The 72089-nt window shown below is 35.6% G+C and overlaps 5 protein-coding genes and 1 long non-coding RNA gene across 11 annotated transcripts; all 6 read right to left on the minus strand.

Annotated features, from left to right (window-relative positions):
- Positions 1-69: 69 nt before the first annotated feature.
- Positions 70-2745, minus strand: LOC117928200 (putative disease resistance RPP13-like protein 1). Its single transcript, XM_034848122.1, has 2 exons — positions 1142-2745; positions 70-962 (listed from the first exon to the last, which is right to left on the minus strand). The coding sequence occupies exons 1-2, from the start codon at positions 2571-2573 to the stop codon at positions 70-72; spliced, it is 2325 nt and encodes a 774-aa protein (XP_034704013.1). The 5' UTR covers positions 2574-2745.
- Positions 2746-7512: 4767 nt separating this feature from the next.
- On the minus strand, positions 7513-8874 carry LOC117928202 (disease resistance protein RGA2-like). Its single transcript, XM_034848123.1, has one exon. The coding sequence runs from the start codon at positions 8872-8874 to the stop codon at positions 7513-7515; it is 1362 nt and encodes a 453-aa protein (XP_034704014.1).
- A 2485-nt stretch (positions 8875-11359) lies between these two features.
- On the minus strand, positions 11360-24721 carry LOC117928183 (putative disease resistance RPP13-like protein 1). The gene is made up of 12 exons (XM_034848096.1): positions 20262-24721; positions 19454-19539; positions 19289-19362; positions 18494-18823; positions 16800-18283; positions 16628-16696; positions 15770-15870; positions 15143-15582; positions 14754-14888; positions 14518-14592; positions 12065-12167; positions 11360-11947 (listed from the first exon to the last, which is right to left on the minus strand). Exon 1 carries the CDS (start codon positions 24683-24685, stop codon positions 20348-20350), a length of 4338 nt encoding a protein of 1445 aa, XP_034703987.1. The 5' UTR covers positions 24686-24721; the 3' UTR covers positions 11360-11947; positions 12065-12167; positions 14518-14592; positions 14754-14888; positions 15143-15582; positions 15770-15870; positions 16628-16696; positions 16800-18283; positions 18494-18823; positions 19289-19362; positions 19454-19539; positions 20262-20347.
- A 4846-nt stretch (positions 24722-29567) lies between these two features.
- Positions 29568-36384, minus strand: LOC117928184 (putative disease resistance RPP13-like protein 1). Of its 6 annotated transcripts, none has more exons than XM_034848103.1 (4): positions 34790-36384; positions 34482-34616; positions 31677-31763; positions 29568-30389 (listed from the first exon to the last, which is right to left on the minus strand). In XM_034848103.1, coding segments are annotated over exons 1-2 (1431 nt in total). In that variant the 5' UTR covers positions 36219-36384; the 3' UTR covers positions 29568-30389; positions 31677-31763; positions 34482-34614. The 6 variants fall into 6 exon arrangements, with proteins under 6 accessions (XP_034703994.1, XP_034703990.1, XP_034703989.1 ...); XM_034848099.1 differs by lacking the exon at positions 34790-36384 and adding an exon at positions 32093-34270 and having other exon boundaries at positions 34482-34782; XM_034848098.1 differs by lacking the exon at positions 34790-36384 and adding an exon at positions 32093-33461 and having other exon boundaries at positions 33543-34782.
- A 1793-nt stretch (positions 36385-38177) lies between these two features.
- Positions 38178-38878, minus strand: LOC117928185. The gene is made up of 4 exons (XR_004653568.1): positions 38791-38878; positions 38553-38615; positions 38373-38452; positions 38178-38253 (listed from the first exon to the last, which is right to left on the minus strand). It is a non-coding gene; the product is annotated as an uncharacterized LOC117928185 (long non-coding RNA).
- A 30-nt stretch (positions 38879-38908) lies between these two features.
- Positions 38909-42390, minus strand: LOC117928203 (putative disease resistance protein At3g14460). The gene is made up of 2 exons (XM_034848124.1): positions 38971-42390; positions 38909-38917 (listed from the first exon to the last, which is right to left on the minus strand). Exons 1-2 carry the CDS (start codon positions 42388-42390, stop codon positions 38909-38911), a joined length of 3429 nt encoding a protein of 1142 aa, XP_034704015.1.
- Positions 42391-72089: the final 29699 nt, after the last annotated feature.

The following is a 72089-nucleotide window of genomic DNA, read 5'->3' on the forward strand; positions in this document are numbered from 1 at the left end:
TCAACACAAGACGTCTTAGTATTGGTGGCAAACCTGTCTCTGGAAACGACACCAATCTGGGGCAATGATCTATTTCAACTCTCCAAGAGATGTCAGACTTTGGAATCTATTCGGCAACTTCTCCAGGTTAGCACAGTATCCAATTTTCAGGCAGTTAAGATTGAAAGGCAGCTCTGGCTCCTCCCATAGAGATGTCAGCTCACTACAGTCTTTTATCACCAAACTTTCCAAGGCTGCTGAGGATTGCATAAATCCAATTCTCAGGCAAGTCAATCTCGAGATTTTTCTGATCTTTAGCATGGTGATGGCGGCAGCATCAAATCCACCTCTCAACACAGCCTCACTACATTCCTCTACATTTAGGCCACAAACAGATACAAGCCTTGGAAGTGGAACCTTCAATGCTGGACAATTAGAAATTCTGAGTTCCAATAGGGAAGGCAGCAAGCTTGGTAATTTTCCAATCAATTTTGGACAGTTCCGTATTGTAAGCTCGAGAAGGCAAGGAAATAATCCTTCAACATCCTCCACTACATTTGGAAAGGACCAATCCTCCCATTCTTCCATATCCTCAAAACTGAGAGATTTCAAGGATTGAAAAGGCATAGCAGAATGTGAAACCTCCCCACAAAACTCAATGCCTATGGTTTTAACTTTCCTCATGCCTCCAATCCACAAATCTTTGAGTGAGGATAGTCTGCCAAGTGATGGCAGTGATGTGATGTTTCTGCAAGTTTTGAGATTTAGCTGCACCAATGTTGAGAAGGAGGCATCTCCTATCCAACTCGGGAATTTTGCTCCACCATAGAATTCAACTGTGAGCTTTTTCAGATTTTTATGAGGTTGCAGGAACTCTAGCACATCCATTTCATCCCGCTCATTTGGTAAACCATCAAAATCACTTCTCCATGCCATCATCAGCTCTTCAATATTGGTTTTGTTCTTTAAGTTGGCATCAATTGCTGCTCGAATATTTCCCACATTATGCAAACTTGAAATGCAAATCTCTCCTCGTAGATGGCATAAGTTCTTCAATTCTTCTATGCCGATCTGCTACCCTTGCCCACAATAAACTTAGATAATGTTTGTAAATTTGTTAAATTGCCCATTCGTGGAGGCATCTCCTGTAGTCGTATTGTACCAGTGATATCAAGATGTCGAAGGTTGATCAGGTTTCCCATGCCTTCAGGCAACATAGCAAGACTCTTGCAATTGCGTAGTAGCAGTACTTGCAAATTGTAGAGATTGCTCACCAAGTTTGGTAATTGTTTAATTGAAGTATCAGACAAATTGAGATATCGTAGATGTTTCAAGTTACCAAATGAACTTGGAAGTTCACTTATGCGATAACCAGTTAAAGATAGCACCCGTAAACATCTCCTTTCCATTAACAGATCATGTAAAACCTTAGCTGACATGCAGCTCTTGAGATTATCAGTGATTGGCAATGCTAACAATGTTCGTAAATTCCTAATCTTGTCAAAAGTTTCAAATCTCTTAAACACTTCATGGTACTTACGACTAAATGACAAGTGACGAACTTTTTCCGAAATAGGATGTTGCAGATCATTTTCCAACTTATCATCCAAATGAAAACATATTTCTCCTCCAACAGATTGAGCCAGATCATTAATTAAGTCATGCATCACAAATTGGGATGAATTGTCACTTGATAGTTGAAAAAATGATCTTGATAATAACTCAGAAAAATATTCAGAGCCTATGTCCTCCATCTGCCTCTTTCCTTTAACATGTTGCAAAAGACCTTCTGCCATCCATAACAAGATTAATTCACCTTTCTGAAATTCATAACTCTTTGGAAACATTGAGCAATAAGCAAAACACCGCTTCAAATGGGAAGGAAGATGATGGTAGCTTAATTTGAGAGCTGGAAGAATGCCGCTTTTTTCTTCTGGTAAATCCCATATCTTGTTTTCTAAGATATCTATCCATGTATCTTGGTTCAGCTTCATGCGCAACATGCCTCCTAAGGACTTTGCAGCCAAAGGCAAGCCTTTACACTTCTTCACTATTTCCTCCCCAATTACTTTCAGCTGTGGATAGGAATCCAAGTTTGTCATCCCTAGTGCTTGCTGAGAAAACACAGATAGACAATCATTACGTGACAACTCCTTTAGGGGATGAATAGAATAAGCTCTAGTGACTGAAACAACACTTATGTTCCGAGTGGTTATGATCAGCTTACTACCTCTAGCACCAGCTCTTAAAGATGAGCATAAACTATCCCATTCAACACATCTTTCATTCCAAAGGTCATCTAAGACAAACAGAAATTTCTTCCCAGACACCTTTTCCTTGAGAGCAACTTGAAGCAAATTTAAATCATTGACACCATGATAAGTACTAGAAGCAATCGACTCGAGAATAGTTTTGGTTATCTTCATAACATCAAAATCATCAGTAACACAAACCCAAGCTTTCATATCAAACCAATCCTTCACTTTCTCATCATTGTATGCAAGTTGGGCAAGAGTGGTCTTGCCGATGCCTCCCATGCCAACGATAGAAATTACACAGGCTTCATTTTCACTTGGTTCATCCTTGAGGAGCATGTCAAGTATGGCCTCTTTATCTGTTTCTCTACCATAAACACATGATTCAACTACCAAAGAAGTGGTGGGCAGTCTTTTTCTCTTTCTGTTGGATCTTCCTTCACCATTCTCTCTCAAACAGAAATCATTTTTTTGGGAAGAAATATCTTGTAATCTGGCAGTGATCTCCTCTATCTTGGAATCCATAGTGGAATTATGCCTAACAGCAGTTGGACTAAAACTAGTAGATAAAGAAGAGATGAGGCTGCGTACCGTGCTAGTGCAAGGTTGAGGTTCCGCCAATGACAGCTTTCGCTGCAGAGCTTCAATCCCAAACTCGTCAGGATGTCCTCCACATCATAGGCCAAGTCTCTGAGTTCGGCTAGCCAGATTTTCACCAATGGGTTTGTCGCCTGCTTCTCCTCTGCATCATGGAGAACTGCATAGATCTTCCTTAATATTTTCTCCCACATCTTGAGCCTAGCATGGACTTGCTCTTGACATGCAAACTTCCATAGCTCAGGCGAGGCCAACATGTCCACCAGCTTCTGAATGAAAGCAGATATAAACGCCTCTCCAATAAAAGCCATGTTTCTTTGAAGGAAACAAAGGAATAATGGAAAACAAAACAGAGAGAAACAACACAGAACCAGAATTACAGAGTTAGAAGGGATTGATTTTATGCTGTGACTTTGTGAAAGCTCAAGCAAATTCTTAAAATGATAATGCCTTCAATCAAATTCTGGATTTTGGCTGGATGAGATTCTCCAATCAAGCTTTGAGAGAGTTCTTAAATCTCACCTAGTTAACATTATTTTAATTAAAAAAAAAGGACAGCAAATCAAGATTCTCTATTCTATAACCAAATGTTAATAATTAAAAAGAAAAGACAGCAAATCAAGATTCTCTTATCTATAACCCAGATAAGGTTGAAAGCAAGGAAGTGGGCTTGTTGATGTCAATCCATGGATATGATATTAATATTGAAATCTTATGTACAGCCTGCAGTTGTTTTTATCCCATACTAAATTGAATTAGAATCTTGCCGGCTATAATTTAGAAGGGAAAGATGGCAAAATTAATAGGTTGGCTTATTTCTTATATGGAAGAGAGGAGATTGAAAATAACTATTGAATTTCACAACTGATACTCCAATCTAATATTTAAGACAGTGAAGATTGATGATACAAGTACATGTCTTTAAATTTTATAAGCTTAATTTTTCATTACAAAGGATACTTCCAAGTCACTCAAGCTTGGAAATGCTAAGCCAGAAGAGACATCTACTACAATGGAATTTGAATATGATGGTGAAGAATATGACAAATAAGTTTAAAGTCCCTAATGAAGGACAATCCTATGAAATCAGACTGGGCAATATTTCATACATATCAATAGACCGGGCAGGATTCCCTTTTCATGTATTCCAAACTCCAAGCAACTCCTGTAGGCTTGTTGCAGTTTTTGTATGGCACACCCTCATGCCCGTCAATTTTCATCTGCTAAGGTTTGAGCACTTCTCAGCCCCACTTTGACAGTTCGAAGGCACCAAAACAAAAATAATTAGTTAAATAAAAATAGAAAATAACACCACAAAATCTGAAAAAGACGATCCCCTTCCTTACCTCTCTCAGCATTTGCACTGAAAGTACGATGAGTCCAATTGACCTTGCAGAAGCCTCTCAGTGATGTTTGGAACTATAGAAATCTGACTTCAGGAGCCCATGATACTGCAAAGGATGACTGAATTCCAACCATGCATGTCTCTGTAAATTGAAAAATCAAATGGAAACATATCAACTTATAGAGCAGGGAAACCTATCAGGTCTACTGAAAAAGAAGAAAATATAAACCATAATCTGCTATTGATGTCAATACATACAGTCCCGTGAATAGACCATCCTATTCACATTTTTTTTTTCCTTCCTTTGTGTCTGAGAAATCTCCATTAATATACAAAAGCAAAAAATGGTATTGGGCCACTGAAAATATGGCTGTGTATTTAGAATAGACCAGAATATCTGGCTTAAGAAAAAAAGAAAGAGAGATGAGTGATTTCTGCCTGAATTTTTGTTCAGAAGGGAAAATGAAATCCAGTTTCAATTCATAAAATTCAATCATAGCTGAGAGTAGAGGTAAAGGCAATCTTGAGGTGATCTTCTACTTTAGGACAATTCCTGATTACCTTATTTGGCAAAAAGGTAACTTGAGATCAATAGCATTGCAAGAGAAGTGGCTCCGGAGCAAGAAATTAAATCAGCAGACAATCATGACTACGGACATCTATCAAAGTTTATAGGAGCAAGAAGCAGGAACTCTTCATCTGAAAAGGCAACCACAACTGGATACTCAACACCAACCAACTCAGACTGTAAAGCTTGTCAAAAAATCAGGACCCAGAATGATGCTAGGCGGTGCCAAATCCATGAGAGGAGACCTGCACGATCACATACTGACCTTTGTGACAATTCAGTATATGAAAAAAAAATAGTAGATAAATAATCCTTATGTTAGAGGAAGCACCTATATGTAGAAGAATACTCAAATTGCATCAAAATGGGAAAATCAAGCTTACAAGATCTCTTAATGGGATTATGGTAGTCTCTGCTTCATAAATTTCAATATAAACTCAACTCATATATGAATGGCTATTTATCTGTGTCGGGATGACATTGTCTGTACATATTTATATCTTATGTGAAAGCCTTTATCCACAACCCTCAGAGCTTGAGCTAAAACCCCAAAAATAACTCCAATAATAATAAATCTGCTTATTATATATTGACCTCAAACATGCATACAACTCTGTTGTCACTTTATCATAATAGTATATGTAAAACCACGAGCCTCGATAATACCATTGGTGATCGAAGCATATCAACTTAAATAGAGAAACCTATCTGTATTACTTGACAAGAAAGGAAAAATAAGACATCATATACTGTTGCTTTAAGAACATACCAGCATATGAATAGGCTGCACTTAGGATAGGGAAATTTTGGATTCATTGTGCAAAAAAAATGAAAAAATGAGCTGTCAGGGTTACAAAGCAGATAGAGAAAAAAAATTTAAGCATATCAATTTATGAATCATTTAAGTAAATTTTTTACTTTATCCCCATTGGTTTTTCCCTTCCTGCATGTTGAGAAGAAATTTTTTTAAGCAGCATATCAGAAGTCAAAGCCAATGGCGTAAGCAACACAAGATAGTTTGTGACTTTGATTTTGTACTATTATTTAAACATAAAATTGTAGTTGGATTCAATAGAACATTAGAAGCCTATGATGCTCACGTTAGTTAAACCAAGGTCGAGAGCAACAACAGAAACACAAACATGGTGGAAAACCCCAATCAATAATTGTCGTCAACGCCAAGTAACCGTCAAGGGAATAGATCATCTGTTATTTTTTCTTCACCTGGTGAACTAACTGCTACATCCTCATCAAGTAGAACCCATCTGAATTTACAGCCAACACTGGTTAAATTAGCTGAAAACAAATTTAGTGAAAACTTCACTAAATCATTATTAATAGAAACGAGCTCTTTCAAGATAGTTTATACATAGTTTTAGTTTATGGTTACATGAGAGTAGGTAAGATAAGTGAGGTTCAGATGGAAATTTGGGAGCAATCAATTTGGTAGGATCTCACATCATTCTGCTCCAAAAGATTTTAATGTCATGACAGTGAATATTTACAAAAAGTAAATGGTGAGGTTGAGAAAAAGACAAACATATGTATAATCTAGAGAGTGAAACAAAGGACCAAAAACAACATATTAATATGAAAAATGATAGTGAGTTGTGAATATGCTTACCTGATTGAATAATGTGAGTATATGGCTGAACAGGATTCTGCTTCCCATTCTTTTCCATGACCCCGGAAATGCATTTCAATCTCAACTGATTATACTTCAATGGATCAGTTCATGATCTATTCTTACGTTGGGGAAGTCAGAAATGTTGGGCCAATGTTCTCCTTTTTCGTTTAAGCACCTTTCTTTTAGTATAGGACCCTCGCTGATGTTAAGGCTTGCAAGTGTTGGAGGCAAACTTAAGGACCAGAGCTTAGGACAATGTGTGATATACAGCTGTTTCATAGAGTTGAGGTTTTGGAGAGCCAGGAAGGCTAGGGATTCCAGTCCATGGATCTCAAGGTCAGTAAGAGATGTAGGACGAAGACACTCATAATCTGAGAGGGAAACCATTTCTGGAGGAACACATCAAATGCTTAATGATGAAAGAGAGGTAAGTCTGTGGAAGCCCCATTTAGAAAGGGGCACCTTCAGATTCTCGCAATTATCGATCTTAAGGTATTTTAGGTTTGGAGCCAAACCCCCTTCTGGAAAGAACACCAGGCCTGGACAAAAAGCTATACTAGATATTCAAAAGACTTAAAGTTCTGCATTCGATTGGGCAGGAACTTGAGACTCTCACAAAATCCAATGAGAAGGGTTTTGAGGTTTGGCATCGGCAAGTCTCTCTCTGGAAATGACTCTAATCCTGGACAATCACCTATGCTGAGAAATGTGAAGTTATGGAGGCATTCTGGTAGGATTTTCAGATATGGATCACAATCAATTGACAAATATTCAAGCATGGTATTATGCACCATCCTTTCTGAAATTGACTCTAATTCCATGCCATCTGAAATCTCAAGTTGCTTGAGAGTGGAAAGTAATTTCCCACTTGGAAAGGACTTTAGAGATGAACATTGCTCTATCTTCAAGACTTCAAGAAGACAAGTGTTGTTGGTACTAATGGAATTGCAGTGCATGATTCCCTCAGGCAGAGAGTCGACACTTTCACAATTTTTTATATGTAACTCAATGAGATATGAGTAAGTGTTATCATCACAAGGTAGAGACTTCAGACCCTCACAATTTTCTATCACAAGACTTCTTAGCATGGGGGGCAAACCCATCTGTGGAAACGACTCCAGTTTGGGGCATTCCTCTATTCTCAATTTTTCAAGACATGTGAGATTTTGCAATCCATTTGGCAGCTTCTCCAAGTTAGCACAGCCTTTATTTCCAAATATTCAAGACTACAAGACAGACACTGCTCCTCCAAAGACACAAGTGCAGGACACCCTTGAATCTTCAAATGTTGAAGATGACCGAGGCTATCTGCTCCCAATCCATTTTCCCACAAAGATGTCAACTCATCACAGTCACATATCACCAGGTTTTCAAGGGCTGCTAAATATGGCCTAAATCCATGTTTTAGACAAGTCAGACCATAAATCAATCGTAAATAGTAAATAATGTAAATGACAACTCCCATAAATCCATGTTTTAGTCGAACATCAAATGACAACTCTGCCAGGGTGTAACTTGAACAAGTTCCAGTGATTGTAGAAACAACTCCCATGTTACGAGTTGTGACAATAATTTTACTACCTGATGCCCCAGCTCCTAAAGGAGAGCACAAGCTGTCCCATTTGTCACTCCTTTCACTCCAAACATCGTCTAAAATAAGTAGATACCTTTTTCCAGATAATTTTTCCTTGAGAGAGACTTGAACTAAATTTAAATCATTGGCATCATGAATAGTATGAGGAGCAACTGACTGTAGAATTATTTTAGCTATCCTCAAAACATCGAAGTCATCTGAGACACAAACCCAAACTCTCAAATCAAAGTGATCCTTCACTTTGTCATCATTGTATGCAATCTGGGCAAAAGTAGTTTTGCCCAAACCTCCCATGCCAACAACTGAAATTATGCAGACTTCATTGTCAGTGGATTCATCTTTGAGCAACATGTCAAGTATGGCCACTTTATCTGTTTCCCTACCATAAACATGAGATTCAACTACCAAAGGTAGCCTATCTCTTATTTGGTGGGAACTCCCTCCAGCATTCTCTCTAAGAACCAGGTCACTTTTCTGTGTTGAAATATCCTGTAATCTGGCTGTGATTGTCTCTATCTTGGACCCCATCCTGAAATTAAACTTAACAGCACTTGCACTGAAACTAGTACAACAAGAAGGGATGAAGCTCCATACCTTACTAGTGCTAGGTTGAGGTATAGCCATCAAGTTGCGCCACAAAGCTTTGGTGGCAAACTCGTCCAAAATGTCCTCCACATCATAAGCCAAGTCCTTGAGCTCGTCTAGCCACATCTTCACCAACCGATTTGTCATCTGTTTCTCCTCTGCATCCTTCAGCACCGCATAGATTTTTAACAACATTCTCTCCCACTTCTTGATTTCAGCATGGACTTGCTCTTGGCGTGCAAACTTCAATAGCTCTGAAGAGGCCAACTTGTCAAATAGTGTCCCAATGAAAGCAGATAGAAAAGCCTCCCCAACAAAAGCCATAGTTCCTTTTTAGGACACAAAGAAATTATGGTGAATCAAACAGAGAGAAACAACACAAAAACAAGAACAACAGAAGGAGAAAGGAATGTTGGTTTGTGCTAAGACTTTATGAAAGCTCAAGCAAATGCTTCAAATGGTAAGGGTGTAGATATTGCCATAATCATATTTTTCTTCTTTCATTAGACTTACTAATAATCCTTTAACCAAATTTAGTAGTTTAAAATTTCACCTAGTTAACATCGTTCTAATTTCTAACCAAAAAACTGGTGATACTTAGCCTCAAATCTGGATATCAATATCAATCCATTGCCAGTGTACAAATTACTATATTGCATTATTCTTGAGAGCCTGCAATTGTTTTTAGCCCCAAACAACATTGAGGGAGAATCTTGCCAGCTATAATTTACAAGAGAGAAATTACAAAATCAATTTGGTGGGTCTGTTTGTTATTGGAAGAGAAGAAGATAGAAAATATCGTCTGAATTTTAAAACCAGAACTCCAAGTGTTGGTCTTAGATTTTATAAGCTGAACTTCCCATTACAAGAATACTTCCAAATCACCCAAGTTTTGAAAAGGTCAAGCTAGAAGAGACATATGCGACAGTTAAATTTTGAATGTGATGGCCAAGAACAGGACACAAAAGTTTTAAAATCCATAATCAAGACTAATCCTATCAAACAAGAGTCAGCAGCATTCCAATGGTGTTCAGTGTTCATGACGAAAAACTGTTGGAATATCTCTAGGACCCAGGATTCCCCTTTCATGTATTCCAACTTCCAAGAAAAGGCAACAAGAGGGAAAAGGAAAAAAACCATCATACAAAGGAAAAGGAATACATATACCACCATGCCAATTGGCTGCACTTAAGGTTGGGAAATCTGGACTTCATCTGCACGTTTCTTCTGTCCTCACTGATTAAGACGCACAAGTAAAATCTAGTGTTAATGAGCCACTGAAAACTAAACTTGTCTCTTTGGAATGGGCAGGCAGATCAGTCCTAAGAATAAAAAATAAAGATAGAGGGACAAGTGATTTGATCTCTGCTTCAAGTTTTCTGGGTAGGGAAACGAAATTCAGCATCAATTCATTGAATTCGATATGGTCATTCTTGGACTGGTGTTCTCCATTAGGACAAATTCCTGATTTCAAGCATGGACAAAAAGGGCCAACTGAAATCAATAGCATTGCTAGAGAGGTGGTTCCCATGAAAATAGGATTCAAAATTTTCTATATCTTTAATAAAAATTTGATTTAATCTTCTTTAAAATTTGGTTGATCCATGAGTAGTTGAAACCATTTTTTTAATGTTGTCATAGTCGAGAATACATTTTATGGGAACAACAATTTAATCCATTTTTTTGCATTAGCTAGATATTGTTTGGATTCAAGTCTACAATTTTCTAGTGGGTTTTCCTTCCTCTAATCTTGTTGGTTGGGGCAAAAATAATTTTGGTGGATTATTGATTCAAAATTAAAGAACAAATTTGAAAATATTTCTTATATTTCTTATATTGATGAACTAAACCATTTTTATCATATCATGAGATATGGTGAATATGAGACAAACCCAACTCAATTTTTCAATCAAAATTTGCCATAAACAAACTTACTTTAATATAAGAGCATATAATTTAAGTTAGATCATGTATTCGAAGCTTTATGATACAGATTTCATTACTAAACTTTTAGTTTTTTTTCTTTTCCTTAATTAGAAACCAAGCCAAGCATGGTATCATATAACCACTTTCTATAAAATTTAGATTAAGACTGTTTACCACTTTTGTCTTTGAAACGTGAACTTAAGTTTAATAATATAAGTTTGAAAAAATTACACAATATGTTAAACTTTAAATCGCTAAAAATCAAATAACAAGATGTGATATGTGGAGACTAATACAAGAATTCCATTAATAGTGCAGTAAAAGAAAAAATACAATTATTTTCGTGGTTTGATCAATTTGATCAATATTCACAAGGGGAAGGAGACTTGGATGATGTGCCATCGTTAGAAGATTACACCCTCAAAGCTTTTATATGAACTGAGCTTTTATGCACAAACCTCATAATACAACAACAACATAAATCTCTCTAATAAGAAAACAATTAAACTTGTTGCCCGTAGCATTCTTTTTCCCTCTTGGCTATTCTCACTCCTTTGGTATAAAAAATAATTTCCCTCACGCATGGTTCCCCTAAACAGCTGGAGAAATGCTGTAACTCTTGGTAAATATGCATATTGGTAACTACCCGTTCAGTTTTATCAAATGTGAGTCATACAACATAATAAACAGTCCACACTTCAAAAATTTGAGAATAAATATCAAATTAAAAAGTATCGAAAAATTTTGAGAGACCTAATACCAGAAAACTATTATCAATAAATTTCGAGAGAACTAATACCAACTAAAATTCCCATCAAATTTCCATCCTTGGATGGATGCTGCATGTGACCAGGTTCTATACAATCACCAACACCTAAAACAATCACACAAAAGCCTCTAATCTACCAAATGCAATTAGAGGCATTCATAGAGGAATAATTCTTATTGTGAATCACGATCAATTGTTTCATTACATAAACCCTTTTAAGTTTCTGTCAATCAGGAATAAATAAATAAATAAAAATGAGAAAACTAATTTAAGAAATGGAGGAACACATGATCAGTTACAAGTGCATTATAATAGAACCATCAATGTGAATGCAGTGCAGTGGTAGATAGTGAAGGCATCTACAAGCACAGTGGAGTGTACAATAGGTCTTGGACAAAATGAGAGAGAAGCATATCGCCAAGTAGGCCTTCCCATGGTGTTGTCTGAGGTACTGTGAAAACCTCTCAAGCTACTTTACAAGACTTGCAAGTTGCAACTCCCTTCTAGGTATTCAAATGACTATGCGGCCGAGGAGGCTCTTCTTCCCAAGTATCATGCGATGGAGCTGAGGACGCAACAATAATAGATGCGCCAGAATCAACCTGCAGATGCTGGTTTTGTGCCATTGAGTGGGAGAGAAGAAATAATTTGGAGTAGTTCGAAGCCAAATGTAAAAGTGTTCAACAAGGTTATAACATTGACCTGCAGGTCCACATGCAGAAGAGTCAAAGGCAATCAAGAAAATGTTAGTTTAAGATAGTGAATATATATATATATATAGAGAGAGAGAGAGAGAGAAGCAATATAGTTTTTCCCTACCTTAGCACTAGAAATCCAAAAATGCAGTAAGACCAACTGAGAATCTAGGATGGGCAGGATCATTTTGTAGCCCCTCCACAGGATGTGTCGAAAGATGAATACACTGAAAATTTGGAAAAAAAAAAATTCTTGTAAACCCGCATAAGTATAATGACTCTTAGTAAATTTTAAAAAGTGTTCATAAGTATCCAATGAATAAAGCATGACAAAAAAAGGGTTTGAAGCACATGGAGGATATGCAGTGTATTTCAAGAGGAAAAAGATAAAAAGTAACAACTATCAAAGGAAGAGAATGCATTGGACAATAGATATCATCAAGGAAACTCATGACAAACCCCTTGTTCTTACATGCAAAAGAAGCTCCTTTCCCTTGAGAATTTCTTCTATTTCCTTTTTCTCCATCCATTCTAGACTAATAGGTTAAAAGAATTGCCATCCATATAGTACCTTGACTCTAACCAACAACTCTTCTGTGACAATCTGATAACAACTTCTTTACAGTCTGAGGTGTATCTCCCACAACACCCAAGAAGGGCCATTAAGTCTGCAACCACCAAAAAATGCACCACTGCCTGATCTAATGTTTTTTCTGCCTAATTGCTCATATAAAAGAAATGTGGAAGGACATCAGTGATAAAACTCTACTTAAATGGGCTTTCCACACGGGAAGTGATGCCGTCCTTTATACTCTACTGTGCTACACATTAAAAGAAAAGTACCCTCAAGCACTAGTCTACACCTCATGGTAGATTTCAAAGCCTGTTGTCACAAACTTAGTCGTTTTCTAAGCTCGTACGGCACTTAGACAAGTCAAGACACTTGATCTTGTTAAGTTAGCCTTACTCCCAATGCTTAGCTTGCTAGGCTAAGATGCTTACGACTTGGAATCTTTAGAAGGCGTAGTAGGCGACTCTTAAAGAATGGAAGCTTTATTGCTCAAATAAAGCTTTACAAGTGCTTTGAAAACTCACTTGCTTGGTTGGTTAGGTTCTTGGGTGGTGCCTTGGCCAAATGAAGCCCTCACCTATTTATAGGTACCAATGGAACTCTCTGGAACCTTGGAGGGTTCCTTACAAATGAAGAAGATTTTAGAACATCCTACACAATTCTATGTACAAGCCAAGGTACAAGAACATACAGGAGATCCCTAGAATTCTCTAGAAAGCCTTGGACTCCTCTCATGCCTTCCACCATAGTATAGAGATGTGTGGACATCTCTAGGCATCTCTAGAACCTTCCACACTCTTCTCACCAATGGCTTAGTGTAGATGGCTCCAGGAGTTTCCAGAAGCTTCCTGGCCTCTATATAATCCTCATGGGGAGTGTAATTTGAAGCATCTTGTGACACTGTGCAGAACATCTAGACAAAATCTATGCTTGATCTCATCATCCCAGTCATATGTGTGTGTTGTGTGTTTTATCAAATTTCTGACAACCGTTTCCGATGCCTTTCTACACACTCACCAAATAACCTTCACCTCATCTTGCTCTCAAACTTCCTCCTTACCATCTTCCTCCACAATTTGGCCCCCACTGCAAATCTCTGAAGCCATTTGCCTAATAAGGCATTGTCAAATTAGAATCGCCGAGAAAATCATCCCTGATTCTAATTCTTAACTTATTCCCTATTCTTTGCCATGAGAAATCCCTCCATAAACACTCTGCAATTATTCCCAATCATTCCAAGGTCGAAAGAAAAAGTTAAGGTCAAAGTGATATAACAGGGGGCCTTGAGGCAAACATTTATTATTACATTCATTGATCATTTTTATCTGACCAAAGGGGAACTCTGCAGCATAGCAGAAATGCCATGCACAAGATGAAGTTCAAACACCAAAATGGCTACTAAACAGAAAATCAAAACTAAAAACTTTAAATACTGTAATACAATTACATTTATAACTTTAAATATTCCCATGCAATTCTTACTATTGCTTCATGTTTATTAAGTGTGTTATACGTTTTGTTTGTAAAACTTCCAAGCGCATCTTTCTTTCTCCTTTAGAGCAATTTTTGTGGAAGATCTAAGCTTAAAAACAGTGAGACTTTATTTGGATCATGGAAAGTTTGAGAGAAAGTATGAAGGAAAAGAATAGAGAAAATGAAAGGAAAGTAAAAATGAAGAAAAATGCAAAACAGACATTAAACTTAATAAAATTTCCATCCATATTTCTTCAAATGTATCACTTTTTTCTTCCTCTATATAAAGAATGAAGAGTTAAAAAAATATATAAAATTTAAGTAAATTTAATTATAATTTTGTTTTATTCCTTCACAGTGAACCAATGCAAGAGAATTTAGATTGGCTCTACCATTTTCTTTTCCTTTCCTTAGTACTTTCCATGATCCAAAAGGAACCTAAAGGTTTTGAGTTGTTAAAAAGAATAATTGCTATCCAAAGCATACTCATGATTGTGTGACTAAAATATATATCACTAGAGTAAGGTGCACACCTGCCTTTATTTTGGGGCAAACGAGTTCATAAGCCATGCTTGAACTCCACAGAAGTGATGTGAAGGGTCAAAATGCTGCAAAAGGTAATAGAATGTCAACTAAGTCTCTTTCACCCTAGAAAATTATACATACAAATGAGCATTATAATTGTATTTGAAAAGTAGAACCAAAAATAATCTGCATGCAACAAAGGAAAAGAGGGCAGTGAGGAACAGAAAAAGGAATTCCAATACACCTGCATTTGTTTTGTAGAAATGAGTTCATAAGCAATGGTTGAACAGCACAGAGGTGCTGTCAGTCAAAAAGCCGCAAAAGGTAATAAAATGTCAACCGAGTCTCTTTCATCTTGGAAAGCAGAACCGATGATGATCTGCATGAAACAGATGAAAAGAGCACTGTAAGGAACAGACTAAAGAGAATGCCGATATATAACTGCATTCCAAATCTATGTCTAGTCAAATTATCAATGAAAATCAAGCTATCAATTAAAATGCAATTTAGTGAGCCATACAAACACAATGAAATAAACGATGAAGCATGTCAACTTCCAGAACAGAAAACTGTAATATTTACTCAAAAAAGGAAAAGAAAAAAACCAGGCTCTACAGTTGACATATAACTTACCACAGTTTGAATAGACTGAGCTTCAGTTGAAATTTTTTTTAGTTCATCTACCTTGGTTCTTTTCCCCCTACATCTAGATATTTGTGAGATCAGAAAAAAAAAAGAACTCAAACTTGACCTCCAAGAATAACAGCATCCTTGTGGACGTAAAGAGTGAAATGGCTTGTGAGATTAAAGCTCCCAGTCAGCCATTTCCCAGGAGGCACAATGAGCTCTGCTCCTCCATCTGAAGCACACTCACTGAGATGATCAATTGCAGACTTCAAGGCCTTGGTTTTCATCTTTTTTCCATCACCATTTCCTCCAAAGTTTGTCAGCACTGCACTGTGTTTCCAGCAGTTTATAGCCAGATATTCCACACTGCTTGCCCTTCCGTATTCTGCTACTCTCACACTCATTAGCAATCCCAGCACCAAGATGCCTGAAACTACCTCCAAAACCTATGCAAAAAATCACACCAAATCTTTATCAGCAAAACCCAGAAACCAGAATGCAAAAAAAAAAAAAAAAAAAAAAAAAAAAAAAAAAAAAAAACCATTTCATAAAACCATAAAAAAGATCTGAAGGAAACAGAGAAGAATATATATGAGAATGAAGAACGTGAGATTTTCAGGAATTGAGGCAGACCTAAAAGGGGAAGGAAGAAAGGTATCTGCCTCTTTTTTTGTGCAGGGAAAATAGAATTTATCTCCAACTCATATGGTCAATGAAGTAGCTGAACAGGGGATCTGCACAGTGTTAAATCAAAAACAGAAATTATAGAAACTGGGAAGCAAGGCATTAAAAATTACAGAAACAGAAATTTGTCATCTGGAAAGGAAATGAATATGGAAATCAATCACCAATGCTAAGACCCAATGGAAGCTTCACTGAGGTAGAGGCATTGCAAGAGAAATTCAATGGTATTAAAAGTGGAAATTTATGTTTCAGCTCAATGAATAAATTGCTTCATGTTTAATAAGTGTGATATATGTTCTGTTCTAAAAATTTCCAAGCACATCCATCTTTCCCCTTCAGAGCAATTTTTGTGATAGTTCTAAAATTAAAAACAATGAGACTCTATTGGGATCATGGAATGTTTGAGAGAAAGTACAAGGGAAAAGAATAGAGGGAAAATTGAAGGAAACTAAAAATGATGAAAAAAACTTGATATTAAACTTAATAAAATTTCCAATCATCTTAAAACGTATTGCTCTTTTCATCCTCTATATAAAGAATGAAGAATTTAAAAAATATATAAAATTTTGAATAAATTTGATTATATTTGATTTTGCTTTATACTTTCCACGGTAACTGCATATCAAATCCACCTCTACTCAAATCATCAATGAAACTCTAGCGATCATTTAAAATGCAATTTATTGGGCCATACAAACACAATGAAATAAAACATGAAGCATATCAACCTCCAGAGCAGAGAACTGTTAGATTTAATTGAAAAGACAAAGAAAAAACCATCATCTACAGTTCACATCATTAACCTACCACCCTTTGAATGGGCTGAGCTTTGGTTGGAAAATTTTTAAATTCATTTCCTTTGTTGTTCTTTTCCTCCTACATGCAGAGAGAGAGGAAATTTCCATCAATATATAACAACTGAAATTGTTTTTGAACCAATGATATTAGAGGTTGTGTATTTGTGAGTAGCCAGGCAGACCTGCATGAAAAAATGGAAGGAAGAAATGTATCTTCTTCTCTTTTTGTGCACAGAAAACAGAATTTAGTTCCAACTCATATAGCCAATGAAGTAGCTGAACAGGGGATCTGTGCAGTTTTGAATCAATCTTCTTCTTTCTCCTTTGGACACCTTGTTAACAATAGGAAATTTCCTTTGAAAAAATGACCTGAGCTTGGGACATTTGAGATGAACAACACTGCAAGAGAAGTGAGGTTCTGGTAACCAGGGAAGCTAGGGATTATAAATTGTAGAAACAGAAATTCGTCATCTGAAAAGGCAATGAATATGGAAATGGACCACCAACACCACGACCCAATGGAAGCCTCACTGAGCTAGAAGGCATTGCAAGAGAATTTCAATGGTATCAAAGGAAAAAATTTATGTTACACCTTTTCAAGTATCAAGGTAGAAACTTGTATCAAGTCCATAAGAGTTGTCTTTTGTGAATGAGATGGTATCTGCTTCCATTTTTGTGATATTAAAATAAAATTCAAAAGAAATGTGTTCATACATGAAAAGCTATCCCTAAACTGGGATGTGCACTATTTTGGGTATAAAAAAAAAATTAAAAAAAAAAATGTGTTCATAGAAGAAAAACTATCCCTAAGTTGGGATGTGCACTATTTTGGGTTAATCCTCTCAACTTCGACCATCAAAGGGCAAAGCCCTGAATTTCTAGATTCAGAAGTGTGGCTACTAACAGCCCTTCCTTCAGCAAAAGGCACCTAAGCTTAAGGATTCAATGATTGTCATTTTCTCAAAATAGCATATGCATTCAATGAATAACTAAGAAACATATTTAAGGCTTTGTGTGTTACCATGTACTTGAAAAGGGTAAATTCTATAAAGAAACTATATGAAAAAAAAGTGTCTGACCAGAGTGAGATATGAAACTGCATTTCTTGGCTGAAGAAAGTGTCCAAAGTACTGCAAAAAATGATAGATCTGCCAAGGCTCTTTACTCTTGAAAAATTATGTGCATGAGTGGAAAGGAAGATAAGAGCAACATGAATATATATATATATATGCATATATGAAAAGAAATATCTAGCCACAACTTTTGTATACCAGAGTGAGATATGAAACTCCATTTCTTGGCCAAAGAAAGGGTCCAAAGCACTGCAAAAAATGATAGATCTGCCAAGGCTCTTTACTCTTGAAAAATTATGTGCATGTGTGGAAAGGAATATATATATACATATATGAAAAGAAATATCTAGCCACAACTGTAATAAAAAACTACTTCATGGCCACCAAACCATTAGTGAAAAATCCCATCATAAATTAAGAAGGGATTGCAGTGCTGGTAGAAGAATACTTGAAACAAAAATTAAGCATATCCAAAAAAAATAAAAATTAAAAACCAATCATCTGGCTATTGGGATCAAGATTTGAGAACATACCAAAAAGGACAAAATTATGATTAAGAAACCTCAGATTTCATCTGCATTGCTTTTGACCCCCTACATGTAACCAATAAATTTCTATAATTATCTAACAGTAAATGGTATTGGGAGTTATGCATTGTGTATGGACAGGCAAATCTAATAATTGATATAAGGAGAGGACTGCAGTCTTTGATTTCTTTCTTTTTGTTTGCTTTTTCTTCTCTTTTTCTGAGTGGGAAAAATAGAATTCAAATAAAACTGCATTGATAATATGAATGGTCATACCTGATTAAAAGTAAGGATGGGATAGGCTTGAATGAATTTTCCTTCTAAGTTTGAGCATAGAGAAATGACCTTCAATCTCAAGTTATCACAGTTAATATCCATGCAGGGGAGATGGATGGACAATGTTGGGCCAGCATCCACTTTCTCCTTTATGCACCTTTGTTTAGAATAAGATAGCCTGTGATGAGCCTTCTAAATACTGCTGGCAGCCCTAATAACTGGAGGTTAATGGACCAACCAATATATGGACACCTTTCTTGAGATACCGTAATTCATATACAAAGTCAACCAGAAGGTTTTGTTGCTAACTCCTATCTTCTTAAGATCAAACTGAAACCAAAACAAAACTGTTATAGCCTTAATGTAAAATACCTTAAAGTTAGCATACATAAACCAACAATGAACTTCTATTAATTTTGATATACTGTGCTAGTTTCAAAGATCTAAAGAAGTAACATACAATTCCTGAGAAAAGCAAAATATTTGAGGCTTTGTAATTGTGTAATTAAAAAGAGTGAATGCATTGTCTTGCATTAAAACAATTTGTAAGTATATATGTGAAGTCAAGTCAATCATGCTAAGCTACAAGAATAGTTGTGTCTGTGTCAAAACAGAGGATAAAAACAGCCTGACTAACAAAATTTAAGAGAAGATGCCAAGACATAACTGCAGTCAAAATCCACCTCTTGGTGAAACAACTTAAAAAGCAACTGAATTGATGAAGCTGATCAACTTGCACAAAAAGATAAAAGGAAAAAAAGAAAAATTCATCTATTGGAGAAATCAAGTACGTACCAGCATGAGAATAGGCTGCAGCTATGATTAGGAAAATTTTCATTTGATCTTCATCATTTACCCCCTTCTTACATCTTCAGAGAAATTTTCTATTAGTATCTGAAAGTGAAAATGGTATTGGGCCACTGAAATTGAAAGTCAGGTATCGTGAATGGGCAGATGTACCTATTTGTTGGCTTTCATTGCTTCGCTAGTGACTGCAATCACCTATTCATCGAGGGAATGGAACATTTCTGTCAAGCAGGACCCATCTGAATGTACAAGGGAAATTGGAGGTCAAATTAGCAGAAAAGAAAAATGAGAACTTGTGAGAACTTTGGAAACACTATTAATGAAAATGTAATATTTCAAGATAGTTTTTACAGAGAGTTTCACTTTATGATTACAATGGAAGAGGTTGAATGAGTGATATTTAGATGCAAATACAGGGAGAGCAACAATGAAGGGATCTGTTGAAATACTTCTTCCAACCATTAAATGGAATGACTAGTGAACATTAGAATTTAGGAATATTTACACCCTGTATCGATTTGGAAAGCAATGCATGACACTTCATTCTTTAATTCAGCACTAATTTGAATCCTCTACGGCCATGGCTAGCTTAAGCTTCATCATGTATAGGTTTCCTTCATTCATCTTTTCCATAGCATGTCTAATATTTGAATAGAAAATTGCATCTAGGTATCCATATCTAAGTCCATTAAATATAAACGCTTGCAGAGAAAAAAACTAAATTTACTATGTTTCAAGTAAATCCAAAACAATAGTCCTAGAAAATCAAAACAAAAAAATTTGAAGGAGAAAGAAAAGAAAAAGAAAATAATGTGAAGGGGAATTTGGTAAGTCAATGTGAAGATGGAATTGGAAGCTGAATGGCGGTTTTTATGGTTCCGAGGATCTTATACACAATTAAACCTATCCCTGAACAGAAGTAAAGTAAAGAAAGGATAGGAAAATGGTAGTGATTTTGTACCTGTAAGGACTGGGGGTTGAATGCATTTCTGCTTCTGTTTCTTTTCCACAACCCACAAACTGCATTTCACTTTCAACTTTTATACTTCAATAGAAATCTTCGTCCTTTATTTCAATGCATGGAATGTGAGCGACGTTGGGCCAATATTCTCCTTTCTCCTTTGAGTACCTTTCTTCTAGTATAGGACAACACAAGATTTCAAGTTTTTCAAGTGTTGCTGGCATCGACCCTAAGGATCGGAGGTTAGGGCAATATGACACATCTAGGGATTGAAGAGAGATGAGATTTTGGAGAGACAGGTAGGCTAGGGACTCCATTTTAGCGATTCTGAGGGAGGTGAGAGATATGGGAAGAAGACACTCTTCATCCGGAAAGGAAACCATATCTGGAAACACATCCTTAATAGTCAATGACGAAAGAGAGGTGAGGGTGTGGAACGCCAATATGGGCTTTTTCAGATTCTCACAGTGAGAAATGTGAAGTAATATCAGATTGGGGGGCATACCATCTTCTGGAAAGGATTCCACTCCCGGACAAAACGATATGGTAAGATCTCTAAGAGATTTGAGGTCTCTCATTTGATGTGGCAGGGATTTCAGATTCTGACATGCAGAGATGTAAAGTTCTGTGAGAGTGGGGGTGGACAAGCCTCTTGCTGGAAAGCACTCCAGACCATCACAGTCAATTATTCGGAGACTCTTGAGGCTGTGAAGGCATTCTGGTAGGATTTTCAGATTTGGATAACCCCCAAGGACTAAATTGTCAAGAGCTGAATTGTTGGGGCACATGTTCTCTGACATGGACTCCAAGTCGGGGCACGCGCGAATCTCAAGTTTCTTAAGGGTGGAGGGTAACTCCCTTGTTGAAAAGGACTTCAGAGATGAACAAAAGCTAATCTCCAAGGATTCAAGGGCACATGAGCTGTAGTTATGAGGCAGCGATTTCAGACCCTTGCAATTACTCACCTCAAGTCGTCTTAGCAATGGTGGCAAACCCGTATCGGGAAATGACTCCAGTCTGGGGCATCCCGTTATTTTCAGCTTTTCAAGACAACAAGTGGAATCGTGGTGCGTCATTCCCTCTGGTAAAGCCTCTAGATTTTTACAATCTTTAATCCATAAACTCTTGAGTGTGGTTGGTAGCTCACAATTTGGAAAGCATCTGAGAGATGGACAGCTAGTAATGTCCAAGAATTCAAGGGCACATGAGTTGTAGTTATGAGGCAACCATTTTAGATTCTCACAACCAATCACCTTAAGGCTTCTTAGCATTGGTGGCAGCCCCGTCTCTGGAAATGACTCTAGTTTAGGGCATCTCCTTATTTCCAACTGTTCAAGACACGTGAGAGTTTGCAATCCATTAGGCAGCTTCTCCAGATTAGCATCGTCTTGTATTCTCAACATTTTAAGATTGCAAGACAGCCTTTGCTCCTCCAACAAAACAAGCCAATCACTCCATCTCATTACTGCATGAAGACCTCCGACAACCCCACTTATCACCTCACTTATCCGCACCCTCTCATCACGTGCTTCTAAACTTACTTCACCAAGAGATGCAAATCTTGAAGAAGCAAATCCCAAATTTGGACAACAAGAGATGTCAAGTTTCACTTGGGAAGGTAGGCAATTAGGCAATTGTTGTAACTTCCTACAATCTCTTATTGTAAGAAATCGAAGACATGGAAATAATTCACCTTCGTTAACTGCATCAGGACAAAACCAGTATTCCCATTCTGCCATTACCTCAAAATTTAGAGACTCCAAGGATGGAAAAGGCTTCACAATCCCTCCATAAAACTCCTCATTTATGGTTCTAACTTCACTCATACCTTCAATACGCAAGACTTTGAGTGAGGATAATTGGCCAAGCGCGGGTAATGATGTGCATCTCTTGCAGCCCTTGAGAATTAAGTGTGTCATTATTGGGAATGATGGGTCCTTCATCCAACTTGGGAATTCTGATCCACCATAAGATGCAATTGTGAGCTTTTTCAGATTTCTATGAGGTCGTAGCTGCTCCAAAACATTCCTCTCATGCATTTCATTTCGTGAAGCACCAAAGTCATCACTCCATTTCATTCTTAACTCCTCAATTCCATGCTTACTCTCTAAATTGGCATCCCTTCCATCTCGAATATTCATCACATTGTGCAACCCCAAAATTGAAAGTTCTCCTCGAAGATCAAATAAATTCTTCAATTCTCTTAATCCCAAGTTGTTACCTTCGCCCACAATAAACTTAGATAACGTTTGCAACTTTGTTAGATTTCCAATTTGAGAAGGCATTTCTTGTAATTCCCATGTGTCAAAGATATGAAGGTGTCGAAGGTTGATTAGGTTTCCAATTCCCACAGGCAACATCGTAAGGTTTCTGCAATAAGATAATATCAGTGCTTGTAAGTTGTAGAGAAGGCATACTGAATCAGGTAACCTTCTTATGGAAGACCCGGACAAATTGAGATACCGCAAATATTTAAGATTGCCAATTGAATCTGGTAACTCATTTATTTGGTAGTCACTTAAAGATAATACCCGTAAATATTTCACTTCCTTTAAAAGGTCATCTAACACCTTACTTGATATGAAGTTATACCCATGAGTTACCTCCATGGGTAGTGCAACCAATGTTCTCAAACACTTCACCTTGTGAAAGGGTTCAAATTTTCTCTGTGTCTCATACTCTTGACGATTGAATGATGAATGACGAGTCTTCTCATAAATGGTGGATTGTTTGTTATTCTCCCATGCACTATCCAAATGAAAGTATATTTCTCCTGCAACTGACTGAGCTAGATCATTGATGAGATCATGCATCACATATCGTGATGAATATTGACTAGAATGTTGAAAAAATGACCTGGAGAACAAATCATCGAAGTATTTAGAACCTAAGTCTTCTGGCCTAGCTGCCTCGTTCGTTTTCTGCAAAAAGCCTTCTGCCATCCACAAGAGGACTAAGTAATCCTTGTCGAATTCATAGTCCTTTGGAAACATGGAGCAATATGCAAAACACCGCTTCAAATGAGAAGGGAGATGATGGTAGCTTAACTTGAGAGCGGGAAGAATGTTGCTTTTTTTTCCCGGTAAATCCCATATCCTGCTTGTTAATATATTTGCCCATGCAACGGGACTTAGTTGGTTGCGCAACATGCCGCCAAGTGCCTTCGCAGCCAAAGGCAAGCCTTTGCACCTTCTCACTATTTCCTCACCAACTTCTTTCAAGTGTGGATGGGCATCAAAGTTTCTTGTCCTCAATGCTTGCTGAGTGAATAAAGACAAACAATCGTTGTCTGATAACTCCCGTAGGGAATAAGCTGGACAAGTTCTGGTAACTGCTGCGACACCTTCATTACGGGTTGTCACGATGAGTTTACTACCGGGTGCCCCAGCTCTCATTGGCATGCACAAAGTATCCCATTCATGACTATTCTCATTCCAAACATCGTCTAGCACAAGAAGAAACTTCTTCCCAGAAAATTTCTCCTTCAATTTGACCTGAAGCAAATTGAGATCATTGACATCACGAGTGTCCGGATCAACGGATTGTAGAATGGTCTTGGTTATTCTCAAAACATCAAAGTCATCAGAAACACAGACCCATGCTCTCAAATCAAAACGGCCCTTCACTTCATCATCATTGAAGGCAAGCTGAGCCAGAGTAGTTTTGCCGATACCTCCCATACCGACAATTGGAATTACGGAGACTTCATCATCACTACTTGGATCGTGCTTGAGTAACATGTCAACTATGGCCGCTTTATCTGTTTCCCTACCATAAACATCGGATTCAACCACCAGAGAAGTGGTGGGCAGAATCTGTGCTCGCTTTCTCTTTCTATCAGACCACCACCCTCCAGCAATCTCTCGTAAATCCAGGTCATTCTTTTGGGCAGAAATATCTTGTAATCTTGCAGTGATCTCCTCAATCTTGGAACGCATACTAGAATTAGACGTAGAAGCACTCGGAATGAGAGAAGAGAGCATGCCTCGCACCTTACTAGTGCCTTGTTGGGGTTGAGCCATGATCAAGCTGCTTCGCAAAGCTTCGGTGGCGAAGTCGTCCAAGATGTCCTCCACATCGTAACCCAAGTCTCTAAGCTCGTCCAGCCATATTTTGACCAGAGGGTTTGTCATCTGCTTCTCTTCTGCGTCATTGAGCACTACATAGATCTTTATCAATATATTCTTCCACCTTTTCAGCTTAGAATCAACTTGCTCTTTACGTGCATACTTCCACAGCTCCGGGGAGGTGACCATGTCAACCAGCTTCTGGATGAAACCAGACAAAACAGCTTCTCCGACAAAACCAGCCATGTTTGTGTTTGTAGGTAACAAGGGATGAAGGGGACTCTCTGCAACTGAAGAACAGATACCGTTGAACTTGAGGAAGAAAAATATTTGTGAATTGTTACTGCTTAGGTTCATTGGATTCCATGGATGTGAATGGTGGTAGTGGTGAGGGTCCACAAGGGTGTATCGTGGAATGTACAGCACATTCAAATCCATTCAAATCCTTTCTCCATTCATACCCGCATTCCACAATTGTTACTCTGTATATAATTAATTTAATTTAGTTTCTCCTACAATTTCTCCATTTTTCTCTTTTTTTTTTTATCTTAATATTATAAGATTCAGTTTTACACTACTTTAAGAAAGCATTTCTAAAATTAAAAATATTTTTGAAGAAAAATTAATTATTTAGTAAATTTAAAAATATTTTTTAAAAATTTTAAAAAAAATCACTTATAATGTATCTTAAATAAACACTTAATATATGATTTTTCTAAAAATATTTTTACATAAAATACTTTCACTAAATTCAAATTATGTTTGGGTTCAAAAAATAACCATATGGTTTAAATGCTATATTAATACTAATGTAGTTTAAGATTTTAAAATTCTTTTTGTTTAATGGATAGCTTTTTTTCTTCAAGGATAATACATCAATGATAAATTTCCATGCACCTTCCTACCTGTCCAATGGAAGATCCAAAGTAGACTAAGAATAAATTACCTTAGTGGGTAATGACTACGACATAGGTTTTGTCACCATGGTGACTTTTGTGCTTGATAATGACTACGACCTATCAAATATTTTATATTGACTTTGAGAACAAATGACAATCATGGTTTGGGAAAAAAGAGATAAGTTTAGTCCACTTTTGCTTTAACCTATCTCTGAACTTGTAGACTTTTTTTTTTAATGCAATAATAAAAGTGAAAATTGGGTTTTAATTCATTAATTTTAAAAAAATATAGAAAAAAAAACCTTAACTTCTATACATCAGTTTTACGTTCACTCAATTTAAAATATTTTAAAATATATGCACCTTTTCATAATTCAAATAATTATTTTCTAAAATAGTCATGATATTATATAAAATTATTCAAAATTAATTTATAATTTTAATTTGATAAAAGTGTTTTAAAAATAAATATATTATAATTTTTTTTAAAATAAATAGATCTTCAAGTGACAAATAAAATCTTTCGAATCTCTTATTTAATAATGATTTTATTTCATGTATTATGTAAGTCCCCCATCTTCTCATTTTATTTAATAAAATTGAATAAAAAATTTGTTAGTTGACATAAAAAAATAAAATAAGAAAAATTAAAAATACAATTAAAAATTACATATATAAAAATTAAATACGATTAAAAAAATTAAAATTTTAAAAATAAAATATTTACTTCTATTGTATTTTTAACTATTTCTTGATATTTATATTTTCTACCATAATGCTTTAATTAAATGAAAGTTAATATTTTATTTTTATATTTTTAACTTTAATTTTTTTTTATAGTTTTTATTGTATTTTTAATTCTTAAAATTTATTATTTTATTAATCTCTTATAAGTTCTCATGTTAAAATAATTGTTAATTGATAATAATAACATATAAAATGGTCATTTTAGGAAATAATTATTTGAGTTATAAAAAAATGTATATATTTTAAAATATTTTTAAATAGGTAAAGATAAATATGATTTATAAAATATTTGATTCTTTTTTTTATATATTTTTTAAATTAGTAAATAAAAACCCACTTTTCCCATAATATAAAATATTTTAAGGTTTTTAATTATTTACATATAATTTCCACTTCTTATAATTAATTTTAATTTTTATAATATATAAAATTGTATATCTATGATGTTACATCATCTATATCACAGATAAACTTTGGAGTTCAATAATCAGCCTCGCTGTGAATATTTGGAAATATTTTCATCAAAGAAGAAAAAGAAAAAGGAAACAAGTTGGATTCCATGGCGAGCTCCACACGGTTTCTATACATAACATGTTAATATCAAGCATTAAGTGCTCATTGAGTGCACCACTGAAAAGTCATAGGAAGAAAAGGGGAAGGGGACACAAATGTCAACAACTTTTGTATACAATTTTGAAGGGATTTTAATAAATATATAAAATTATAATAATTATATATTTTTATTTATACAAATAATATTTGAAGAAGTGCTACATTCTAGGCAATTTCCTATAACATAAAGTAAATGATGTACACCCATTTATTTTTAGGGTTCCTTCTTTGTAAGATATGTGCACAAAAATCAACTCCACCTAATTATGCTAATCATGTTATTTATATACGTATTTTTCTTCCTAAGTGTTTAGAAAATTATTTTATGCTCTAATAATTTGAAGTTTTATAGAATTATGCAATAATTCTAGTTCTTTAATATAAATAAATAATAACCCATTAGTACTATTTGTTAGATTTTCTTAAACGGATCTATAAATCTGGCTCATAATCTTTTAGCAATTTTGGATTTCCGTTGATTTAGTTTTTTACTATTGATTGTTATTAATAGCCATGAATTATGACATTGACTTTGTGACGGGTAGAGTGAATATAAATAGAATTTTTATAGTTGGATCCTAAGTCTCCAATTTCTATTCACACATATATACACAATCGTTTTGAAATTGATTAAGGATTTAAAAACACCTCAACCCATCTTATTGATTAAGGGTTTATCTGCCATGTCAATATCAAGTATTAATTGTTGATTGAGGTGAAAGATGAATTAATATACACCACCGATAGGAAGATAAAAGGAATATGACACAAATGTTCAACAACTTTTTTATACAATTTTGAAGGGATTTTAATAAATATATAAAATAATAATAATTATGTATATATATTTATATAAATAATATTTGAAGCATAGCTACATTCTAGGCAATTTCCTTTAACATAAAGTAAATGTTGTAACCCACACCCCACCCCCCTTCCCAATATTTTCATGGTTCATTTGAAATTTTATAGAGTTATGCAATAGCTCTAGTACTTTAATATAAATCAATAACAATCCATTTGTAGTACTATCATCTTAACTACAAATTTTTTTATGATGTGACATATTTGAAATACATCTTTTAGTAAAGGAAGATTTTTACCTTATTTTTGAAATAGTAATATTGAAGAATAAGAATCATAATAGAAACACAAATAAAGATGAATTAAAATACTATGTAAAAAATAATTAAATTTTTTAATAAAATTAGTTTTATGAGAATAAAGTTTTGATTTTGATTTTGGACAAATAATTGAAATGCAATAATTCAACATTTCAAACATACTCATAATATAATGTGTGTGAAAAAAAGGTCAATCAAATATTTTGTATTGGCCTAGTGATCAAATGACAATTGTGGATGGTTTGGGGAAAAGGAGATAAGATTTAACTTTGTTTTGTCTACATATGAATTTGTAGACTTTTTTGTGGTGCTATGGTATGAAATAAAAATAGCAAAAGTTGAGGGACCATAGACTTGTATATTTAAAAACATGAGAGAACTCTAACCCAATGTATATAAAGAATTTTCAGTTTTTTTTATGACCATTACTAATTTTAGTTTATAATATAGAAAATTTAGTATCTAATAGAAGACAACATGTAATAATTTATACATAGAAAACCTAAATAACTTGTTATTTAGGAAAAAAAAAATCACACCACTCATTTGATTGATTATTTTGTAATTTACTAGCATAAAAATAAGGGTCAAAGAAATTCCAATCCAAAACTTTGGTACTTCTCCTTTAGGGTGCACAAATTTTTTAGCTTCATGATTTTTATCTCCTAGGTTATACTTTCATTCACGGTTATGCAAACAAGGGATCCCTAATCAACACAACTCATGTAACAAGTCATTAATTCATGTTCATTGCTAGATAATGAAAAAAAAGAAAAGAAAGATATGTCATCCATGATTATTTACTTGTAAGGTTTGAAATCATATTATTCCTTGGAAATGATGAATCAAGGATAGTCCTTGGGATTTTTTTATGATTGAAGAAGTATCTTGGTTATAGGGATTTGGTATGCTTCAGGTTTAGTATTGAATTTGAAAGTAATTAACCTAAAATTGTGTTGACTTAAGATTTGGTTTTGGTTTAAGAAATAATGATCTCAAGATTTTATTCACTCAACATTTTGTAGTTAACCCTAAGATTGTATTAGCTTATGACTGATTTAATATTCCTTGAATCACATAAATAGGTTTACCTTGATTTCTTGAACAATTAATCGATTGTTAGATAAAATGGCTACTTTTGAGTTTGAGCATAACAAATGGTATAGGAGTATGTAGTCAATTTGAAAACCTCTTTCACAATAAGACAAAACTTCATAATCAAAGTGGGACAATTGAGATCATGACAAACAACAATGTAAATGTTAGTCGTAACCATTCCCATGGCTTTATTTGACCATTACCAATATGATCATTTGATCACCCCACTTTCATAATAAGACAATACAATCAAATCACAATGGCTAAGAGTCTTTCATTTCTTTTCCAAACAAGCTGAAGAACAAGTCAAGGAAAGAGAAAATGAATTAGATGAGCCTCAAGAAATGATGGCTCAAGAAGTTGGCTAGGGATTTTTTGGCTTGAGATTTGGGGGGTGAGCCTTATTATTATGTAGATTTGTAACTATAGCACATTTTGGAAATAATGGCTCAAGGAGTAAACCTAAGATTGTGTTGACTTGGAATTGCCCTAGGAATTTCATATGCTCAAAGTTTGGTATTAGCTTTGTGATTGTGTCAAATTTGCAACATTGTCACTCCTAAAGATATAATGACCCAAGCTAGAACTATTGACCCCGAGAAGTAAGCACAATTATTTTTCTACTATTCAAGAAATAATGGCTCTAGGATTAATTCGATTGTGTTTAACCCATGGATTTTGTTACACCTAAGCTGACTCAAGATTTATCGTTATCACAACACTCTTTGGAAAATTATGGTTCAAAGAGCAAGTCAAATATCAATCTTAAAAAGTAACCTCAAGATTGTATTGCCTTAGGATTTGGTGCAGAAAGAAAATTTACTTGAGATAAGAAATTGAAAAAAAAAAGAGAAAAAGAATCAATATATAACTGAAAAGTAACATATTCATGCTTGACACTTCAATGTTGGCATTAATTACTTCATCATTCTTCTCTTCTTACCTGAAAGAAGAAATTAAAAGAAAAAATGAAGCACTAACTTATCATGCTTACTCAAAATGGTCTTGAAGAAAGCAGATAATCATGTAGTATTGAGGTCATGCCTCGAAAGTTTTTCAGTCAACCCTTTGGACCAGAGCTTAGGACACCTATAGATGGATATAGTTTCAAGAGAACGCAGGTTTTTGAAAGCCACAGGTGCGACGGAATCCAGTTTACGAATAAAAAAATTGCTCAGTTGTGGGAAAAAGATAGTCATCATCTGATAGAGAAGCCAGAGCTGGACAAACACCAGAAATGTACAAATGATGAAAGAGAAGTGAGCCTGTGGAGGCCCTACTCAGATAATGGCAGCTTCAGATTCACATGATCTCCCATATAAAGTGATGTAAGGTTGGAGGCTAAACTGCAGTCTTCTGCTTCTTCTGGTTAGCCCAGTCTTCCAATTTCAAATATTTAAGATTGCCAAGCAGCCCTGCTGCTCCAAAGTCCAAAGGGTACAAGTCCATGCCACTACCAGATCTCCAGACTTTCAAGACCACTGAGGCATTCTAATCCAAACCTGCTCTCCTACAAAAGATGCAATCTCCCAACATCCTCTTACCATCAGTTTTGCAGGCAGCCCTTTCCTTTGTCAAAACCTACATCATGGCAAAAACATACCCAATTTAAATTATGAATGAGCAGACATACCCAGTTTAAAATAAGGAAGAGTGGTCTCTGCTTTTGTTATTTTGAGTAGGGAAAGTAGAGTTCAAAGAAAATTGCTAATATTTATGATATATGAAAACCCGTGCCTGATTGAAAGCAAGGAGAGAATAGGGCTGGGACAGTAAATGGGTATATCTAATATCTATATCAATAATGGGGATGTGGGCAATGTAGTTCTCTTATAAGCACATTTCTTCTAGAATAGGACAGCCTGTGCTAGCCTTCTAAGTATTGCAGGCAGCCCAAGGACCAGAGATTAGGTGATCAATAAATATGTAGGCACCTTTCTTAAGATACTATAGTATACATCCAGAGTCAGCCAGAAGGTTTGTTTAATGCCCTCTCCAATCTTCTTAAGACTGGATTGAACTCAAAACAAAAGTAGTATAACCTTGCACAAATAAACCTGCAGGACAATTCGTGGATCTGTGGATGGAACTGTATATGTGTAAAATTAAGGTTAATCACACTGCAAAAACAACAGAATGCCAACGTTACTTCATCTAGAAAAATGACTCTGTTTGTGTGAAACAGAGGATTAACAGCAGCATGAAAAGCAAAGAGAGAATGCCAAGCCATAACTACAGACGATGTCCACCTCTAAATGAAACATCAATGAAAAATCTTGTGAGAAATTAAAAATCAATTGCACCAGTCATAGAAATTCACCATCTTTTTTTCATCCTACATGTTGAGAAGAAATTTCATTTATTTTCTGAAGGCCAAACCAATATGGGGCCATTGAAATGGGAAGCCACATATTCTGAACAGGGAGACATACCTATTAGTTTGCTTTCATCTCTACACTAGGAAACCAGAACTCTAAGGGAGACATACCTGTTTACCTCTGCAACATCCTTGTCAAGCCAGAACCCCATGAATTTAGAATGAAAATTGGCAGTCACATTAGCAGGAAAAGAATTAGCAAGAACTACACTAACATTATCAATCAAAATGAGCTTGTTCAAGATAGTTTATACATAGCTTCAGTTCATAATGGCACTCTGTGGTTGAATGAGTGATGTTTGGATAGAAATTTGAAGTGAGCAACAATGAACAATTTCTTGAAATACCATCAAAGACTTAGTGACATGACAATGTAAATATTTATAAATGATCATTGCAAAGCATTTTTCAAATCACTATACAAGTCTACCAACAATTATAAAAATAAAAAGGACACAGTTGAAGAGACAATAAGTGAGAGAAGAACCCACCCCAGTGAGTAACTTCTGTCAAAGATCTTCTGTCATCTTCACCCTGTGCTTCCTGCCACATCTCTACCAAGCATTATCCCTCTGAATCTACAAGGCAAGAACAGAAATTGGTTACAACTTCACCAGCATTATGAAGAGAAATAATTACATAAAATTTCAGAATGATTGGATCTCTTGAAACAGTTTCAAGGACAAAATAAAATGACAAAGTAAATATTTACAGAGTAAGAACCATTTCGAAAAGTAATACTAAACTTAAATGCTATCATAGGTTTCATCATCTGAATTATAGGTTTACTTACTTTCATCTTCTCTGCAGAACTTTTATTTGTGTAAAAAATTCGGACTAAATCCAAGACATTTGGTTTAAATATTGGAAAGTAAACAAAGGCTAGAAAAGCAGAAGTAGGTTGTACCTGATTGACTAAAGTAAGCATAAAGATGAATGGATCTATCCTTCTTGACAAGAGAAAAATGTATTTCAATCTGAGTCTGCTATCTTTCAATGGATGTATGAGCCATCTATTTGAATGCAGGGGATGTGGGAGAAGTTGGGCCAGTATCCTCCCTTCTCCTTTAAGCAGCTTTCTTTTATAATAGGACAACCAGTGATTTCAAGTCTTCCAAGTGTTGCAGGCAACTCCAAGGAACTGAGCTTGCAGCAACAATCAATACCTAGTTCAGTAAGAGACACCAGATTTTGGAGAGCCAGGGAGGTTAAAGATTCCAGTTCACTGATGAAAAGATAGGTCAGAGATGGAGGAAGCAGACACTCTTCATCCGAAAAAGAAGCCATATTGGGAAACACTCCACAAATGGACAATTCAGAAAGAGAGGTGAGGGTAAGGAGTCCCCATTCAGATATGGGTGTTTTCAGATTCTGACACAATCCAACGTAAAGTGATGTTAGATTGGGGGGCAAACCCCCTTCTGGAAAGGATTCCACTCCTGGACAACCCCGTATGCTGAGAGTCTGAACAGATGTGAGGTTTTTCATTTGCTGTGGAAGGGACCTGAGATTCACACATCTCCAAATACGAAGGTGCATGAGGTTGGGGGTGGACAACCCTCTTTTTGGAAAACACTCCAGACCTCCACAATCTTCTATGTGGAGCTCCTTGAGGCTTGTAAGGCATTCTGGTAGGATTTTAAGATTTGGATAGCCCCTTATGTCTAAATATTCAAGAGCTGTGCCATTGGGTGACATTTTCTCTGATATTGACTCCAAGTTTGCGCATCCCCAAATACAAAGGAGCTCAAGGGTGGAGGGTAACTCTCCTGTTGGAAAGAACTTGAGAGAGGAACAATTCTTTATCCACAATTTTTCAAGGCAACAAGTGTTTTTGCTTACAGTGGAAGAGGACTTGTGGTGCATCATTCCCTCTGGTAGAGACTCCAAATTTTCACAATCTTCAACCCTCATATGCTTGAGCGTGGTGGGCAGCTCACCATTTGGAAAGCATATGAGAGATGGGCAGTTCTGCAGCACCAGAGATCTGAGCAAGGGTGACAAAGCGGCCTCTGGAAATGAAACCAGTTTGGGGCACCTCTCTAATTTCAACTCTTGGAGAGATATGAGACTTTGCAATCCGTGTGGCAGCTCCTCCAGGTTAGCACAGTCTTGTATTTTCAAAATTTTAAGTTTGCAAGGTAGCATTTGCTCCTCCAACGTTACAAGCCAGTGACACCGTCCAATAGCTAATGTTTCAAGACAACTACCAACCCCACTTCTGAACACCACCCCTTCACATTCTTCTAAACTTAATTCACCAAGAGATGCAAATCCTGAAAAGGGAACTTTCAAATTTGGACACCCAAAGATATCAAGTTTAACCAGAGAAGGTAGGCAATCAGGCAACTGTATACCTAGCTTTGAGCATCTCCTTATTGTAAGTTCTCGAAGGAATGGAAATGGTCCCACTTGTTCATCTGCATCTGGAAAAAACCAATCTTTCCATGTTGGCATATTTTCAAACTTCAGAAACTCCAAGGAAGGAAAAGACTTGACAATCCCTCCATAAAACTCCTCATCTATGGTTCTAACTTCACTCATCCCTTCGATATGCAAGTTTTTGAGTAAGGATAATTGGCCGAGAGCCGGTAACGATGTGCATATCTTGCAATTCTTGAGAACCAAGTGTGTCATTAAAGGGAATGAGGGATTCTTTATCCAACTTGGAAAGTTTAGTCCACCATAGAATGCAATGGTGAGCTTTTCCAGATTTCTATGAGGTTGTAGCCACTCTAAAACAAGCGTCTCATTCATTTTATTTCTTGATTCACCAAAATCACTGCTCCATTTCAGTGTTAACTCTTTGATGTTCTGCTTCTTCTGTAAATTAACACTCCTTGCATCTTGAATATCTACCACATTATGCAACCCTGAAATAGAAAGCTTTCCTTGGAGACCCAGCAAATTCTTTAATTCTTTGACACCCGACCTGCTACCTTTGCCCACAATAAAGTCGGATAATGTTTGCAAATTGGTTAAGTGTCCCATTTGAGGGGGCATCTCCTGTAGTTGAACTGCACCAGAAATATCAACATGTCGAAGGTTGATGAGGCCTCCAATTCCCATAGGCAACTCAACAAGTCTATAGCAATTGCGTAATATTAGTGTTTGCAAATTATAAAGATGACCCACTGAATCGGGTAACCTATTCATCAAAGAATCAGATAAATTCAAATAGCGCAGATGTTTCAAACCGCCTATGGAATTTGGTAACATCTCACTTATGAAATAACCGCTTAATGACAATACCCGCAAACATTTCATTTCTTTTAAAAGGTCATCTAGCACCTTACTTGAAATGAAATATGTAGAAAATGTAGTCAGTGGCAAAGCAACCAACGTCCGCAAACACCTAGCCTTACAAAACGCTTCGAATTTTCTCATCATCTCGTAACGTTGACGATTGAATGACAAATGACGAGCCTTCTCTGAAACAGCCATGGATTGCTTATTATTCTCTAACTCATCATTCAAATTAAACATATGTCTCCGGAAATAGATTGAGCTAGATCGTTAATAAGATCATGCATCAAAAATTGGGATGAATTTTGAGTTGACTGTTGAAAAAATGACCTTGAGAATAAATCATCAAAGTACTCACAACCTAACTTCTCAGGCTGGTTCTCTCCCTTTGTTTGTTGCAGAAAACCTTCTGCCATCCATAATAGGATTAATTCATCTTTGTCGAATTCGTAGTCTTTTGGAAATATCGAGCAATAAGCAAAACACCGCTTCAAATGAGAAGGAAGATGATGGTAACTTAACTTGAGAGCGGGAAGAATACGACTTTTCTCCTCCGGAAAATCCCATATCTTGCTTGTTAATATATCTTCCCATGCTCTGCGATTTAGTTGATTGCGCAACATGCCACCAAGGGCCTTTGCTGCCAAAGGCAAGCCTTTGCACCTTCTGACTATCTCCTCTCCAACTTCTTTCAGGTGTGGATAAGCATCAAAGTCTCTTGCCCCCAATGCTTGTCGGGTGAATAAAGATAGACAATCATCATATGATAACTCCTGAAGGGGATAAGCTGAACAAGTTCCGGTAACAGATACAACCCCTTTATTACGGGTTGTGACAATAAGCTTACTACCTGACGCTCCGGCTCTCATCGGCATGCACAAAATATCCCATTCATCAAAATTCTCATTCCAAACGTCGTCCAAGATGAGAAGAAATTTCTTCCGGTAAAGTTTCTCCCTGAGCTCAATCTGAAGCAAATTAAGATTGTTGGCATAACGTGTATGTGGAGAAAGTGATTGCAGAATAGTTTTGGTCACCCTCAAAACATCAAAATCATCGGAAACACAGACCCAAGCTCGCAAATCAAAATGATCCTTCACTTTATCGTCATTAAACGCAAGTTGAGCAAGAGTAGTTTTGCCTATACCTCCCATGCCGACGATAGGGATCACGCAGACTTCATCATCACTTGGATCATCCTTGAGCAGCATGGCAAGTATGGCAGCCTTTTCTGTTTCCCTGCCGTAAATACGAGATTCAAGCACCAAAGAAGTGGATGGCAGTTTCCGTAGTCTCTTTCTACCAGACCAACCAGCAGAAACATCTCTTAAATCCAGGTGCTTTTTTTGGGCTGAAATATCTTGCAATCTGGCAGTGATCTCCTCTATCTTGGAACCCATACTTAAATTGGACCAAGCAGCACTCAAAGTGAGACTAGTAGACAGAGAAGAGAAAATGCTCCGAACAGTACCAGTGGGCGGTTGGGGTTGAGCCACGATCAAGTTGCGTCGCAAAGCTTGGGTGGCGAATTCGTCCAAGATGTCCTCAACATCATAAGCCAAGTCTCTGAGGTCGTCTAGCCACATCTTCACCAGGGGGTTTGTCATCTGCTTCTCCTCCGCGTCATGGAGCACTGCGTAGATCTTCATCAATATTTTCTTCCACTCGTTCAGTTCAGAATCCACTTGCTCTTCACGTGCGTACTTCCACAGCTCCGGCGAGGCGACCATGTCGACCAACTTCTGAATGAACCCAGACAAAACGGCTTCTCCAACAAAACCGGCCATGTTTTTTTTCTTTTCTTGTAGGTAACAAGGGATTGATAAGGGAACTCTCTGCAACAGATCTTTAAGAATATTAGATATTCTTCAGAAGAAAAGTTTGTAGCTAAAAAAGTATTAGGGAAAGTCTCTGCAACTCTAGAGAAGAAAAAGTATTTGGGAACACGGCATTGAATTCCATGGAAGTGAGGGTCCATATTTTCACTTCATGCCAAAACTTCTTACATGTCATGGTCTCCTCACGAGCCATGGTCCTCTTTTGTACTATGGCCCCCTCATGCACTAGACTATTCAAACACTTCGTAATTTCCACCATTCAAGATCCAATAATTAATTAGGAAAGACCACATTATTATAGATAATGAAATATATGCTTTATATATCACATTCTTATTAGATAATGATGACACCACCTTTAACCAAAATATCTTCTACAATTTTCTTACATGTTCCATTCTTCTTGACTTTAGTAAGATCACACAAAGAAGTACATGAAGTTTAATGTGATTCGACTAGTTCGTATGTATAAAATATTTGTTACGTTGATATGATATTGTAATATTAGATTTCTTTATACAATAAGGAATGTTATCGGAAATATCTTTACAAATTTTCTAGATATTAAAGCAACAAATTTACCTGATGAAGATGAGTTTATAAAAACTATATATGATAGATAGAAATACGAAAAAGAGCGAGAGACACCGAGTAGAATAATAACTCACAATTCAAGGTATACGTATAAGGAGTAGGGAAATATGATATTTTTTGTTCTTTATAATATTTTTTATTTTATGATATAGTGAAATTATTTTCTCTCATCCATAGATATAAAAATAGTTAGTTAAATCAAGTTAAACCCCATATACATTTTTGTGAAAAAATTATCTTTATATTCTTATATTAATATGTTGGCAATAAATCTTTGTCTATGTTAGAGCTTTTTTTTTTATACAACATGTTATATCAAAGTTTTTTCCGACACATACAACAAGTGGTATTGGAACTAGGTAATGGGTTTAAGTTATAGAAGTAGAATGTTAAAGAAAGAATTGTTAGGTATGTGATATCATGACTCATTGAGAAAATGATAGCTAAAATAAATGATCCAGGATAGGTATGTAAGGCAAACCCAAAGTCCACAAGACAGGTGTTTTATGGGTAAGGATGAAAATATAAAAAATATAAATTTTATAAATATACATTTATTATTAAATTACATTATAGATTATTTTACAATATTATTATGATAATATGTCTAATTTTAAAATATATTTAATATTAAAATTATGATCCATTTTAATTTAAAAGTATTCAATGATATCAAATAAATAATAATATATGTATAATTTTTTTAATATTTATATTTATTATATTTAATAAATATATAGATTATATAAAAAATACAAAATTATGTTTTTATATTTTTGGTAATAAATTAAATCAAATATAAAAATAAAATAATTATAATTTATTTATTTAATAATATAAAAATTGAAAAATCAATGAAATATCAGTAAAATATCCAAAAATATCGATGAAATATCAGTTAAAACACAAAAAAAAATAGAAAAATTGATAAAATATCTAAAAATATTGATTGATGGATATATCTTTTTGAATTTTGTATCACGGATATTGGATATATTATGGATATATCGGCATATATTTGGGTATTTTAATCCTTGGTTATGGGATCTTCAATCTCCATTGTGATTGTTAAGTCACGTTATAAGCCTCAGTATAAGTAAAAGAGTCTTAGGATAGATGTGTTGTGGGATAGTCAAGTCCCATCACGAGCCTTCAAATCGTTAAGCTTTGGAATAAGTGTTAATTAAGGGGTGGTTATGGCATAATAGAACAAGTCATAAACACTACAGTGCACCAACCTTTACTTGAAGTTGGAAAATAAATAAATCAATAGAAGTATATGATATGTAACTGAGAATAGCATACATATTCCTGCTTGTGTACAATAGCAGAAACCAGAAGAATAAGTCCTAATAAGCACTGAACACGTTCATCATTCTTTTCTTCATACCTGAGATAAGAAATTCAGAAAAGGAACTATCAACTTACAAAATGGAGGAACCCATATCGGAGATTCTCAGAAGGAAAAACAAAATAGATAATCATCTAACATTGAGGTAAAAAACATACCATCACCATGTGAATTTGCTGCTTAATGTTCGGAAATTTTGGATTTCATATGTTTCTTTGCTTCTTTGTTTCTTTCCTTCCTGTATGTAGACAGAAATTTCCATTCTTTATTTAGAAATGAACTCAGAATTTTGCCATTGAAAATGGGAGATGCATACTGGGAATAGGCAGTAGGCATACCTTGTTGAAGGAGGGAAAAACACAGCGCAAACGACAAATGACTCATCAATCGGCTTCCTTGATCTGAAACAAATAAGAACAAAACAGCTTAAGCAGGGCAAGAGATTTTGCACCCAGTTTTAGCCATAAGCCAATGATGCGGTCAAAAGCCACCTCCTATCCAAGCCTTCAATAAACACATGGAAAATCATATTAACAAGATAATCTGAAACTGGGATTGAGTTGCAAATAGGCATACCTGACTGAGTTTTTTTTGTCTCTTTTGTGTACAGGACAGAGAATTCATCTTGGGATGCTGTTAGCATTCCCTTATTTCAAGTCTTGATAGCGTTGCACGCAGCCCAATGGACCGGAGCTTAGGGCACCTGTAGATGGATATCCTTTCAAGAGAAAAGAGGTTTTTGAGAGCCAGACAGGCCAGGGAATCCAGCTTACTGATAAAAAGTTTGCTCAGAGTTGTAGGAAGAAGACAGTCATCATCTGAAAGAGATGCCAGACTTGGACATACACCGGAAATGTACAGTGATGAAAGAGAAGTGAGCCTGTGGAGGCCCCATTCAGATAATGGCACCTTCAGATTCACACAATCTTTGATTGAGAGCGAGGTAAGGTTGGGAGCCAAACCGCATTCTGGAAATGACTCCAAGCCCTGACAATTCCTGATATTCAGTCCTTGAAGAGATGAAAGGTTCTGCATTTGATGAGGCAGGGACTTCAGGTTCTCACAGTTGTTAATATAAAGGTCTCTGAGATTGGGAGTGGGCAAGCCCCTTTCTGGAAAGGACACAAGACCTTGACAACCATATATATAGAGATACTTGAGGCTGTGGAGGAATCCTGGAAGGATTTTCATGTTTGGATAATTGGAAATGGACAACTGTTCAAGTGCAGTATTGCTGTGCAACATCTGCTCTGAAATTGGTTGAAATTGCCCGCAGTCCCATATCTCAAGCCGCTTAAGGGTGGAGGGTAGCTCGCCTGTTGGAAGGGATGGAAGGGATGAACATTTTCTGATCTCCAAGACTTCAAGACAACAAGAGTTGGTGCTAACCATAGAATTGTGGTGCATCATTCCCTCTGGCAGAGTCTGTAGATTTGCACAATCCTTGATCTTCAGTTGCTTAAGTGAGGCAGGCAGCTCACCTTCTGGAAAGCTAATGAGGCATGGGCAGTGTTCAATCTCCAAATATTCAAGGAAACCTGAGTTGTAATTGTGAGGTAGTAACTTCAGAGTCTTGCATTTCTGCAGCACGAGACTTCTCAGCATCGGTGGCAAGCCCATCTCTGGAAATGACTCCAGTTTGGGGCAACTCTGTAATGACAACTCTTCAAGACATGTGAGACTTTGCAGACCATTAGGCAGCCTCTGCAGGTTAGCACAGTTTTCTATTTTCAAATGTTTGAGATTGCATGGCAGCCTTTGCTCCTCCAAGGATACAAGTCCATGGCACTGCCAGATATCTATACTTTCAAGACCCCGGAGGCATTCTAATCCAAATCTGTTCTCCCACAAAGACGTCATCTCCCCACATCCTCTTATCACCAGTTTTTGAAGGGCTGCTAACAACTGGGTATATCCTTCCCTTAGACAAGTTAATCTGGAAATTCTCTGAATGTTTAGTGTAGTGAGGGAGCTCAGATCAACCCCGTTTCTCAACACAACCTCATTACATTCTACAACGTTTAAGCTACAAACATATGCAAGTCTTGGAAGTGCAGCCTTCAACTTTGGACATTCAAAAATTTCGAGCTCTGTCAGGGAAGGTAGGCAATTGGGCAAGCTTCCAGTCAGTTTGGGACATTCCCTTATTCTAAGCTCTCGAAGGCAAGAAAATAATCCTTCACATTCCTCAACCATATCAGAAAAACACCAGTCTTCCCATTCTGGCATATCCTCAAACCTTAGAGACTCCAAGCATGGAAAAGGCTGGAAAAGAGAGACCTCCCCAAAAAATTCATCACCTATGGTTTTAACTTTACACATTCCTTGAATGCGCAAGGCTTTGAGTAGAGATAGTCGTCCAAGACACAGTAGCGATGTGCATTTTCCACAATTTTTAAGGGTCAGGGACTCCATTTTTGCGAATGAAGGATTCCCTATCCAGCTTGGGAATTTTGGTCCTCCATAGAACTCAACTGTGAGCTTTTTCAGATTTCTTTGAGGTTGCAGCAACTCGAGCACAAGCATTTCATTCAATTCATTTCGTGAATCATCAAAATCACCACTCCATCCCATTGTTAGTTCTTCAATGTGGCACTTATTCTTTAAACAAGCATCCACTGCATCTCGTGTATTTCTCGCATTATGCAATCCTTGAATGGAAAGTTCTCCTTGAAGATCCAACAAGTGCTTCAATTCTTGTATGCTCGACCCATTACCTTTCCCCACAATAAACTTAGACAATGTTTGCAAATTTGTCAGGCTGCCCATTCGTGGGGGCATCTCTTGTAATTGACTTGTCCCAGCAATATCAAGATGTCGAAGGTTGATTAAATTTCCCATCCCCACAGGCATCTCAGTGAGACTCCAACAATCTCGTAATATTAAGGTTTGTAAATTATACAGATGACCTACTGAATTAGGTAACCTTTTAATTGAAGAGCGACATAGATTGAGATATCGTAGATGACTCAAATCATCAATTGAACTCGGCAGCTCACTCATCTTATAGCCACTTAAAGATAGTACCCGTAAGCATTTCATTTCCATTAAGAGGTCATGTGTCACCTTCGTAGTTATGAATGACAAACTTTTCATAAATGATACACTGATGGGTAAAGCTAGAAAAGTTCGAAGATACTTCCCTTTATCGACAACTTCAAATTTTTTGAAGATCTCATTAGCCTGACGAATGAATGACAAATGGCGAGCCCTTTGAAAAATATTTTCATTATTCTCCAACTTATCCTCCAAATTGAAACATACATTTCCGGCAATAGATTGAGCCAAATCATGGATGAGATCATGCATCATGAATCGCGGCATTATGTCACTTGATTGTTGAAAGAATGACCTTGATAACAACTCTGAGAAGTATTTGGAACCTAAGTCCTCCATTCGCTTCTTCCCTTTTGTTTGCTGCAGAAATCCTTCTCCCATCCATAAAAGGATTAATTCATCCTTTTTGAATTCATATCCCTTGGGAAAAATAGCGCAGTAAGCAAAGCACTGCTTCAGATGAGATGGGAGGTGATGATAGCTCAATTTGAGAGCTGGAAGAACACCACTTTTCTCTTCTGGTAGATCCCATATCTTACTCTTCAATATATCGTCCCATGCCTCATGGTTTAGTTCATTTCGCAAGATGCCTCCCAGGGCCTTTGCGACCAAAGGCAAGCCCCTGCATCTGTTCACCATTTCCTCTCCAATTATTTTCACGTGCGGATGAGCTTCAAAGTTCCTTGCTCCCAATGCATGCTGCGCAAACACAGCTCGACAATCATCATTTGACAGCTCCTGCAGGGGGTAAGGCGAAACCGTTCTGGTAAGTGACGCGACACCCATGTTGCGAGTAGTGATGATAACCTTACTGCCGGGTCCCCCTGCTCGTAAAGGGGTGCACAACCTATCCCATTTGTCATAGTTCTCGTTCCAGACATCATCTAGAACAAGCAGAAACTTCTTTCCAGACAATTTCTCTTTCAGCTTGACTTGAAGCAAGTTTAGATCATTGATCTCACGGGCATAAGAAGCAATTGACTGTAGAAGCGTTTTTGTTATCCTCAAAACATCAAAATCATCAGAAACACAAACCCAAGCCCTCAGATCAAAATGATTCTTCACTCTGTCGTCGTGGTAGGCAAGCTGGGCAAGGGTAGTTTTGCCGACACCTCCCATGCCGACTATAGGAATCACGCAGACTTCATTATCATGAACCAATTCATCCCTCAGCAACACTTCAAGTATCGCCTCTTTATCAGTTTCCCTGCCATAAACACGAGACTCAACCACCAGACAAGTTGTTTCAGGGACTCTTTTTCTCTTCCTGTTGGACCTCCCTTCAACATTCTCTCTCAAATCCAGGTCACCCTTTTGGGTAGAAATCTCATGTAATCTTGCAGTGATCTCCTCTATCTTAGACCCCATATTGAGATTATACACCAAAGCATTTGGATTGAAACGAGAAGACAAGGAGGAGATGAGGCTGCGTACCGTACTAGTACTTGGCTGAGGATCGTCTGTGATCAGCTTGCGCCGTAAAGCTTCGGTGGCGAAGTCGTCCAAGATGTCCTCAACATCATAGGCCAAGTCTCTGAGCTCGGCTAACCATATCTGCACGAACCGATTAGTCATCTGCTTCTCCTCAGCATCATGAAGCACTGCATGGATTTTCAGCAGTATTCCCTCCCACTTCTTGAGCTCGGCGTGGACTTGTTCTTCGCGGGCGAACTTCCGGAGGTCGGGGCAGGCCAACATGTCGACAAGCTTCTGAATGGAAGCAGATAGAAAAGCCTCTCCAACAAAAGCCATGGTTAGTTACTTTGCAGAAATCAGTCCCAAATCGTACAACAGAACCAGAAGAAATGGTTTATGTTGTGCTAACTAATGGTCGTAGAAATTTTGAATATGGTTCCCAGGGATTCTGGAGCGTTCAACTGTGAGGGGCCCCTGAGTTGGAAATTTTCATGGGCTTCTCATTGAAGTAAAACCTCACAAAATGACAACTGTGTTGACTGCTTTGATTACCAGTTTCCATCAGCCTCCTTCAGACGAGACCTCTTCCTCCCTCATGTGTTAGGTATGAACTTTTTCCGCTGGTGCATAAGATTCTTCGATTATTATCAAATGGTAATTAAGAAAAATTCTTAATTTTTTTAATCTAAAATCCAACTTTCAAATAAAAAACTTTGAAATATTAAAAGGGAAAAAAAAAGCTTCTAATCTTTTAAAAAAAAAAAATGACTTTCAAACACCATGAAGATTAATTTGAATCTTCTAACATAAGTATAACAAACACAAATATAATCTATGGGACAAATATGGGTGAACCATTGAGCTTACAAGCGTGATGACATAATGACAAGATTAAACTTACATTTTATTCATAAAATTGGTGTCTATAAGATTTGTTGCGGTCAACTTTCTAGGACAAGGAGTCAAGTCAATGGAAGAAAAGGTCAAGGAGCCAAGTCAATGGAAGAAAATTGTGTTAGAGGATTTCTAATTAAGTGAATGGTTGGGGTCGTTGAATGTATGAAAGAGAATTTGACGTGAGGGTCACGGGGTGAAGAAAACATTGTTCTTCCATTTTTAGAAGAAGTGGCCACATTTGAATTGGGTTTCCGTGTACTAACTTGTACTATTTTTATACTGGTTGAAAAGACATCATCAATAAAGTAATATAAAATATACATTTTTTGGTTTTATTATTTATATTTTAATCTTATTTATTTGTATCTTTGTACCTAAATTTTATTTGTTTGTACTATTGTTCAACAATTTAGAGTTCTTCATTCATATTGAATGATGTAAATCTTTTATTTGATAGGTACCACTACGATACTTTAGAGTTTTCCTTTGATTTAATGGGTTTGAATATAAGAAAATCAACATCAATCCAATGATAGTTATCGAAGAAAAATTAAACAGTAAAGATGGGCTTTTCACCATATAAACAAATTGACTCCTAAACTATCGGTTGATAGTTTGAAAAATAGAGTTGAGTAAGTAGAAGTACACTTTTATATGATATTTTGTGAATTTTTTAGGTTCTAATTTTAGTGAAAATTAAAAGAATGCTAGTAAATTTAAGAAAAAAAAACCTTTTTATATTTTGATAGTTGAGACTCATCAATAAACTTATGATTTGTGGTTTTTTTATATTGAAGCTACCCTAGTTTTTGTCATGAATAATAATTTGAAATTTTGATAAGTTTGTGGTAAAATTCAATTCAAATATTCCTTTAATGTATGTGTTTAGTTAGAATAGGAATTTGTTTTTATTAAGATTTTTAGTTTAAACTTTTATTTTGGACATTATTTAAATGTTAGATAAAATTAATTATTGTTTGACATTTTAAAGAATTTTTGAAGTTGTTTGGATGATAGCATAGTGGTTGGTATGTTAGTTAATTTTATTTTTTATTTTTAAAAAGTGGAGTTTTGAGGATTATATAAGATGTTTTACTATTCTGAACAGAAATTTGGTCATTGTTAACCTTAAATTACAAAGTGATTGTTTGAGTCATTTGCATTTTGAGTTTTTAGGCTTTAGGTGTGAAATAACCGTGACACTTTTGGAATGGGTATTGGGGCATGACATCAACCCCACAAACCATGCACGTGCTAACTTTTCTTCCCTTATTTTCAACTTAACATTTTTCAGTTTTGGTTTAACTTTTGTAAGTTATCTTTTTCCTCTATGAACAGCCTTTATAACCTTAGAAACTTTTTGCTAAAAAATCATGGAACAAAACAATAATTATTTAACACAATTGTAGTTCTCTGTTTTTATAATATTAAAGAACTTTCCAATATCACAAAATCCTATACCACAAAAACACAAATCCCAAATCCCTTAATTGTAACACTATAACTCAACTCCTTCCTTCTTGCTCCCCTCTAACTTGATATTAAAAAAAAAAAAAGATTTTAAATCAAAAAGGTGAGGTACAACTCAGCATAAAAGGGTTCAATTAAATAGAAGAGTTTGAAAAACTATAAATTACATGGTTATACTCAAACATGAACAATTATATTAACACCCATCAACAAATACAACATCATATACCTTAATTTCTTTATAAGTTTCATTTCGAAACCTATAACAGTAACGACCACAAAGTATTTTGCAACTCTCATCTAAGGACATGTGTCCATACCCTTCATTTATCCACCAAAGCCTTAAACCTAAAATTAATATCGGTCTACATATTATGATATTACAATAGTCTTGATAGCCTGCAATTGTTTTTAGCCCAAACTAAGTTGAATGAGAATCTTGCAGACTATAATTTACAAGGGGAGAAATTAAAAAATCAATTTGGTGGGTCTATTCGTAGTACAAGTGTTGAGACAACCAAGATTTATGATACAAGTGTTGGTCTTAAAAGATTTTATAAGCTTGACTTCTCATTACGAGGAATACTTTCAAACCACCCAAGTTTGAAAAGGCCAAACTAGAAGAGACATCTGCTATGGTTGAATTTTGAATGTGATGCCTAAGGACAATAATCAAGAATAATGATCCTATCAAACCAGAGCCGGCAGTATGGCCAGAAGCTGTTGGAATAGCTCTAGGAGAGAAGCTGTTAGATTTTAGGTAAAGTAAGTCTCAAGGGAAAAGATTGTGTTAATCACATAAATTTGTGACAAAGACCTGTGATTTTATGTTGATGGGATTTTTGTACATGGTTCCTATGCATATTTGATGCTTTGAGTCTTATAAGTAAATATTTGAGAAATGATATCAAGTGCTAAATTAATTTGAGGGTCTGTTTGGTAGGGGACATGAAAATTCTTTTATGATTTTTTCAGAATATAAGAAATGAAAATGGTGAAAGCAAGCTGATAACATGCATTCCAATGTACAGCTGCTGAATATAGGTCCATTTTAGAAAATGTATGGAATTTAGGATGACATGTATTTCACTCCTTGGTAAAAATCAAGGGGTGGTTATGGCATTTGGACCTAATCAAATTGCTGTGTCAAAGCAGAAGAGAAGGCAGCTGGCCCCTCTACAACAACAGCTTGGGGAGTGTAATAGAACAAGTCATAAACACTATAGTGACTAAGGATAGCATACATATTCATGCTTGTGTACAATAGCAGAAACCAGAAAAACCTAAAATGAAGATAGATATATGTAAATTTCAAAACCTAAAATATGACCAACATAAGTAACAAATTAATTGCTTATATTTAAATTAAACCTAAAGTATTGCAAGTTTTAGCATGATGGTAAGGGGTTCCATTCTTACCAACTAATGGCCCTCATGCTTGATATCCAGAAGTTTAGAGATATTAGGGATGATAAAAAAATAAAAAAATAAAAAAATAAAAAGAAGAAGAAGAAGAAGAAGTTGGGTCAGATGGTCTCGTAGAGATCCAACCAAAATTGAATGAGATGAAGAATGATAATTGAGACCGAGGTCAAGAGAATTGAATAAACCTAAACCGGTATTTGTAGTAGAAAGAAAAAAGGATAAAATTATGAGTATAAAATTAAATTAATTTATATTTTAATAATAATTAATTTAATTAATTGAATGATAAAATTCAAGATAATGGTCAAAATATTATTTTAATGAATATAAGATGATAAATATAATTTATATTTTTATAAATATTATAATTATGAGTAATATATCAATAATAATTATAATTATTTTTATGTATTGAATTTAATACATAAAATTAATTAATTTTACAATACATATATTAATAATAATTTTATTATTGAAATATATTATTAGTTTAAATATTATTAAAAATATGAAAACATGTAGCATAAAAATATTTTTTTCTTTAAAATTATTTTTTTGAAATCATCTCTTTAGAATTAAATTTTGCATATAATTTCTTTTTTAAAATAAAAAGAAATCTTTTCTTGAAGAAATGATTTTTGCTTTGATTTTTTTAAAGAACATTTAGAAATGGTCTCTTCAAAAGATGATTTTTTCCTAAATATATGAATTTTTAGAAATCGTCTTTATAAGAGTCGATTTTTGCTTCGAATCAAATTATATGATAAACTCTTTTTCCTAATCAGCAAAAACTATTAAAGATTCAGAAATATTTTCTTCACTACAATAGTTTACAAATTATTTTTTAAAATTGCGTACACTTATCAAACATATGCTTACAAGATGAAAAGTGAATGTGAGTTGTGAATATGCTTACAAGATGTCACATAATGTGAGGACATGATTGAAGGGGTTAGTGCTTCCACTTCTTTTCAGTGACTCCTTCAATCTCAACTTGTTATCACTCGAATAATCCTTTATCCATCCACCCTCAAGTAGATTTCTATAGTTGAGAATGGAAATCCTCCATTCAACTTTGAAAATTATTATTCCATCATAAAATAGTAAAAATACAACTGTAAGATTCAGATGAAGATCAAGATAGCCCATTCCATTCCTTTGATTTTCAGGATCTCTATCATCTCATAAACTCCATTCCATCGTCCTTTAAATCAGCAGCTTTTCCATATCCAAATATTTTCCTGAGGATTCAGCAACAAATGTTTCAATTTTATAATTCAAGAGCATTAATAAGATTGAGATGTCAAGGTTGACTAGGCTTCCAATCTATTTCGAGAGCAAGCAATAACTCACATGAAAGTTGCTCTTCCACTCAGAATAAATGTTTTTCAAATGTTCTTGAAATTCTTATTCTTGTTGCACCATTTCTTCCTAATTATTTGAATTTTTCATTGAAAAAAAAAAGGTGGACTCTAACACATTTCTTATGTAGCATAGGTGCTATATTGGATTTGAGTTGAATTTTTAATAAATATATAATTAAATGGTCGCTTCTATTATAATGAAAATTTTGTAATATTAGTACTAGTAAATTATAACAGACCCATCGATGTAAATGCAGTAGTAGCTTTGTGGAAGCATCTGCAAGCAGAGTGGCTTGGACAAAATGAAAGAGAAGCACATAGCCAAGTATTTTTTGAACTATTTGATAAGACCCACAACTCCTCTTTAAGGTATTCCAATGACTAGGGAGCCGATGAGGCTCTTCTATCCGGTATGAGGCTTTGGAACTGAGGAGACCAACACTAATAGATGCACCAAAGGCAACCTGTAGATTATGGTTTTGTGGCATTGAGTGGGAGAGAAGAAATAATAGGGAGCAGTTAGAAGCCAATAGATGTAATCGTGTTCAACAAGCTTATAGCACTGACCAGGTCCACATGCTAAAGCTTCAAAAGCAATATATATATACCTATAGTTTTGTCTTACCTTAGCACTGGAACTCCAAAATTGCAACAAGATCTATTGAGCTTCTAGAAGGAGCAAGACCATGTTGTAGCCCCCCTCCTGGAGAATGTGTCCAAACATGAATGCCCTGAAATTTTGGAAAAAATCTTATTGTAAGCCAATGATGAACTATAAATGGACTCATCTTACTAAATGAAAACAAGTGTTTATAAGGATCCAATCAATAAAGGCAATATGTTCTTAATTGCTCTATATAGAAGAGTTTAAAGCAGATAGATGATTCACAGTGTATATGTGGATCCCAAAAGGAAATAGAAAATGAAAAAGATAAAAAGATAACTATCAAAGGAAGAGAATGCATTGGACAGTTGTACATCATCAAGAAAACTCATGACAGAACCCCCTTTGTTCTTTTATGTTAAAGGAACCTCTTTCCCTTAAGAATTTCTTCTATTTTTTTCTCCATCCATTCTAGACTAAAAACTTAAAATCACTGCCATCCACATAGTGCTCTAAGCAACAACTCTTCTGTGACAACCTGATAACAACTCCTTATAAAGTTTGAGGCATCATCCACAACACCCAAGATTGCCATTAACCTGCAGCCACCAAAAAATGCATCACCAACTAATCTACTGTTTTTTCCACCTATTTAATCATCTAATAGAAGCAATTTGGGAGGGGTCTTTCCTCTGTTCACCTTATTATCAGTAACAATAACTCTATTTGAATGGGCTTTCCCAATGAGAATTGATACCTTACTTGACACCCTACTATCTTATGCTTCCTTCAAAGAAAAGTTCTCTCCGGCTCCACTCTGCATCTCATGACAAATTTCATAGGGTATGGATAGGATTCAATTTAGGATCCTATCACTGTACAAAACATCCGGCCGAAATCTAAGCTTGTTCTTATCACCCCAATCATGTGTGTTGTAGGTTTATCAAATTTTTTGACAACCATTTCCAATGCCTTTCTGCAAACTCACCAAATAACCTTTACCTCATTTTCCTCCAATACTTCCTTCTTACCATCTTCCTCCACAATGGGTTCTCACTGCAGATCTCTAAATCTATTTGCCTAATAAGGCCTCATTTAATGACCCCAACCTTCTCGTAACTGAACCCACTATGGTGAGAAAATCATCCACGATTCTAAGTCTCAACTTATTTCCCCTTTTTTGCCACGTGAAATCCCTCCACAACCACTCTACAATTATTCCCAATCATTCCCAAACCCAGAGAAAGTTAAGGTCGAATTGATTAACAGGAAGCCTTTAGGAAAACCGTTATCATGACATTCATTGATCATTTTTGTCTGACCAAAGGCGAACTCTGCAGCATAGAGGAAATGTCATGCACAAGATTAAGTCTAGACACCAAAATAAGTACGAATCAAAAAACATCACAATTAAAAACTTTTCTACTTTGTAATACAATTACAGTTACAACCTTAAACATCGCCATGCAATTCTTGCTGTGCTAGGATATTTGTTAAGCATATCATGCATGCACCAACAATGATATGGTCAAAAAGGGGAAGATTATTGGTCAAAGAAGAAATTACTTCGTGTTTATTAAGTGTAATATACGTTTTATTTTAAAAACTTTCAAACACATCCTTCTTTCTCTTTCATAGAAATTTTTGTGAAAGGCCTAAAATAAAAAATAGTGGGACTTTGTTTGGATCATGGAAAGTTTGAGGGGAAAAAAGGAAGAGAAAGTGGAATGAAAGTAAAGACGAAGAAAGGTAATAAAATAGATATTAAACTTAAAAAAATTTTATTCCATGTTTCTTCAAACACATGTTTTTTTTCATCATCTATGTAAAGAATGAAGAATTTAAAAATACGTAAAATTTTAGTTGAATTTGATTATACTTGATTTTGATTTGTACTTTCCGTAGTAAACCAAATAAGAGAATTTTGATCGGTTCTACCATGATTGTCCTTAGCTCTTTTAATGATCCAAATGGAGCCTAAAGGTTTTGTGCAACTAAAATATATCTTACTAGAGCTCAAGATGCACACATGCCTTTGTTTTGTGGCAAAGGAGTTCATAAGCCATGCTTGAACTACACAGAGGTGATGTCAGTGGTCAAAATGTTGCAAAAGGTAATTGGATGTTAATCAAGTCTCTTTCATCCTGAAAAATCATACATACAAATATTCATATTATAATTGTATGAAGAAAGGGGAACTGAGGAAAATAACACTGTAAGGAACAAAACTCAAGAGAATGCCAATACATAATTGCATTCCAAATCAATCTCTAGTAAAACCATCAATGAAAAGCTATAGTGATCAATCATAGAGTAATTTACTTTGCCATACTATCACAATGAAACGAAAGATAAGCATATCAACCTCCAGAGCAGAAAACTATCAGACTTACTTGAAAAGAAAGAGAAAAAACCATCATCTATAGTTGATGTCATTAACAAACCACTATTTGAATCGGTAGAGCTTTGGTTGGAAATTTTTTTAATTCATCACCCTTGTTGTTCTTTTCCTCCTACATGCAAAAAGGAAATTTTCGTCAATATATAACAACTAACATTGTTGTTGAACCATTTATATAACCATTGTTTTTTTTGTGAGTAGGCAGGCATACCTGCATGGAACAAAGGAAGGAAGAAAGGTATCTGCTTCTATTTTTGTGTAAGGAAAACATAATTTAGTTCCAACTCATATAGCCAACGAAATAGTAGAACATGGGATTTACGTAGTTTTGAATCAATATCATTTTTTCTTATTTAGACATTTTGTTTAGAATAGGAAATTTCCTTTGGAAAATAATGACCTAAGCTTAGGACATTTCAGATGAACAACACTATAGGAGAATTTCAATGGTATCAAAGGTAAAAGTTTATGTTTCAACTTTTCAAGTATCAAATTAGAAACTCATATCAACTCCATAAGGGTTGTCTTTTATGAATGAGATTATCTTTTTTTCCATTTTTGTGATATAAAAATAAAATTCAAAAGAAATGTGTTCAAACATGAAAAACTATCCCTAATTGGGGATGTGTGTTGATGCAAGGTCAACTGGAGTCATATCCTCCTTATGTTGTGCCTCTCAAAGTTTTTACCTAGTGTTGGGGGACTAGGTGAGCTTTTTTCCTTCACAAAGGATGTTCGGACAAGTTGTCCGGGCAAGCCCCTTCGAAGCTTAAGTTAGATAAAGATAGGTAAGACTCTTTGAATGAGAGAATGTGTGGGCTAATTTAAGCGCGCATACCTTGTTTATGCTTAAGGAGGGTTTTTATAGTTCCCAGAAGGCGGCCCTTATAGTGCTGACTAAGAACTTTGACTTTCTTGTAATGATGACAATCCTGCAGGTGGTAGGGCAATCATTATAACTCTAGGTGCTTGGCAGGTGCCGTCAAAAGATATTGTGAAACCAAGGTTTGGTTAATCTTGATTTTGATGATAACAAAACAAGGTTTAGAACTAATGATTATATCTTAAGTGTGATTAGGCAAGATGATTTCCAAAGTGGCAATTACAAAGACATATCAAGCCAAAGAGAAATCATGAAGAAGAAGACCACCTCAAAGAGAAGTGATTTTCAAGACCCAAGCTTCATAAGATCTCTTTGTAAGGTTGTTGGTGCACTAGTTTTTTTTTTTCATGCATTACATTCTTTACTTATGCACCAAAATCATCCAAGAATTAATTCATTTTAAATCCTTTTAAAATTGGATGATTTCATGTTTTCAATTAAAACCTTGTGTCAAATATTTTCCAAACTTGTTTTAAAGGTTTTAAGTTGAAAAAGTTGGGTGTTGAGCCAAAAATGGCTCAATCGGTTGAGCCGGATGAACAGTAACCGGTTGACCCCCAGCTCAACCGGTTGAGGGGTATGAACAGTAACCAGTCGACCGTTCGAAAAATGTAAAAATTTTCTCTTTCTTCCAGAACGGTTGTTCAACCGGTCAAGGTTGAACCTCGTCCGATCGAGGTCCGGTCTAGGTCCGGTCTAGGTCCGGTCGAGGCCCGGTCAAGGCCCAACGGTCACCTGCCAAGCATTAAATGCTAACGGCTAGTCAACCGGTCGACCCCCAACTCGACCGGTCGACCCCCAACTCGACCGGTCGAACCCCAAACGGCTAGTTTGGCTTTTTTCTTCTATAAAAAGGCTCCAATCTTCATTGTTTCAAGAGCTTAACCTTCCTAAATCATTCTTGAATATATTTGAGCCTTAGAAGAGTGTTTTTGAGTGCACCATTCAATCCTAGTTTCTTGTATCATTTGAGCTTAAAGCTTTTGTACTAGGATTTTGTGAGATCTTGTAATTGTAAATCTTTGAGAGGAAGTTTTCCAAGAGTGTGGTATCTCTTGAGAAGTGTAAAGGGTGCTTGGAGCCAAAAGTCCAAGAGGGTGGATTGGAACCATAATCCAATTATATTGCTTGAAGGCTTGGTTTGGAAGCCTTGAATTAGTGGAACCTCAAGCTTAGGATTGAAGCTAGAGGAGAGTGGATGTAGGCCGGGTTGCGCCGAACCACTATAAATCTTGTGTTTGCATTCTCTCTTCCCTACTCTTTTAATTTATATGCAATTGTTTTTATATTGTTTATTATATATACTTGCATATAATTATCTTTTACATTCACTTAGTTTAAATTTTCAAAAAGAGACCATCACTCTATTCACCCCCCCCTCTAGGGTGATTACCATAGGTTGGATTAGCCTTAAATTCCTAACTGATATGGTATAATGTATGATCGTATAGTTACCCGTCCCTTCAACCTGTTTGAGGTGTGGGGTTGTGTGCAGTAATTAGTTGACATCGACCTGATGGTTGAGGTATGCCCCATTAGTCACTCATCTGCTATATATGAATGATTATGCAGGTCAATGGACCTTGAAGGTTGATTGGATGGTTCCGTCCACTTAGGAAGTCCGATTGTGCTTGATGTCTGACCTCATGGTCCGGATGGAAAACTTCGGACACTGCGGTCCCTATTTGGTCAATATTAAGGGAGGGTGACACGTGGAGAAGAGTCCCTATAATGCCCCATTTAAATCCATGCACCTATGTCCGAAAAGAACTGGATGGGTTAGGTGTCTCTTCAAATCATTCCAACGCCTTTGGGACACATGTCGCTTGGGGGATTAAATGTGGGTCGCTTTTACCTAGGCCACCTGTCAGGCGGCGTGTTGCTTAGGGGTGTGCTTCTAGGCGGCCTGTCTTTTGGGATAACTAGGGTTTTGGTCTCCTATAAATAAGGGACTCCAGACTCTTTGGGTTACCTTTTTGAATATCTTTATTTTTTGAGTTCTTCTTCTTCTTCTTCCAGTTTTCTGTATTTTTGTTTTTGCAACTTCGGTCGTTGTTCTTCTTTCGTTGCGTCATTGCTATTTCCAGAATTGCGTCAGGCGGGCCTTATTTCTGTTAGCGGACGCCTCTTTTGGACTTTGGTAAGTTTGCTCTCCTTTCGCATTGGTTTTTTACTGTTTATTTGCTTGCTGTTGGGGCCGTTTTTGGAGTCTATGACTTTCTAGATGCCAAGTGTACGTTGCAAGGTCCAAAATGTAGGAATTTAGTGTTTTCCTAGAGAAGTCAGTTGTAGTTGGAGGGAAAGACCGATAACACTTGCTAGAGTTAGGGTTTTTCACATCTTTCTATATCTGCTTTTTTTTTGTTGGTCCCTTAAAGAGTACACCTAGGCATTTTGTTTTGCAGTTGTTGTGGTGGTACAGGGGGGGGGGGGGGGGGGGGGGGGGGGGGTCTTTGGTTAGGGCTTGCTTTGCAAGCTAGACTAGGTAACTTGCCAAAGTGTGGGCTTTAGACCTGCGTAGGCTACTTGCTATACATTTGAGGCATTGCCTATTGGCAGAAGGGTTAGGTGACTATTCTCTAACTATCGGTGTTGTGTCGTGCAGGTCTCACACGACCCAAAGCCTCTCAATATGTCAGCAAGATGAGGCATTGCTTCCACCAATACGGTTGGTAGAGGCCAAAAAGGTGGCCAGAAGAGTGCAAGTGCCAGACATACTTAGACAAAGCATCCAATCAAACTTTTGTTTGAACGGGAGTTCCGGGAACTCTTTCGCATCCCGAACGGTGTCTCCATACTCTTGGTAGACGACAAACCTACACCTACTGAGAAGCAATCTCACAATGCCATCTATTTCAACAATAAGCAGTTCAATGTCGGGCTCCATTTTCCCTTGCCTTCTCTCTTTAAGCAGTTCTTTATTATACTAAGATCTCTCTGGTCTTCATTTACCCAAACGTTGTTAGGGTGTTGATGGGGTGCAACATCTTAAACATGCTTTTTCACCTGGACCTCTCCTTCTTAGAGGTCATTTTTATTTATACAATCAAGATGAGTCAGAAATGAATATTCAACCCGTTCGCTCATATTCCCTCTCTCCAGTTGTTGATAGGGTTTTCAGATTCCAAAAAGGACGGGGCCAGGGGCACGTCCTTGTTTCTGGTCCTTGGGTTGGCCTATATGAGGGTCTTGATCGAGAGTTTCACTCGCGCCACTCATTGTAGTTGTCTTTGTGTGTCCCTTATAGCTTACTGGTTATAAGCCTGTTACTGATGTTTTTGTTTGCGTGGTGTAGGTAAGGAGAGGAAAAATTGGCTCGTGGAATGGGTGAAAAAGGCTTCCTTTGACTGTCTCAACAAACTGTTCAAGATAACTTCAAACAAGCGGAACCATTTGATCCTTCTGATGGATCGAAATCTATTGGTTGTGGTCCGGGAGCCTAATTCATATGTCCTGCTCATCCTTCTTTGTTCGGCCTCTAAGGTCCTAGTGCCTGACGAGCACCACGTGCTGAAGAACCTTCCTTTTTACGAGGTCGCACGCGCGCAAGACAAAAAGGCACGCCAAGACCAGCTAGACCAAAGAGAGAAGAAACATTAGAAGGAGACGTTAAAGCAAGCCCCAAGCGAAAATCGTCTGGCTTCCAATTCTAATGTCCGTCTTCTAGCTAAGAAGAAGATATTTGCCATTCAACCCACTAAGAAGGCGCTAACTCTATCGCCCACATTTCCATCTACTTCAGCTTCTTCTGTAGCTTCATTTTCCTCTGTAGCCAACACTGAACAAGACTTATCGATTGACTTATTTTCCGTAGGAATTGAGCTAGAAACAGAAGTTGAGCCAGTTGTACCTCGCATTGTTTGTAAGGAAGAGGAAAAGGAGGACATGGCTACAAACCTGAGAGTTGGCTTCCAGGAGAGGCAGCGTAAGCGCCTCTTTGAATGTATTTTGGTCGTCCCTCCTCCTACTAAGAAGCCCTGCTCAGAAGTTCTTTGCCCGATGCCCATTTCAGCTATTCCTCCGGTGCCAAAGCCTTTGGTAGATGGTGTAGGCCCAGTCATGTGCCGACTGTGAGGCCTTCTACCGGAAAAGATGCCCGCCTAGAGCTAGGTGAGCCCTCCATTGGTCTAGCCCAACTCAGCGACAACTCCGTTGAGTGTGTGGCCTTTGTCCCTCCATGCCCTAAAACCCCTCGTGCTCCTAGCCGGAAAGAAATGGTTGAACTGCTGAAGCAGGTCCCCTGTTTCACAGAGAGTGAGGGTCTTGTGAATAATATAAGGGACCTCTTCTCGACTACTCGAAGGGTCTCGATGGACCTAAGTGGCGACCCAAACATCTCCTTCGTGGCACGACTCCCATTTGACACCCTAGATTCCATCGCCTCCCATATCCCGCCTATGTAGGATTACAGAGTCGTTGAGACGACAGAAATTGTAAGCCTTGCCCCTCTTTAGTTCATGACACTTTTGCCTTTGATTGCTTAACATATTCCTTACTGTTGTTTCAAGTGGTGGCTGACGTTCGCAATCTGATGCGACAGCATGCTTTGCTCTTCAAATGACCGGAGGTTGCTGAGGCACATGGACGATAGTGAAGAGCTCCGCTTGAAGTTGAAACTAGTATAGAGCGAGCTTGCTACTACTCAGAAAGTTGCTGACGAGGTAACCGGGTTGCTTAGGAAGGCAGAAAGGGAAAGGGAAGTGACCAATGCTGAGGCCCGCTAGCTGAGAGATGAGGGAGAGGCGGTAGAGGCCTAGTGTAAGAAAGCCGAGCAGGAGAACGAGCGGCTGAGGAAGGAAATGGAGGAGCTCTAAGCGGGGTTTGCTACTAAAAAGGAATAACTAGAGGGTGAGTACCAAAAGTAGGTGGATGACATGTTTTTCTTCAACTACTGGTGTTACATGAAGAAACATGACATCACCTTCAACACATAATTTCATTAGGACATGCGCTGAAGTCCATACTGGATGCTAGCTTTCAAGTATGGCTGGCAGAAAATGAAACTCAGGATACAAAAGTCCTTTCTTCAATTTGAGCAGAAGATCTTCATTTCTAACATCAAGGCATTGGGAATTTGAATCTAATTCTTTCTCCACGGTTTGCATGCATGTCCATCCTCGCACTTCCTACGTGGCAGCTTCCTCTGTGCCCATCCTCAAGTATGTGACCAAGCAACTCCTTCCCATTTTCAAAACAGCCAGACCAGCATCAGTAGGTAAGACCCTTTTGCCAATGTTACTGAACTGGGTCTCATTTGTTTTTAAAGCAACCATTGAGAACTTCCCAAGACATTGTTATTCATCTTATCTCATACATAACTTGACATCATAGTTGTACATATATACCACAACAATACAGGGGTTCTTTGATCAAAACCTTGTGTGCCACCTCCACATCCATTGCCTAAGAGTTGCCTCTTTAGAAATCAATGGAAGGAAACTTGAAAATGTGATCGGGGTTTCATATCAGTTGATATCATCTCATAAAACAAACATGGAGCCTCATCCATAAACCTGTTCTGGACATACATTACTAACAAAGTGTTTGCTACAGGAGAATCCATCTCCAACCCACAAATGACAATAGGCCCATGAAACTATGAACCAAAATTACTCGTTATCTTAAAGGCAGAGATAGACAGAACACAAGCAAATGCTACAGAAGTAGGATTGGTTTCAATTCTTCTTATTTCCATAAAAACTCCTACAACATCCATCCTCAGCTTCTTCAGCAAGATCTTCCGAATGAAGGGACAAAGAGCACTGCAGGGAATGACAAAGTATGTGATAGATACAGGGTTCAATTTGAGACCCTTGCATTTGATCAGAATTTCCTTGAAGATGAGCGTTAAAGCTCCTGCATCATCACCATCCGTTTGACAAACAACTCTAACGCTGTTGACATTTTCCCACATCTATTAACGAAGTCTAGGTAGCTCTCCCAACTGAGAATCTGTCCTCTATAATTCCTTGCATCCATAGGTAGAGATGAGAAGAAAAACGCACCCCAGGTATGGGTACCAGAAACATGGTAGACAACAAAAAAAAAATGAAGTGCAAGCAATAGGAACAACATGAATTCATACAAGCCTCATTTCATATATTAATCAATGAGCTCATATGAGGGTGAGTGAAATCAAATGAGTGCCAAATAAAAATCATAACAAGGTTACAGACATCTCATGGGGAAACAGAAACAGAGCCAAACGGGTCCTCAACAGAAATCATTAAAAAGAGAGACATGAGCATGTTTACTCCCAACCAACAAACATCATCCAATAATCAACAAAAACAAGAGAAGAAAAACTTACTAGTTGAAGCAAATGGGAAATCCACAATAAACATACCTAAAAATAATCCTCTCTAGCTAGGTTGGCTAGAAATCAGCAAGTCATTCTTCTTCTTCAACTGACCTCCCTCTCAAGCTAAACGAATACTCTCCCTGAAGCTCAAGGACCTCCCCCCTATTCTCACCAGCAAGCTCCTCCCGGTTTTCTCTCTGGTTTTCTCTCTGAAGCTCCCTTGAAAAATCTCCACCCCTGTCTCTAGCTCGCCTCTACCAGCTAAGCCATCTAAAAATATCTCTTTGCTCCCTCCAAAAAACACCACCTCTGCCCCCCTGCAGATACGCTTCTCTCCAACAGAAAAAGGCACTCATCTTTGAATATTCTCCCATAGGTGTCTCCACTTTAATGGCTCCTCAAAAAGCAATATCTGATTCCATAGCAGCCAATTAAAAGACGCCATGTGGTCTCCTGGGGTTGCGACACTTGGCAAAACAAACTGCATGAAAGTGCATGAAACCGAGCTCCAAAATGGGGGTCTACAGGTATGTTTGGAATGTTGAAATTAGAAGTAAAAATGAAAAATTCATTCTATTTCTTGTTTATTACTATATTCAAATTATTTAATAATAAAAAAAAAGAATAAACAATTTATTATAACTATCATAATAACAATTTTATTTTAAACTAATAACATAACCATTAATTAATAACACTTAAGTGAGTATATGTCAAATATAAATTAAAAAAAAAAAGGGCCAAATTGGGAGGTTGATGGATTTACTTATCCAATGGCCTAGATTTTACCAAACATATTTAATAATCCAGATATAGAGTTCGATAGGCATCCATTCCATACAACATTTTATATTTACAAAATAATTTTTAGCTTATGATGAATAATACAAAATGACAAAGAAGTATGTTTCAAAGTGTTTTTTTTTCCACATAGAATTGATTCATATCATAAATAAATTAGAAATCAATAATATTTAATTTTTATCTTATGCATAACTATAAATGTATTAATATTTTAAATTTTATTAAATTATATATATATATATATAATATTTAAATGTGAATATATTGAAAATGAAGGAAATTTTAATTGTTTAATTTTAAATAATCTTATAATTTTAAAAATATTATATTATTTTTATTTAATATTATAATTTTTTTAGTAAAGAATATATTTCTTTTGTTTGCTATATAAAGCAATAAATCAAATGTAGTTGAGTGGTCTCTCGACTTATTTTATGAGTTTGAGGTCCAGAGTTCAAATAAGGATTTTAAATGAGGTAAACACATTAAACATTTAAATCAAATGAAAATTATTTAATTGGCCTGGGAGGGGGCAGCTGAGGGATGACATTGAACATTTGGACTGAACCGATGGTTGGACTGACCAATCCGTTCATAAAATATCTCTTAAAGGTCACCTTCTTCAAGTCAGCTATGACTATGCGAAAGTTTCAACAAATATTCTTACTAAACAAACACTATATATTGGGTGGCTTTTCCCAATTCATAAGCACTGTTTATTGAGGCAAAAAAGTTAACTAGGCGGCTCGTTGACGTGAAAGGGTGAAGGCCATAGGAAGATTGAAAAAAAAAACAAAAAAAATCTTTGAGGTGAAAGGCTAACTAATGCTTAGAACAGTGGAGGCCCATAAAGAGATTAAAAAATATGGCACACAAGTGTTGACTGCCATATTCTCATAAAATAACGTTTTGGTTTCGGTTGAGAAATATTGCCTAATGAGATGAAACATTTTTTGAATTGTTTTAGTTAACACGTATAGCTAATGACATAGTTATATACAATTTTTTTGAAAAATATATTATCTTTGTTTAATAAAGTCGTATTTTGAAAAACATTTTTTCAAATTACTCAAACTGGATCGATAAGTTATTTTCCACGAGAATAGGATACCTTAACAAAAAATGGAGCATATCACAATTTGTTTCAATCACTAAGTATATTAAATATGTTTGCTCAAGATTCAAATAAGGAATTAAAACAGTATTTTCATACAAGCTTCCCTACCTCCTTTGGTAAGTTGATTAGTTTAACTTCGGTTTTATTCTTAAAGAAAGTCTTATTGTTCACATGTTTTGATTTTTCCTCAAACAAACAAAGGTTAAGGGTAGTAGTTGTTTATTCACAAGAAGTTACTATTAGGTTTAATTTTTAAAAAGTCTTAGCATCCCTTAATTCTTTTCTCACACTTGTTCTAGCTCCTTTTTAATTGAATTTTAAGGTGACAAATGCTTATAACCAAGTAACTTATCAAGATTTGCTAAATTCTTAGCTATTAGCTTACCAACCAATAGGAAAATTTGGAGATAAATACAACATACCCTTAGTCATCTTTTAATTAGCTTAACAAGCTTATTAATAAACTAACCAATTTCTTTAATTTATTAACCAATTAATTCACTAATCATGACATTAATTTTTAATAAGAGATTAAGCAAAGTTAAATTAATCATTAACTAAATTCAGGTCATTATAATATTGTTGTTAGACAATGATGGTATAAAAGTCGAAATTTGGTTATTGTTTATTTACACCAAAAATTTTGAATAGGTTGAAGAGAAATCCTCGGAAATGAATGAGATGAAATGAATATGATAAAATGAACATGTTTCAAATGTTGAAGTTAAAAAGTAAAAATGAATAATATATTCATTTTATTTATTATTTATTTTTGAATTCAAATTATTTAATGTTAGAATATTATGTTTTGTTTTTGTTGTTGGTAATTTTGTTCATTTTTATTATAGCAAGGTAAATTAGTTTTTTTATAAGGTAGGATTCGACAGGAAGTTTTAAAATTGAACTAAAATGTCTTAATTAATTTTTTGAAAGTTGAGATTTTATTTTTTAAGAAAACTTCATTTCTGACCTTTTCGACTCTTAAGCCTATATATACCCTACGTAAATGTATTTTAGAATTGAATGTTCTCATTCAGAAAATACCCTAACTTGTCCTACTATTCCTAAAAGCTCTCAAAGGTTCTTTGAACAAACTCTGGGTTGTGAAGAGACTTGCTTCCCCTCAAAGGCTAAGACGAATCCATTAAAGCATTTGAGGTGTTGCATTACAAATGTGAATCATTATATAGGTATTGGAGAGAAAGGCTTAAGGTAAGCAGTTAGGTAAAACTCTGTATCATGATCTTATAAAGTGGATTTTAGATTTGAGGTATTAAACCTTGTGATTTTTTATTTTTATGGTGAGTGTGAGGATTTTCCAAGTAAAAAGCCTCTTTTATCGTATGTATTGTCATTAATCATTTCTAATTTCTTATTGGATTTAATTGTGTTAAAAAGTATTAAGTGATTCTTAAACATTTAATTAGATTAAAATTTTCAATTATTATATCTCTGAAAGGTCATATTCTCTAATTTGTTCAAGTCTCTCTAATTTAGAAACATCTTTCAACTGCCAAGTTGATCACTTCTCTAGAATAAAGAGAAACTCCAGACAAAAGGAGAAGATGCAAATCAACTGTAACTATGTGAAAGTTCCAACAAATATTCTTGCCAAACAAACACTATATATTGGGTGGCTTTTCCCAATTCATAAGCACTGCTTATTGAGGTGAAAAAGTTAACTAATATTTTTATAGGCGGCCATGGGAAGATTTAAAAATGCTCGTTGACGTGAAAGGGTGAAGGCCATAAGAAGATTGAAAAAATAAAAAAATAAAAATCTTTGAGGTGAAAGGCTAACTAATGCTTAGAGTAGTGAAATATGGCCCACAAGTGTTGATTGCTATATTCTCATAAAATAACGTTTTGATTTCCATTGAGAAATATTGCCAAATGAGATGAAACATTTTTTGAATTGTTTTAGTTAACATGTCTAGCTAATGACATAGTTATATACATTTTTTTTGAAAAATATATTATCTTTGTTTAATAGAGTCGTATTTTGAAGAACATTTTTTCAAATTACTCAAACTGGATCGACAAGTTATTTTCCACAAGAATAGGATACCTTAACCAAATCAGAGCATATCATAACTTGTTTCAAACACCAAGTATATTAAATATGTTTGCTCAAGATTCAAGTAAGGAATCAAAACAATATTTTCATGTAAGCTTTCCTACTTCTATAAGTTGATTAGTTGAACTTTGGTTTCTATAAGTTGACTAACTTCGGTTTCATTATTAAAGAAAGTCTTATTGTTCACACGTTTCCAGTTTTTTTTCTCAAACAAAGGTTAAGGTTAGTAGTTGTTTGTTCACAAGAAGTTACTATCAAGTGTTTAATTTTAAAATAATCTTAGCATTCCTTACTTAATTGTTTTCTCACACTTGTTCCAACTCCTTTTTAATTGAATTTTAAGGTGAGAAATGCTTATAAGCAAGTAATTGATCAAGATTTGCTAAATTCTTAGCTATAAGCTTACTAACTAGTAGGAAAATTTGCGGATAAATACAACATATTCTTAGTCATCCTTTAATTAGCTTAACAAGCTTATTAATAAACTAACCAATTTCTTTAATTTATTAACCAATTAATTCACTAATCATGATATTGATTTTCATTAAGGGATTAAGCAAAGTTAAATTAATCATTAACTAAATTCAGGTCATTATAATAATGTTGTTAGATAATGATTATATAAAAATCCATATTTGATCATTGATTATTTACAATAAAATTTTTGAATAGGTCGAAGAGAAATCCTAGGAAATGAATGAGATAAGATGAACATGTTTCAAATGTTGAAGTTAAAAAGTAAAAATGAACAATATATTCATTTATTTCTGAATTCAAGTTATTCAATGTTAGAATATTATGTTTTGTTTTTGTTGTTGACAATTTTATTCTTTTTTATTCTAGCAAGGTAAATTAGTTTTTTTTTTTATAAGGTAGGATTCGATTGGAAGTTTCAAAATTGAGCTAAAATGTCTTAATTAATTTTTACAAAGTTGAGATTTTTTTTTTTTTAAAAAAAAAAAAACTTCATTTTCGACCTTCTAGACTCTTTAAGCCTATATATACCCTGCCTATATGTGTTTTAAGATTGGAAGTTCTCATTTAGAAAATACCCTAACTTGTCCTACTATTCCCAAAAGCTCTCAAAGGTTCTTTGAACAAATTCTGAGATGTGAAGAGACTTACATCCCCTTTAGAGGTTAAGGCAAATCCATTGAAGTATTTAAGGTACTGCGTTGCAAATGTAAGTCGTGATATAGGTACTAGAGAGAAAGTCTTAGGGTAAATAGTTAGGTAAAACTTTATATCATAATATCATAAAGTGGATTTTAGATTTGAAATCTTAAACCCTATGATTTTTTATTTTTATAGTGAGTGTGAGGATTTTCCATGTAAAAAGCCTCTTGTGTTGTATGTATTGTCATTGATCATTCGTAATTTCCTATTGGGTTTAATTATGTTAAAAAGGATTACCTGATTCTCAAATGTTTAATTAGATTAAAAATTTCAATTATTATATTAAAATCTTTGAAATATAGTCATTCACCCCATTTGGGTATTACCCTATCGAGACATTGGTTTTTCATCTAATACAAATAACAATAAAAATAAAAATAAAAATAATTATAATGATCCTAATAACCATTTCACTTTAAATTAATAATATAATTGTTAAAATGTTCCTAACAATAATTGAAAATATAGAAAGTACTTGCTAAGCATTTGCATTGTTCATAATAGTAATTTGATAGAAAGTAAATAAATAAAAACATTTATTTTTTCATATTTAAATTCCTTAAAAAAGAAATTATGCTATCGAAAATAATTATAAATTATTTTTAAAAAAAATTTCAAATGATTTTTCTTGAGACTTGCTTTTTAAACATTCCCAACAACTCCTAAAGCACACAAATATTGTTTGCTTCATACTTATAAAATGTTTTTAGCAGGTTTGGTTCCCAAAAAGTATTAGAAAAAGAAAAAAAATAGTAAAAAAAATAATTTTCTCATGATCATGTATGATTTTATTATAAAAAAATACCGATAAAAGTTAAATATAATTTAAATTATTAATTTTTTTAATATTTTTATATTATTTAATTAGAGTTAAATCCATACTATTTTGAGGTGGTGTACAAATTACTATATTGCAATAGTCTTGATAACTTGCAATTTTTTTTGGCCCAAACAAAATTGAGTGAGAACCCTTGCCCGCTACAATTTACAAAATCAATTCGGTGGGTCTACTTGTTATTGCAAGAGAAAAAGACTGAAAATACACTCTAAATATTAAAAGCAGAACTCCAATGATGTTCAGTGTTTATGACCAAAACTGTTGGGAATATCTCTAGGACCCAGGAGTCTCCTTTCATGTATTCCAATCTCCGAGCAATGGCAACACTAGTAAGCCTTGTTGCAGTTTGAGCACCATGCCCATCAATTTAAAACTCACTTCCTCACCCCCCTAATAATAATAATAAAAAAATAAATAAATAAAATTATAATAATTATATTATCATATGAATACTATGTATTTTATTATTTTTAATTATATTTTTAACTAATAATAAAATGCAACATGACTTAAAAACCTTTCTTCAAAGAGTAATTTCCTTAAAATTAAAATTTATTTATCCTCAATATTTTGAATTGATTGAAAATAATTATGATCTAATTTAAAATTATTATCGAAAGCAATATTAATATGAAGAAGTGATGTGGAAGTAAGTGAAAGAAACAAAAAATAATAAATGAAGTTTAATAATTAAAATATTTATTATATATAGTAGAAAGAAGAAAGAGTCTAAAATTAAATTAGTTTATATTTTAATAATAATTAATTAAATTAATTGAAAGATAAAATTCGGGATAAAAAACCAAATTATTTTTTAAAATCAAGATAAGATGGTAAACATAATTTACTTTTATAAATATTATAATTATAAGTAATATATTAGTAATAATTATAATTATTTTTATGTATTGAATTTAGTATATAAAATCAATTAATTTTATAATACATGTATTTATTTTAATATTAAAATATATTATTAGTTTAAATATTATCAAAATAAATTTATTTATTTTCCATATCTGACATTAACCACACTAAACAGCCCTGAAATACAAATATTTTCCCGAGGATCCAGCAACAAATGTTTCAATTTTATAATTTGAGAGCATGAGTAAGATTGAGATGTCAAGGTTGACCAGGCTTCCAATCTCTTCCGAGAGCAATAACTTACCTGAAAATTGGTCTTCTACTCTGAATTCCTATATTTATCATTCAACAATTTTTATCACACTTAGCATCCATAATCATATTGAGATACAGTGAATATAAGAGAAACCCAGTCCCAGTCCCAACCCCAATCCCAATCCCAAAAACGATAATGACAGACCCATCAATGTAAATGCAGTAGTAGATTTGTGCAGGCAGAGTGGCTTGGACAAAATGAAAGAGAAGCACATAGCCAAATGGGCTCTCCCATAGTGTTGTCTGAGGAACTGTTCAATCTTTTTGAGCAATTTGATAAGACCCACAACTCCCCTTTAAGGAATTCCAATGACTAGGGAGCTGATGAGGCTCTTCTTTCCGGTACGAGGCTCTGGAGCTGAGGATACCAACACTACTAGATGCACCAAAAGCAACCTGCAGAAGCTGGTTTTGTGGCATTGAGTGGGAGAGAAGAAATAACACGGACTAGTTAGAGCACAATGGATGTAATTGTGTTCCATAAGCTTATAGCATTGACCAGGTCCACATGCTAAAGCTTCAAAAGCAATATATCTATATACATATATATATATATATAGAAACAACATTTTATAGTTTTTCCCAACCTTAGCACTGGAACTCCAAAAATGCAACAAGACCTATTGAGCACAATTATAGCAAGACCAAGTTGTAGACTAAACATGAATACCCTGAAATTTGGAAAAAATCTTCTTGTAAGCTAATGAACTATAAATGGACTCATCTTACTAAATGAAAACAAGTGTTTATGAGGATCCAATCAATAAAGGCAATATGTTCTTAACTGCTCTAAAGCATGACTACAGAAGAGTCCAAAACAGATAGAAGATTCAGTGTATACGTGGATCCCAAAAGGAAAAAGATAAAAAGATAACCACCAAAGGAAGAGAATGCATTGGACTGTCGTATTTCATCAAGGAAACTCATGACAAAAACCCCTTTGTTCTTACATGTTAAAGAAGCCTCTTTCCCTCAAGAATTTCTTCTATTTTTTTTTCTCCATCTATTCTAGACTAAAAGCTTAAAATCACTGCCATCCACGTAGTGCTTCGGCTCTAAGCTACAACTCTTCTGTGACAACCTGAAAACAACTCCTTATACAGTCCAAGGCATCACCTTCAGCACTCAAGATTGCCATTAACCTGCAGTCACCAAAAAATGCATCACCAACTGATCTACTGTTTCTTCTGCCTATTTTCTCATCTAATAGAAGCAATTTGGGAAGGGCCTTTCCTCTGTTCACCTAATTATCAGTAGCAATAACTCTATTTGAATGGGCTTTCCCCATGACAATTGACACCTTCCTTGACACCCTACTGTCTTATGCTTCCTTCAAAGAAAAGTTCCCTCCGGCTCCACTCTGCATCTCATGACAAATTTCATTGGGTATGGATAGGATTCACTTTAGGATCCTACCACTGTACAAAACATCCAGCCAAAATCTAAGCTTGTTCTTATCACCCCAATCATGTGTGTTGTAGGTTTACCAAATTTTTTGACAACCATTTCCAATGCCTTTCTGCAAACTCACCAAATGGCCTTTACCTCATCTTCCTCCCATTCTTCCTCCTTACCATCTTCCTCCACAATGGGCCCCACTGTAGGTCTCTATATCCATTTGCCTAATAAGGCCTTGTTTAATGACCCTAACCTTCTTGTACCCGAACCCCATTATGGTGAGAAAATCATCCCCGATTCTAAGTCTTAACTTATTCTGCATTCTTTGTCACGAGAAATCCATCCACAACCACCCTGCAATTATTCCCAATCATTCCCAAGCCCAGAGAAAATAACAGGAAGCCTTCAGGAAAACCTTTATTATCACATTCATTGATCATCTTTGTCTGGCCAAAGACGAACTCTGCAGCATAGAGGAAATGTCATGCACAAGATTGAGTCTAGACACCAAAATGGTTACAAATACAAAAACATCAAAATTAAAAACTTTTCTACATTGTAATACAATTACATTTACAACTTTAAATATCACCATGCAATTCTTGCTGTGCTAGGATATTTGTTAAGCACACCATGCATGCACCAACAATGATATGGTCAAAAAGGGGAAGATTATATGTCAAACAAGAAATTGCTTCATGCATGTTTATTAAGTGTGATATACATTTTGTTTTAAAAACTTTCAAACACATCCTTCGTTCTCCTTAAGAGCAATTTTTGTGAAAGACCTAAAATTAAAAATAGCGAGACTTTGTTTGGATCATGGAAAGTTTGAGGAGAAGAAAGGAGGAGAAAGTGGAACGAATTTTGCAGCCTGGTTTGGCTCTTATTGTATATTGTCTATATACGTAGGGTGCGCCCTTTGTTTTTGGCGTTTTCTTAATTCAATTTGCCTTTGTCTATTAAAAAAAAGTGGAATGAAAGTAAAGACAAAGAGAGATAATAAAATAGATATTAAATTTAATAAAAGTTTCATCCATGTTTCTTCGAACACATGGCTTTTTCCTTCCTCTATGTAAAGAATGAAGAATTTAAAAATATGTAAAATTTTAGTTAAATTTGATTATACTTGATTTTGCTTTGTACTTTCCATGGTAAACCAAACAAGAGAATTTTGATTGGTTCTATCATTTTTTTCCTTAGCACTTTTCATGATCCCAATGGAGCCTAATGGTTTTGTGCAACTAAAATATATCTTATTGGAGTTCAAGATGCACACATTCCTTTGTTTTGTGGCAAACGAGTTCATAAGCTATGCTTGAACTATACAGAGGTGATGTCAGGGGTCAAAATGCTGCAAAAGGCAATAGGATGTGGATCAAGTCTCTTTCATCCTGAAAAATCATACATACAAATATACGCATTATAACTGTACGTAGAAAGGGGAACATAGGAAAAGAGCACTGTAAGGAACAGAACTATCAGACTTACTAGCATTCCAAATCCATCTCTAGTGAAACCATCAAAGAAAAGCTATAGTGATCAATCAAAGAGCAATTTACTTTGCCACACCATCACAATGAAATGAAAGATGAAGCATATCAGTCTCCAGAGCAGAAAACTATCATCTACAGTTGATGTCATTAACATACCACCATTTGAATTGGCTAAGCTTTGGTTGGAAAAGTTTTTAATTCATCTCCCTTGTTCTTTTCCTCCTACATGCAGAAAGGAAATTTCCATCAATATATAACAACTAACACTGATGTTGAACCAGTGATATAAACGTTGTGCTTTCATGAGTTTCATACATGAAACTAATCTGGAACTTTAAAATCAAAAGATATCACATCAGAGTTTCATACATGAAACTGCATTGTTTTGCAGCAAAACAATTCATAAGTATATATGCAAAGTCAGGTCAATCACGCTAAGCTAGGAGAATAGTTGTCTGTGTCAAAACAGAGGATAAAAGCAGCATGAAGAACAAAATTAAGAGAAGATGCCAAGACATAACTGTAATCAAAATCCACCTGTTGGTGAAGACATCAATGAAACATCTTAAAAAATAACTAAATTGGTGATAGAACCATACTAGTATAAAGAATGATGCCGATGAACTTGCACAAAAAGATAGAAGGAAAAAAAATATCACCTATTGGAGAAATCAAGAACATACCAGCATGGGAATAGACTGCAGCTATGAACAGGAAAATTTTCGTCTAAACTTCACAATCCTTTTCCCCTTCCTACATCTTCAGAGGAATTTTCTATTAGTATCTGAAAGTGGAAATAGTAGTGGGCCACTGAAATTGGAAGTCAGGTATGGTGAACGGGCAGACGTACCTATTTGTTTGCTTTCATTGCTTGACTAGTCACTGCAGCCAAAATCCCTTATTCATCAAGGGAATGGAACATTCCTGTCAAATAAGACCCATCTTGAATTAGCAGGAAATGGAGATCAAATTGTGAGAACTTCAGCAACACTATTAATGGAAATGTAATATGTCAAAATAGTTTACACAGAGGTTGAATGAGTGATATTTAGATGCAAATACAGGGAGAGAAATAATGAAGGGATCTGTTGAAATAATTCTTCCAAAGATTAAATGGAATGACAAGTAAACATTACAATTTAGGAATATTTGGAAAGCATTGCATGACTCTTCATTCTTTTGATTCAGCACCAACTTGAATCCTCTACGTCCATGGCTAGCTTAAGCTTCATCATTTATAGGTTTCCTTCATTCATCTTTCCCATAGCAACTCTAATATTTGAATAGAAACTTGCATCTAGGTATCCACATCTAAGTTCATTAATTATAAACACTTGAAGAAGAAAAATAACTAAATTTACTATGTTTCAAGTAAATCCAAAACAATAGTCATAGAAAGTCAACAAAAAAATTTGAGGTTGTGAGGGTGGAGGTGGACAAGCCTCTTGCTGGAAAGCACTCCAGACCTTCACAATCATTTATACATAGCTGCTTGAGGTTGTGAAGGCAGTCTGGTAGGGTTCTCAGATTTGGATAACCCCAAAGCCCTAAATATTCAAGAGCTGAATTGTTGGGGCACATGTTCTCTGACATGGACTCCAAGTTGGAGCAATACCAAATCTGAAGTCGCTTAATGGTGGAGGGTAACTCCCTTGTTGGAAAGGACTTGAGAGACGAACAACCATTAATCCACAATATTTCAAGACAAGTAGAATTGTGGTGCATCATTCCTTCTGGTAGAACTCTAAATTTTCACAATCTTCAATATATAATTTCTTTAGTGTGGTTGGTAGCTCACCATTTGGAAAACATCTGAGAGAAGGACATGCATATACCTCCAAGGATTCAAGCGCAGATGAGCTCTAGTCATGAGGCAGCAATTTTAGACCTTCGCAACCACTCACAAGTCGTCTTGGCAATGGTGGCAACCCCGTATCTGGAAATGACTTCAGTTTGGGGCATTCCATTATTTCCAGCTCCACGAGACACATGAGAGTCTGCAATCCATTTGACAGCTTCTCTAGATTAAGACACTTTTTAATCCTCAAAATTTTAAGATTGCAAGGCAGCCTTTGCTCCTCCAATGATACAAGCCAATCGCATCCTCGCATAGAGACTGTTTGAAGTCCACTATCAACCTCACTTGACAACGCCATCTCATTATATTCTGCTAAACTTACTTCACCGAGAGATGCAAATCTTGAAATAGAAACTCCCAAATGTGGACATTCAATGATGTCAAGTTTCACTAGGGCAACTGTTTGTTGTCCATTCCAAGAAGTTGTAGGGAATGGACCACAAATTTCCGTATGTATCAATTCCAAGACGTCACTACACCTATTGGCATCCTTTTTCCTCATATTTGTTTGTTTACCTTTAATGCACTCTATACAGACTTGAAAGTCTGAGAAATCAAGTGGATCAAGAATTCCTTCTGACACAAGCCTTTGAATCCGTTGATTTGAAATGTGATCCAAACGCTTGTGCCATAACATTGATGAATTCTCATTTATTAATTTTCACTTAATGCCATAATTACTTGAATGCAAGGTTTCATTTCCATTAGTGGCCTTTATGTTCAATTTGTATAATTTGTCTGTTAGACTACTTGTACCAATAACCTTTGAATTTAGATAAAGACTAACCATTCCATTTCCAAATAATATCCAAATTTGTCCAAACATGAAATAGAAATTAAATTCCGTCTAAACGACGGTACTACAAAAGTCTCTTCCAAATCCAAAGTAAATCCAAAGTCCAATTGTAGTCTAAAAAGACCAATAGCCTTGACTGCAGCCTTGTTGCCATTTCCCACATAGATGTATCTTTCACCATCAATTGGCATTTGGCTCCTTAGGCAACCCTGCATAGTGACACTTATGTGAGTAGTTGAACCCGTATCTATCCACCAAGTGTTAGTAGGCATTACATCTAAATTAATTTCTGAACAAACAAAGTTGAGAAATGTACCTTTCTTTTCACGCCAAGCAGCGTATCATGTCTTCTTCATATGACCAGCCTTTTTGCAAAAGAAACAAGTGATCTCCTTATCTTGTTTCTTTTGCACCTTTTGCTTTGATGTCTCAGAAACTGCAGTTTGTTTTCCTTTATTGTCCCTTTTTCTTTTCTTGTTGGCACCAAATCCCTGAGATGTGGAAGCCAAGTGAGCACTTTCTATCTTCTCTTGTTTCAATCTCTCTTCCTCTCGTACACACTGAGCAATAAGCTCATTCAAAGTCCATTTCTCCTTTTGAGTGTTGTAACTTATTTTGAATGGATTGAATTGTGTAGGTAGAGAGATCAAGACCAAGTGCATGAGTATGTCTTTCGACAACTCTAACTTTAGTGCCTTGAGTCTAGTCACAAGATTAGACATTTCCATAATGTACTCCCTTATATTCTCTTTCCCTTTATACTGCATAGAGACAAGCTTACTAAGAATGGTGCTTGTCTCAACCTTTTCGTTTGCTGCGAATCGGTTTGCTATCTGGTCTAAGAATGCCTTGGCTTAGGTTTCCTTAGGTATTGCACCCTTTATAGCTTCTGGAATTGAGTGTTTCATAATCATTAGACTCATGTGATTGGATCGCTCCCATTTTTCCATAGCAGACCTATGCTTAGCAGTGCTGGCACTAGTAAGATCTGAAGGGCAATCTACTCTTAATGCATAGTCTAAATCCATGCACCTGAGCACAATTATAACATGTTCTTTCAATTTCTTGAAGTTTGTGCCATTAAGCACAGGAATGTTATTGACATTTGTAGGTATAGAAGATGCTGAATTCATAATAATAAAGCTCATAATCATTCATATAATCATCACACATACATGAATAAATAAAAATTTAACATATATATGCATGTGGACATTTAACAAGATACCTAGCACAAACATCAATATTTAGTCTTTGGACAGAAATATCAATTTGTAAATGGCATCTTTTTCAGTATTAATTCATAAATATTGAC

Source organism: Vitis riparia, chromosome 13, assembly GCF_004353265.1.
Source record: "Vitis riparia cultivar Riparia Gloire de Montpellier isolate 1030 chromosome 13, EGFV_Vit.rip_1.0, whole genome shotgun sequence".
NCBI lineage: Eukaryota > Viridiplantae > Streptophyta > Magnoliopsida > Vitales > Vitaceae > Vitis > Vitis riparia.

Bases quoted from the DNA above. Each gene is read 5' to 3' on its own strand.
- LOC117928183 (XM_034848096.1), bottom strand. From the start codon at position 24,685: ATGAACCTAAGCAGTAACAATTCACAAATATTTTTCTTCCTCAAGTTC.
- LOC117928202 (XM_034848123.1), bottom strand. From the start codon at position 8,874: ATGGCTTTTGTTGGGGAGGCTTTTCTATCTGCTTTCATTGGGACACTA.
- LOC117928203 (XM_034848124.1), bottom strand. From the start codon at position 42,390: ATGGGAGGTGTCGGCAAAACTACCCTTGCCCAGCTTGCCTACCACGAC.
- LOC117928184 (XM_034848097.1), bottom strand. From the start codon at position 34,671: ATGTTTAATTTGAATGATGAGTTAGAGAATAATAAGCAATCCATGGCT.
- LOC117928200 (XM_034848122.1), bottom strand. From the start codon at position 2,573: ATGCTCCTCAAGGATGAACCAAGTGAAAATGAAGCCTGTGTAATTTCT. The intron at 963-1,141 runs GTACAATACGAC...ATATTCGAGCAG, and splicing joins TCGACATCTTGATATCACTG to CAATTGATGCCAACTTAAAG.